Here is a 72,089-nt window from a genome sequence, read left to right as displayed (position 1 = left end):
TAAACCATACTATTTGTGCACATCTTTAGTCAACCCTGTTTCTATTTTGTTAGTCTTTATTTTCTTTTGACTTATATAGGACCTATAAAGGTGTCAAAGCTTTTATATTGCCTTGTTACATTTCCTTTTTTGTCTCAATTGAGACTTGTGGCAAGTGAGCCTTTAATGGCATAACCACCACTTTCTCCAAAGTCCTATTTTTCATTATGAATCTGTTTATAAGAATCTATTTATAGAATTTATTTATAAGAATCTGTCTACCAGATCCCACAGTTGGTTGCCATCCAGCTCCTGTTATTCCCACCACCTTTTATTTTCTTGCATACCATGAACTCTTTTAGTTTACTATCACATCTCGAACTTTTCTTTCCACTTTCTGAAATTTATCTATGCTACATGCCAAAGGGACCTGCTTCTGCCCTCCCTTTTTGCCATGGATGTAAGTAAACTCATCCATCTCCAGTCCCTTTTGCCTTCCTTATTACCATAGTCTTCTTTTTCTCCTTTATAATTCTCTTTTCCCTCCAGGATCATATTTATAGCAATAGATGGATTTTTATCATCACCTTATTTCAAGCCTTGTTTGAAGATTTCCTAACTAGAATAAAAAGCAATGCCTTTGGATGAATTTCCTGGAGTGCCATGGCCAACAGTTTGGGGAGCAGAGTTGTCTAAGATAAAAGCCCTGGCATCAGCATAGTTGTGGCTCAAGGTCTTCATCTCTTTCTCTGCTAATTCTGATGGTTGCTTGTGTAAATCACTGGAAGAACCAAGGGTTTTTTGTAGAGATGGATAAGCTCAGGCTGCTCAGGTCAAGCTGTGTACAGCTGCTCCTGACACAGAGTCATAGTGATGTGGTGAGCAAACACAGTGAAGATGGAAATGACAACTTCTTATCCAAGCTTGACTGAAAATGATCTATAAAAGAACCTTCAGCAGTGTTTGAGAGGCAGGTATTGCCACTCCTGAACCCTTCCTGTGATTATAATTGTACACATATATAGAAATAACACATCTAAAGTACAATGTATCTCCCTTTTCCACCTGCCAAGGGTTTCACCAAGGGGCAACCTCTTCCTTTAAAACGCACATAAAGCAGATTCTGGGCATATTTTTGGTTTTAGCTTTAGTGGTGAATACATTTCTATAATCAGGCATCACTTAATTTAGCTATAACTTGTTCTCACATTAAAAAGTTGCATGCACTGGTATTACCTGTGAATGAATCATCTGATATATGATGACAATAACAGTGGGAAGACTTTGTTGAGACCATGAGTTTGATTTGATTTAAATCTTATAAATATCACTTGATCTCTTTCAGTTTAAGACTGCATGCAGCTGAATTTTTTTCAATTGCTGAGAAACACACTCTGAATTTACAGATGACCATCAAGATGGAAGTGTATTTCGTTTCAGCATAATTTCTTTATGTAACCCAAACAGTGAGAAAGAGTTTTAAGTGGTCAGGAACAATTAAATATGCTTCATATTTTATAGATTATCAATCAATCTGATAGGAAGCCTCTTTCTTCTATCTCAACTCCTCTACAGTTTCCATTAGAACCCCTCTTATTGTAACAACAGTATTTTTATGTTTGGATCTTGAGATGATGTGGGGAGGATGAAGTAGAGACATACACAGTTTTAGTTTCTTTGTCACTTTTTTAAAATCTTCTTTGCATTCAGGTTGTCTTTCTTTTCAAGCATCCCTTGTACAACTGATGCTTTTTCTAAATTGGATTCTATTGTGCTGTCAAGCCTAGTTTAAAATACAGTAATCTCATAGATACTTACAATTATGAATATCTTCTGAATTCACAAACATATTAAAGATATGCAGGTAGCAAATTAGCTGAGAATACCCACAAACTGCACTTAGAGTAAATATCCTCCTTTTAGAGAAGTAGGATGCCTTTAAAAGTCAACAGTTGCTTTGGAAGTGCTTTGTCACATTTATGAAGCACTGCATCACATTTATGGCTCACAGTGTCATGATAAGTTGTCCAAAGTGCCTGTCAGCTTGCCTCACAAACTGAAAAAAAATAGACAGCTCAAAAAATTACCTTAGAGAGTAACAAGCAAGCTTCATATTTTTCCTCTTTCCATGAGACCCAAGCAGCGTCATTAAACTTTCTCTTGCTTAATTTTTTCAGTGTAATTTAATGGAAATATACTATTTTATTTTTTAACCTTGAAAAGTTATAAATAAAGGCATTTTTAAAAGTAAATAAATTTTAGGAGCATTTTTAAAGCATGCAGCTGTTTTAACACAAGAGATCCTAGTTAGATTTTATTTTTAATACAAACCACAAAGAGGTCAAAGAATCCAGATTTTTTTTTTTACTACCCATTCACGTTTAATGCAAATTCCAGCAATATATTCACACTATTTCTTTAGGCAACTTCAGAGTGCCAGCAGGTAATTGAGTAATCTGAGCCAATGCTGCTTATGTCAGGAGACTAAAGAAACACCCTGAGGCTGATATTTGGAGCTGAATTATCTTTTACTCCTGTTTCACAACTATGAGGAAGATGAAACTGTCAAAATGTAACAAACAGAAAAGAGAAGTTCTAAGAGAAACATTTTCTTGCTAAAGATTATGTTCATTGTAAATCCCAAAAATGAATTTATTTTGATTTGTCCCAAATATTGTTAATGTGTACCACAAACAGAGTATAACAAACAGCAAGATGGCATTTCCCAGCATCAAGAAAACATATTCTTGGAACTATTAGTTCCCAGAATCAGGTCTCTATTCTTTATTTTGTTATTGAAAAAGAAGCCTCTATCTTCAGGGTTGAAGAAGGGGTTTGATAATAGACTCCTGCATTATAAGTTAGCCAGGAGAAAGATAGTGATCTCTGTGGCAGTGCTAGCTCAGAGAATTCTGACATGTGAATTACTCCTCCTTTAGCTGGTAACATGTCAGAGCAAGGATAATACAACAATAAACCTTGTTTTACTATTGTTTGCAAAGTCAAATAAAAAGATAAAAAGAGACTTGTCTCCCAGTGTAGGAATGAGAGAGGTCACAGTTTCAGTAGCAAAACTAACAATTTCATTTATGAAAGAGGCTTCAACTTTCTAAGTTTGGGCAAGTGCTTTTCTGGAGCTTATTTATTATGGATGTTTGTGGTATGGCCATCCCTGACAACTGCTGCCTTTTTAGCTGTTTTCCACCCCAAAATTGTTGTTTCTTATCATTTCAGAGCGTGTGAACCAGTTCCTACTTTAAGACATGGATTTTATCTGAGGGCACTGCCTCTCCCTGGCACTCAACTGCATACTTGATGTTGCTGGGTTTTAGCATTTCTTACTTTACTCATCATTTAGGCCCTTGCTGTCAATGTCTGTTTTTTTCCTAGGCAGGTGGAGACATGACCCCCTTGTGCATGCCTGTGTGCCAAGTTAGGGACCAGTGACTAACCTGGGCAAAACTTTCCACAGCATTTCCTAGGAAAGGTCATTTAGCCAAATGCATAAACAGGCAAGAGTTGTCTCAAGCTTTCCTCTTCCACAGAAGGGGTGACAGCACAGAATGGTTTATTACAGATAGGAAGCCTTTTAGGTCTGACTTGCCAGTGTGGAAGACCCTGGGACAATTATCACTTAACTCTGTGCTGCTCTTGGAGCTCTCTGTGGTCACACTGCTCTGCCCCTCTCCTGGCCACCCCTGTGCCCTCCTGCTCTGCATTTACATGCACCTGTCTCCCCATTAACACCTCGTTAAGACACACACCTGCTGTGGTTTCACTTAAACCCCCTGCACTGCAGCCATTAACCCTGTGTGTTTCATTATGAGCACTCAGCACAATAGGAGCACTGAGTAAGGCTCACTAACGAGCCATGCAGCCAGCAAAAATTGGATTTGTACTGGTGACTCCTTTTGGTTCAATTTCTTCACACCCCCCTTATTTAGTAATTGATTATGTATTAAATATATTTGCAGGAAAAAAAATCCATAAGTGCACATGCATTGAATCCAGCTGAAATGGCACAGTTTTGAGACAAAAAACTAATGGATAGAAACCAACTACATATTTATAAATGGTAAGAAAGGCAATAGTGAAAAAAATACAGCTTTAGGGTGTAGAAGACCTTACTATTCCAAAGTTTGTCAAACATCTGCAGATTCACCAGCAAGTTGTAACATCTATCTGAGCTGTTTCCAATAAATGAAATCAGTGTATGTGATTAGGCCAGGGTATACATACACTCCTCACCAAAAAAAAAAAAAAAAGTGCAAGGCAAAGGACAAGGCTCTACAGTATCAACTGTGCTGAAACAAAATCCAAGAGAAGAAAGCTCTTTACTATTTGTGGCAAAATCAAACTGTCATGGGAGCAGCTAGTGTGATTGATATAAAGTTCAGAATCAAAATTGTCGTGGCAATTTCTCCAGCAGTTGCACTGACTTTGTTTCAAAATCTTCAATTACAGTGTGGCTTGATTAGGAAAATAAACTAGATAAGCAAACATGGCAGGTGATTGCTCCCTAACTGTGTAATCAAGAAATACCACAATCCATTATTTGATCATAATTCTATGGATCTACCACGAGGAAAATGTAAGCTCTGAGGCTGATTTAGCATCAAAAGTTCCCCTTCCTGTTAGACAGCTAAATAAAGCCATTAAATATGCTACTTTAGTAAGAGGGACCCTTGGATGTATCCATACATTTGATCAATGATTTGCTGCAAATTGCATTACAGATCAGTATTTCTTACTAAACACCCATATGGAAGGGTAATTTGCTGTGTAATTGCTTTTCATCACTTCTTTATCATGGACTGTTGCTTTCCTTGTCCAATCTCTGATACTTACACCACAGAAGACACAAGAGTTGCTCTTTCAAATTTCATAGTGCTTATGCTACTTAGTAATATGGTTCTGTGTAGATGCATAAACTTACCCTGTGGGGAAGCTCAGAAGATGTCTGTCACATGCATTGCAATTCTAATTGCAATTCTCATTTAAAGATGAACTTTAACATGAGGCCTGAATTTTACAGGGATCAGCTCAAAGAGATTAAAATTCCTGAAACTGTATCAAATTTAACATTTGCATTCAAATGCCTAAGACACCCATTTGTTCCACTGTATCTTGATAACAATTCTTCCTTTGGAATATTTTTCTGTCATGGAAATCTCTTTTTGTTCTTACTATTCACTTCACTGGTACCAATTTTGCTGATGATCACAGATGTTTTTGCAGAATCAAAATATACAGGAACACCACTTTACTATACAGAAATGGTGGTTGTTCCTGCCCTTCTCTTTCCAAATGCATACTTGGGATGGAGATGATAATCCTGGTAAATATTTAAAAAGTACTGACGTGCAGTGTAAGGTGATCCACATATAAACCAACCCATTAAATCTGGCCAGAGAGTTTACACATTGCTTCAGCAGGGAAGCCCACCAATGGGGTGGTTTTAATAGGCATTGAAAGCTACACTTTATTATTCACTGAGTAGAACTGACATTGGACTTGATTCAGTAAGGAGCACTAACTGCATAAACAGATGTCAGCTGCTATTTGGTCTGGTGGCCATGGACTGGAGAAATATATGGAAAATCTAACAAGGAGCACAGAAGTAAAGATGGGGATCTTCTTCACATGGCAGGAGGATGAGCTTGCTGGCAAAGTGTCCAGCTTGGTATCTTTCAATGTACATCTGGAAAAAAGAAAATTTGGGGTCTATTTCTCTCCATACAGGAGAAATAGAGCATTATTCATTAATTCAGTACTGTCTAACTGTTGCTGAGAAACACATCATCCTTTTTTCATATTTTGTCACTATTTACTGATATTCATCAAAGAATGCTTTGTAGCTCCCTGGAGCAGCAATAGAGCCCACTGAAGCCAATGGGAAAGGTTCTATTGAATTCTGACTAAACCTCTAGGCCTACCTACATTGGGCAGCAGGGCCAGAGCCTGTTAGGTTGACAGCAAAAATGTAAATGCAACTGTGTCTACATATGGTTTTCTCCATCATAATCTCATACTCATATTAATATGGAAACCTCTGCCTGACTACAGCAGCAAGGGCTGTGCCCTGTCCTACTAAACCTCTTATAAATGATTCCCTGTGGAGCATTTTGTCCTATGTGGTGGGAACTTGACATAGAACCAAGCAAATGCTGAGTGTCAGAAGCAAGGAAATTAGTTTGGACATTATAGGTTAGCTGCTGGGGGAGACAGGCACACAGAGTAGAGTTTGGGGTATATTTTCATATTCTACCATATTCATATTCTATTCTGAACCAGTGTAGCTCTTTCTGGGAGCAGCAGCCCTGCTCTCCCTTTTCTCCATCTGCCCCAGCCCTTTCTCTTTTTCTCTCTCAGTATTGCACTGAGCTGCACAGTCTCCTGACTGCCCAGCAATTCAGCCCAAATGAGGGATCTAATTGCAAGAGATGGGAGGAGGGCAGGGGAAATGAAATAACAATAAAAATCACCAAGCTGGCAGTTGTATGACCTATGCTGCAGCCAATGTTATTTGACCTCATACAGAAGAAATGGAAGCTTGTTGGCTGGGAGCAGCCAGGAGTGTGGGTTCCTTTCAGGAGCCACTCACAGCTACCCAGAAGAGAAGGAAACTGAACCAGCAGACTTTTACTTATGGGAGCAACAGTCCTAATGAAAAAACATTACAGACCAGGTAGTTTAAGGAGAGCTTTAAAATCACTCATGGCCCCAAGTCTCATACAAGGGAGCATAGTCACTGAGAATTGCAGTCTTTTATTTCACTCTTGCTCACTCCCTGAGTCTGGAAGATCACGAGTCACTTAAATGTCCATTGAATTCAGCAGAAGCTAATGACAGGCATATTATTGGGACTTAAAAGCTTTAAAGCTTACTCTTACTAAGAAATACTCTACTTGTGACCAAATATACTTATCATTTTGGGAAATTATGTAAATAAAATCCAAACCACCTGTTAGACCATTTCATATTGAGGTAATAGAGTCTCAATTTAAAATCGTATTTTAAAATTTATGCAATTTAATAAAACAATAAATTTCAATTTTTCCTCTTTTGCCATTACAAAGCTTAAAGCCAGTTCCATGTGTGGCACCTACTTGCATTTCACTCATGGATTTATTACAATGGGCATCACTTTAAATTAAAACCTTCACATTTTCAAAGGAAAATAAATAGTTAATGGTTTCAGAATTATTATTCTTTTCTACACAATCCCATAAAAATTTCCCAATGAAAAAGCTAATAAACCAATGGCGAGACACTTACATATGCAAATACATTTCCGTGAAAGAGTTAAAGTGCTTTATAATATAAATTTGCTTTCAGTGCCAATATAATTAGATTGTAACAAGCAAACCCCTGCAACATAACACAGTGAAAATTTGAAAATTTGATTCTCCCTGGCAAACAACCAAGTCCCTGCGTGTGCACAAACCTGACATTAATAAGCTACAAGAGATTACATGATTTAGAAAAGAAGCACTTGGTGTTACAAAATCAAATAATAGATCTCTAGGCTATAATTAGGAGAATTGGGATTCAACAATGAAGTCATAATAATGTAATTTAGCTGTAAGTAACAGAGCCATGGAGTCACATTAGGAGGTGTGATCACATCTTTCAGCAAAGCTCTGCTGTGTAGACTTATTGCTGTTCAGTTTAGTCTAGTACACAGCAACCTGTTGGCACAGAGCTCAGGCTGACAGCCTCTTGTTCTCTAGGTGCAGTATGGCAAAGTGCCACCCATGCATTTTTAATTCAGTCCTGTGACTTTTAAGTCAAAACAATAAAATTATATATACTGAGTGTAGAGTTGCCTGTGAATATTTGTATAAATTACTGCACAGCGTGGGTTTAGGGGCCAGTTAAGAACAGATATGTTAGGAAAAAAAAAAAAAAAAAAAAAAAAGGCAAAATAAACTGCTGGAGCACGGTGTTTGGTTTCTAGTGGGCCTGATGAACACTTTTGTTCAGCTACTTTATTCATCTATTACTGTGGTTAGGAAATTATCTTTGTGGAGGGATTGCCTGCCCAGCCCAGCCCTCGGTGCAGGTGTCACCCAGCCCATGGAAGGGGTGACAAGTGGCAGAGCAGGATGCACCTCTGAGCCCCTGGGCACCCCAAACACAGCCCTGCAGCCTGCCAGGCACCTGAGGGGGCTGTGGCAGAGGCTCCAGCTGCAGGGACCTGCCAGGGAAACTCTGGGCAGGCAGAGTGCAGCTGCTCACATGGGTGGTGACAGGACATCCATCCCAGCTCCACAGTTTTGGGAGGGCTGCATTTGATTCAGGCTCTTACAGAGGAATGCATCACACCTGCAGCCCCTCTGTCCTGCACAGCCCTTTCTTTGGCCCATTATCTATTTAACATTATTTCAAACACTTTGACCACAGCTGTTTCTTTGCCACAAAACTAATAAAACAGACATAGCACATTAATTTGTTGATTTTCTCCCTGAGGAGTTGGTGTCTAGTTAGAAGTGAAATCCTCCCTGTTCAGTCATTTATTAGCTGACAATTTTCCTCTCTCCATGCACACCTCCTAATGCTTATGTTCTCCTCTTGGGGCTGTCTCATCCTACATGTCTGTTGGCTTCTGAGGTGTTTGAATCAACACTTTTGGCCTGGGGAGGAAGGACCTGGCGGGGATTGATTTGCTTCTTTTTTATTGTGTGGCCCACCAAAAAAGGGGCATCAACTTTGCATCCATACTGCCAGAAAATTAGAACATGTTTGGAATAAAACTTTAAGGTTGTTTGACTGCTTCTTCTGATGGTCTCACAAGCTAGGCCTGGTGGTCCAACACCATTCCTTTTTTGAGAAATTTCTTTTTGAGAATTTTCATTTCTTTTTGAGAAATCCAAAAGCTTTTGTTTCCACTCAGTTTTTGGTGTAACATAAGCAGCCACTTGTTGCTCTTGTTAGTTCAATTTTATTTTTATTTGCAATTTCTTCCAATTACTGTTTATTTTATTAGTTCTTTATGGTCTTGCCATTTTTTGTTTTGATGACATTTTGATTTGTTTCAAACTGCCCTTTATTTTAATTTTCTTTCTCAAGCATGTTGATTTATGGCTGTTTCTTTTATTTCTTTTATGCTTTAAATGATCTGTTTGTTTTATTTCCTTTATTTGCATAGCACTTACTTTTCATGACCTTTTTGTTTCTGCAGCTGCTGCTGCTTCTAGACTGCTAGTGTTTTTTCCCTTACTTATCCACCAGGAAACCAAATCCCAGTGAAGACCAGTATTCAAACACAAAATCTTTTCTGATAGGTATTTATTTTATTATTCCACAATCTCCTCAATGGGTTGTGAATTCTCAAAGTGTAGAATGGTTTTCTTTTTTCAAAAAAAGAAGCATAGTATAGGAATTCTGGATGTTCCTATCTAAATATCACATCTGAGCACCTTCTTTTGGGCTGATCTAACATTTTGGCAGCTCTTCCAGGAGCAAAGACCTTTGTAATGGAGGCAGCATGGAGAACATTCTATCTTGTAATTGTCTGTCTACAACTTTTAGTAGAATCCTCATGACTAGTGTAAAATACTGTCTGGACAGTTGAAAATGGGAATAATTGCAGTTAGTGAAAGGCCTCATAGGAAATATAATTTATGTTTAATCATGGCTGATGAGTGTGTGCTACCTGACAGGTGCATATGCATATTGCATTCACATGGGATGTGTGTGTGAGTCTGTGATTGTCCCTGACTATGGATCTCTATTTCTTTTTACACACACCCATTCATGCATGTTCATATAAAAATTATACCTTGGTCATCTGCATTCTTTTAGTTACAGATCTAGCTTACTTTTATTCTGCAGAAGCTGATGCTGCTTTTGATTTTTCCTGACAAATTATTGATATCAGGATTATTCCTGAAATGGATTTTGTCATGTAGAGTGGGAAGCAAATAACTAACTTACTTCTTTTAAAGCTGGTGTTACCATTCTTTTAACAATGAAATTCTCAACATTGAATTTAATTTCATTCCTCATTTTTATGGTGCTGTGTCACAAATTGACATTTTGCCAGGCAAACAGGATTATGTACCAAATCACCATCTTTTATTTCCACGCTGGGTGGTTTGCAGTGACCTGTTGAATGATGCCTGCATTGGAATCTCTCCCTGCCCCCTTAAAAACTTTCTTATTGCAGCTTCCAATATTGGTGTTTGCACTATTGTACGTCTTCATGTGTCTAATATAAAATGTATATATTTATACATCCACACACACCTATAATGAGCCAAAAGCAGAACAGCCTCTGCCTCAGCTTGTTTGCACATTATGCACATTCTAGGGAATGAAATCTGAATGCTGTTCAAAGAGAAAGCCTGTGACTTAGCCCAAGGGCAGAAGAAAGTCATGTGCAACAGGTTGCATGATTTTACATAACTTTTGGAGAAAAAAGAAGCACCTCATGTCAATGCAGGAAATATTTTAGGATATTTATGGAATAAACTGAATGTTTTTCCTTGCTGCTTCATGCATGTAGTTCAGTGTACTGCAGTACAGTAGATTGTTGTTTTCACCATAATTAATGCAGTCTTTTTTCTCACCTTCCCTAATATAATCCATCACAAACACACATACACAAAAAACCCAAAAACAACAACAAAAACAACACAAGCAAAAAAAAAAAAAAAAAAAAAAAAGAAAAAAAAAAACCCAAAAAAACAAAAAAAAAAAAAAACAAAAAAACCAAAAAACAACCCCCAACAAACCAACCAAGAGACACCCTTTTATTCTTTTATTTTTGGTAGTTTTCTCATGTCTACTGGTCTCTTCATTTCCATTACATGGGGAAACTTTGAGCTAACAAGTCCTTGTCACTGGACTAGTGAGGATTCTGAGAGAGCAAAGGGCTTGGTTTGGACACTCTGGGAAGCAGGAACAGGGTGTGTCTTGCCTTAATGTCTCTGTAAAACTGCTAACCCAAAATCTGTTAAGGAAAACAAAAGGAAAATGAAAAACCAGAAAGGAAGGAACCAAACAAGTAATTCCCATGTTTAGAATTTACAAGCTCACTGGAGAGTAAATAGACTCAATCTCTCTTTGCACTGTCCCTTTGTCTCCAGGTTCCATGTTCCACTCTTACAAAGGTACTTTTTGTTATTTTTTTTCCATAAGTACTCATCTGCTACACCCAAAGTCTCAAATTCTACTTTCAATTTAATCTTTATCCCATTTCCTTAATATATTTGTGGGGATTTTATGATTTCTTGGAAAAGTAGCTGTTTCAACTTTTTAAGTTGAAGGTCAAAAAAAGTGAAGAATTCAAGTGGACGCTCCAATAAAAGTAACCATGTCCCAGGAAGAGCAGTCATATTCCTAAGTTACAAAAGCAGCAGTTTATTAGATAGATATAATTCATTACAGATAAAAAGCTTTTGTTTCCAATATAGTATTTTAAAAGAAATCCATCTCCTAGCATGTTGGGCCTCACAGATTTTTTTCAGTAAACTGTTTTAATACTAGTTACTGGTTAAATACCAATTAACAAAGACCTTCAGTTAATCTCAGAGGGAGGTTAAATTGAACAGCAGCAGGGTATCAATATTTTTTACAATAATATTTTGATCACTGACCCTGTGATGACCCCACTATTTAATTCATCACAGCCTGAACATTTTACAGTGTTCATCACTGACACCAAGGTTGAAGTCACAGCACACAGTGATGTCAAGTGCCTTTCACCAAAGACACAACATGAAGGTTGCTGTGTGCACATTGCTCAGATTCTGATCCTAATATCTTCATCCATGTCTCCAAAATAGAGCTGAAAGACTTGAGATAGCACCAGTGTGGACCAGCTTGTGCTCATGCATGCCTCTGTCAGGCTGGGTACTTAGAGAAGATAAAACACACCTTCTGCAACACAATTCTGCACTCCAGTCTGGGATTCCTACACCAAGAAAACATCCCAAACATGAAAAAGCCATCTCAGATTGTGTTCACTGCAGCTTTGCATTTGGGTTATTTTTTTCCAGCACAGTGAGGGCTTCAGAATAGCAGTAAAGCTGCTGTACAGCTAACTGAGCTCCTATACCATTAGGAAAATTAGTTTTACATATAAATTATTTAAATTTAATCTGTGATTAGTTCTCTGTATGAGCAGTGAATCGCTATAGAACAAGTATTTTCCTTTTTAGAGAATTGCAGCATGATAAATAAATGAGTAAAGACTTTTAGAAATGTATTCCAGCACATATGTTGAGAAGTATTCTTATCAGAAATCTTGGAAATCACAATATTCCCTATGGTTCCCCTAGTCTGCATTAAAAATAACTAAAGACTGTAGTAATTTTTTTTTTTTTTCCTAAATATGAAATGCATTTTGTGAAACAATGCCTCAGATAAGACCCAAACTGAACAGAGCTTACAAATATTAGACATTAGCTCTTTGCATAGCCTTGCTTCAGCTAACAGGCCCTATTGGTAACTATAGATGCACTGAAACCCAGTTTTAGATTAAAATTCATGAAAGATATCTCACATTTTCACTGAAATGTCTATTGTTGGCTCTCTAGTAGTGGTGAGGGAGGAGGAAAGAGAGAAAAAATTAAGAAATGTGGTAAGTAGTACTACTCCATTTGCCTCAGAATAGCAAAGAGATTTTGTGTTCTTCTGCAATCAGTTATAATACTGCAATCAGTAATGCCTGTCCTGCCTCTTGATTCTTGAACACAACTCACCCTGATAAAAATTAGATAATATTTGATGATTTTGGTGGTTGCTGCCCAGGTGGTTTTTTTACATTCATGAGTCAAAATAGCAATTAGTCAAAGATCCTTGTTTAAGGCATCCACAACAGAATAAAAGGATAAAAAAGCTAACACAACCAATCTGCTTTATGAATGGTCAGGAAGAAGTTCACTTTTAAAGGCCTAGCTTTGCTAGTCTCATTCATGGTCACAAATCCACTTTGCAGCTCATTTTCATTAATATCAGAAAAGTACTGACAGTAAAAATAACCACACAGGAAATAGGTAAAATTAAAGCCTCAAATCTCTAAATTTCTTCTGGGTTTTTATTAGTAGTCTTAGAAGTCTGATAAAGGTGATTTTTTATGTTTGCAAACAATAACAAAGAGGTAAAAAAATGGGGTTTGCATTTGCTCATTCATATGCATATTCTTGTTTTTCAAGCAGGGTGTGTTCCCATTAACTTGTTTAGTTGATAACCTCATATGACCCAACAAGTCCTCACAGAATGAGTCCCTGGTTATTTTTTAAATTCCTTTTCTATGCCAGTAACTTCCTGACTCCTTCTCCAGTCTGGTTGCCTTGTTAAAAAAAACCAAAAAAAACAAAAAAACAACAGACTGTGTCAATGGTAAGCCTATCATTTTCACATCTGCTAAACAAAGTATTGGAAGAGGATTGTTGGTTGTTTTTTCTTCTGAGGGGGAGAGCTTGGGGTCAGACTGAGGTGCTAAGGAATTTTGTTTCAGGGTTTTTGTTTCTGCTTTTCTAATAAGGGCTTAACAACAGCAATTTGGGAAAAAATTGAAATATAAAAAAGTATATATGTTGAAATATAAAAATAAATTACAAGCACAGGTTATTAAGAAGAGGAATACCATTTCTGTGCAATTCAAAGCCATCCTGTTAGGTGTGTTTGCTACAGGCAATACATTTCTATCAGCAGAACCATTCCATAGTGGAAGCACTCTTTGTGTAGCAGGCCTGTGAAATATATGTGAAAGGTTTGGAGAAATTCTCTTCTATGCAAACCGTATTGCCTCTGTAAACTTGCCTACAACTAGTAGGCTGGTATCCTTTAAGTAATTTTTTATTTTCTAGAAGAAAAATCCAAGGTTTGCTGGGGATTTTTTGTACTGAAAATTAACATTTCAAAGGGATGGAATGCTCACCCTTAGATGGAAAAGTTACAGAGAGAGTTAAAGATATAATTTCAAGTATATTAAGTTTTACTTATTATAGCTGTCAGGCACCTAAGAGCATTTCTTGATTCCCGTAGCCTAAGTGAATTTTTTGACCACTGGCCTGCTGCTACACAGAAAGGTGTGAACTTTTTCAGGCAAATTTCTCCATGACTGATCTTCAAATCTGAAGGGATCATAGGGAAGAGCCCTAGGAAGAACATTATGTGTCATCTAGAAGTTACTGTACCCTCTGTCAGGAGAGCAAAAGGGTCCATTCAAAGGCCATGAATGTGTTTGTGTCTGTTGAGATATCTAGCAGTTTGTCACCATCCCATTTTGTTCACAGGCATCAGAACAGATGCACAAGTCTTTATTTTGTTGTTGCATTGGAGAGAGGAACCAAATTCTTCCCTGAGTTAATTACAGGTGCATCACTGTGCCACATCAGCAGTGACACAAGGTAATTTCACCTGAGATTATTAGTTTGCAGGTGAAGAGCTGTCCAGTTCTGTGCTAAGTGATAAGATAGCAAAAGATCTGGAACAAGAAACATTTTGCCATGGTTTCATATTGAGGCCAAATTTATTTGAAGAAAGACTTCAGAAACATTGAACAACTGGTAACTGCATCAGTTGCTATCATCTCAGTAATACTTATTAAGGCAGAACTCAAAATCAGTATAAATATACACATGTAAAATTAATAATCAGATGAAATATTCATAATAAAGTCTGACCCTCAGATCTAGAGGCCATCTTGCTAATTTTTTTTAAACTATAAAATCATAGATTTTTTAATCATAGAGCCATAGAATATGTTCATTTGGATGGGACCCATCAGGACCATGGGGTCCAGCTCCTGACCCTGCACAGGACACCCCAAGAGTCACACCACGTGCCCAAGAGCTTTGTTTAAACTCTTCCAGAACTCAGACAGGCTGGTGCTGTAACCCCTGGGGTGTCTGTGTGGCCAAGCACCCTCTGAGTGAGAAACCTTTTCCTGATATCCAGCCTAAACCTCCCCTGCCTCAGCCTCATGCTATAATGATGGTGGGTTTCTATGCCTGGTCCCATGGGCTGTCTGCCTATGAGCTGGATTACAGAAAATCATAGATGAGAGTATACAAAACACTGAGAATAGAAAGCAAACCTCTTTAATAGCAAAGACATACAAGAATCTGATTTTATTTTAATATGTGTTTCCCAGAATAGGATTTCATGGGAGGTGCAGGGATGGGGAGGAAAGAATCAAACAAGTTATCAGTATTCACCAAACTAAAATTTCCAAGTCTGAAAAGTGAGCATGAATGAACAGCTGTGATGTGTGCAAGGCAGCCTGGTAGTAATGAACAGCACTGCCAACCACACTGACAGCATTACACTGATTTCCTGTGCTCAGTGTAGCTATTGAGAAGCTAATACATTAATGGTGGACTACTGATATGAATTAAAAACTAAAGACACACAGCTTTCAGTCTGCCTTTCCTTCTGTCACTTATTTTGTACTGCCTGAGTGAGCTATTACCTTCTTGTTTCCCCGAGATGCTGGTTCACAAGGGTACAGTGAGCAGACTCAATTTCACTGAAAGTAATGGAGTGAGATTATCCAGAATTATTTCCAGTGGGCTGAGTTTGTTGCATTCCTTCTGTTGTGAGAATATAAGTAAACAACTAAACACCTTTACTGAAAGCTGAGAATCTTCACAGTCATCACCTCTTCCTATTTCCTTGGATTAGTCCAGCATTTTGGGTTTAGCCATGCTCAATTAACTCATCCAGGAATTGGTCCAGTCAGAAACAGTTGATTTAAGTGAGATAAACTGGGCATCTGTTTGGAAAAAAATGATTATCCAAAATATGCTTTCATCATGAGAAAATGAACTGTGCTATCTCCATATTTAAAAACATATGCTTCTAAATAGATTCTCTTCCTTTGAAAGCTTAAGAAACAGAAAATGGTAACATTGAATCTGAAAATGAAACAAGCAGGTATGAAGTAAAAATCTAGTAACCAGTGCGTTAACATTTTAATGTACTGGAACTGGACCTTCATCAAACCACTATATAAACTGCATTGAGTTAAAGCCATTAAACCCAGCAATAAAATCAACCACTGCAGAAATGATTGAAATATGTAGGGTGCTTGCATGTGTTTGTACTGGTGGCAATAAAGTGCTGCCATATTTAGTCTCTGATTTGCTTTAGGATAGAAATAAAATCAGCTGACAACACTTGCCTGTTTTGTTTCAATTACTAAAGATTTTTCTCTTAAAAAATAGATCTAAAATTAGAGACATGGTTAATAATTAAGAGGGAACATCCATGGAATTGGAGAATACACAGCAATAAATATCTTTGGCAGGTGATTAAACACTGAATTGGAACTGAAGCTGTTGATAACCTCAAAATCCCTTTATTGCAAGTGAACACCAGTGTTTCAGTACTATTGCTGTGATACTGGAATATATATAAAGTTGATAATAGCAAAAAATAAATAATAGTTTATTGCAGATGTTTTTTTTTTCTAATCTCCACTGCATTTGAAAATATTTTTATATTACTTTGTGTGTTGACGAGCCATTAGCTAATTAATCTGAAGTTAACAACAGAACTAAAATTTTGAATTTTCAAGTGGGCCTCAGTCCAGCCTCCAAGCACAGGCAGATATAGGTACTGAATAGATTTTAAGTTTCTACATGGAGCACCTCAGTTACTGATCTCCCTAAAGTTCATTTTTGAACACCAAAAAACTCCAGATCTGGCTACATTCTCCAAACAAGGCCAGTGATTGAAAGCCATGTTACAGATTTAACTATTTGTAGCATTTGAAAAAAACCCTGTTGACAGATGTAAGGAAGGGTTTTATTTTTCGGGATGGTCGAATAATCATATCATAAAATACATCTTCCTGTAATCACATTTTAATATACCAGTTGGAAATGGTTAGGCCTCAGCTGAATCTCTCATGTTATCCAAAGTTCCCATTTGCAGGTAATAAAGGAAAATTTGCCAATAATCTGTGGTAAAATATGAACGGTACTGCTAATTCAAGTAGCACAGATGCAGCATGTGCCAATTTAGAAAATATGTAAAGCCAAAAGGCTACCAAAATCAATCCAATTTGTGCTGGAGTCATGGAAATGTTGGCTTCAGATGGAGCAGAGTTATGTACAGTTTACAAAAGAAAATAGGAGCTAACCAATCTATCAGGAGCAGACATGCAAAATGGTCCTTAAAGCTCCTCATGGAATCCAGATTCAGGAGAGCTAAGAAGAAAAAAAAAATAAAAGGAAGAAAAAGGATGTAATAATAGATGTAGAGTAAACCAAATAAAGTAATTTCAAAATGACTAGAGAGCAACAGTAAACGAAAAATGCCTTTGGGTACACCATCTGTTTATCCATTCCATATTATACCTTTTCATCACAATTACCTAAAGTGGTATATTTGTGTTTCTGTAATGTATGGAATTCATTACATAGTTTTGCAATGAAATTATCACACTGTGGCTGGGACATCTGCACCCTGTCATATATCATTCTATTCATTTCTAGTTAATTTAATCCTAATATCTGCCTACATGACAAGACAGATGTTCAGCTTGACTGTATCTTCCATAGTTTTCTGCCTTGAAGAAACTTTAAGTCACTGAAAGAACTGACATCTTTCAAACAGACATCTCACGGGTTTGGGAAGTATGTGTGTGCAGATGTGTGTGTTTGTATGTTTGTGTTTATATGCCATGTTCTTTTTTTTGAGAAATGTGTTTTACAAAACAAAAATCTACTACAGCAACTTTTAAATACGAACATTTTTCATTTCATGCACACAAGGTTTTTTTTAAAAATGAGCTTTACTAATGTTTCGGTATATTTGTTTTATAATATTCATAAATACAGAGTATTTCTTTCAAATTGATTTTTCACTTGAATGAGACAGATTTTAATTTTTTTTAATTTTTTGTCATTGCTGATTATAAATTTCGGGCCAGTCTTCCTCTTTGTCTTTTGAGCCTTGGCCCTCAAAACATCAAAAGTCAACCAGGTTTTCTGGCCAGCAGTGCTGCACATCCTGTCAGACACGGATGGAAGAGGAAATTGGCTTCCATGTGTTTCAAAGCTGTTAAAAGCACCATGCAGATGGATCCATGCCATTGGTCACTGGTGGGATGTACAAGAACCTGGAGCACAATTGTGGATAAGGTGTGTGACCACAAATGTAAGACACTTGCTTTTCACCACTCCTGCCCCACTCCTGCTCAAGTGCTGCTGTCAAAGAGCTTTGCTGTGCCTTCCACTTGGAGCACAGCATCTTCAGACCAGATTGCAGAAGGTCTTAGGCAGCTTTGGCACCCATTCCCCAGCCAGCTCCACATTTGCCACTCCTCAGCCCAAGCTTAAATTCTTTTAAGCAGCACAGCCCCTGACAGCTTTTCCTCATTTTGACCTGGCTGAAGTCACACTTGTGCTGTAGTTCACAGGTCTGCAGCTCTGCCAGTTACACCCCTTTCTTAAGCACACTTATGCATGTTCCCAAAATCTCAGCTCTGTCCTGTGATGCTGTTAGCTGGGTAAATACTTGGAATATCATCTGATGGCATTTTGCTGCCCTCCAAATTATGTAGGTGTTTAGAGGCCCACAGGTTGGGTAAAAAAAAAAAAAAAAAAAAAAAAAAAAAATCCAACAAAATATCCAACACAAATCAGACAAAACAGAACTCTCTGCTGAAAGGGGATACTTTCATGGTAACTCTTTCCCAACACTTTTGAAGAATATGTAAGTTTAATTCTATGCCTGTAAGCTGCCAGATAAGCCAGAAATAAATTATACCCAGCTGTTGTGTTGGATAACAGCAACAGATTGTGTAATGGACACCCAGATAAACATGAATTGATTTAGAGTATTAATTATCTAAAAATGGCAACCTCTCTTCAAGTTGTTTGGCTGATGTTGTAGAGGGTGAAATAATTCAGTTAGCTTATATTCACCTCTGGCATGAAGAGAATTTAAGGCAAAAATAAAGCCCTGAAATTGCATCTAGCCCTTGGAATAAATTCTTTTAGTATCCTCACAATTTAGGACCATAATATCATAATACAGTTTAAAGCAGGACTATGTTAAACAGGCTAGGGACTGGCTAACATTTGTTAACACCCATTTATATTTTAAAATAGAATGTTTGCTTCATCTGAATAAATCAGTAGACACTACTTTTCCCCTGGAGTCTTTGAAATCCAGAAAAAAAATCACAGCTGGCTTTGTACGTTGGTGGCATTGTACCATCATTTTCAAAGCTTCATAAGGACAGATTACTAAAAAAAAGCAAACAGGTGCTGAGGTGCTTCAAACTAACAATAATCCAGTGAGCACCAGTATCTCTGGACTGCTCATTAATTATGTAAGCCCCTCTGCAAATAGTACAGCACACGACATTTGCTAACAATTATCATTTGTGTCTATTTCCACAGGCTTAGGAAAGGAAATAACTGTGGTATAAGCTGGCAAATATAGCATGTTCTGACTCTGTGGCAGGAGACCTGCAGTTTTTCTGGAGTGACCTCTGCAGTTTGGATGGCAGGGAACAAAACTCCAGTAGCAGCTTCAATGAAACTCCACTGCCACCAAAAATCTCAGCAGCTCCCCATGACAAGTCCTTAGGAAGACCAGCCTTCTCCCCACTGAAGAAGTGCAAAGGGATAACTATCAGGAATTTAGCCAAATTCCAGCACAGTGTTGGTAGGCTGCCTAATACATCTGAGAGGTTTTAGGTTTCTGATATGGAATGGATTAACATTGGCAGTGGGCCTAACACCCTTGTGTGATATAAAACAGTAGCATAAACCCTGGGATTTTGGGGGGGATTGCAAGATTATTTGTTCGCTGAAGTGCATTTACATAGGGTTTTCTTTAAAAAAAAAAAAAAATTAAAAAATTTAAAAATGAAAATTAAAAAAATTAATTAAAAAATTAAAAAGAAAAAAAAAAGAAAAAAAAATCCTTAAAGAAAGGGAAATTCCTGCCTCCTGCAATTCTCAGAAGGGAGATACCCATCCCCATTGGGGACAGTTTGGTTCAGTCAAAAAATACATGCACTTAAATGACAAATGAGATATAACTGGAGTGAACAAGGAGTTTATGAAATAAAAGTGTTGAGTAGGAAAATAAAATTTTAGGAAAATGAATATACAAAATAATTGGACAAACATAGGCCACAATGTAGATCATGCAGGGAAATTCCAGAAAAGCATTTGAGTTTGTTAGACTGGATGGCTTAACTTGCAAATAAGGCATTAAATAGCAAATAGCATTAATTATTTTTCTTACTTGAAGGATCTTTAAGTGTCATATTAGATGGTTCTTTGTGAGAATGGTTCATTTATCTTACTGCACTATTTTTGTGGGTAATGGCTCAAATTACTCTGGTGACAGTGCAGGCTTTTGACATCAGGGATGTTTGTGATGACAGTATTTTGAGAAAGTTTCAAAAGTTTCTAAAAATCTTGACTGAAAAAATTTCTATGTCATCTTTTTATCAGGAACAAAAATCTTGGATTTTTTTGTTTGTTTTTTTTTTTTTTTTTGTTGGTTTTTTTATTTTTTTGGTAAAGGACTTTAAGTTGCTCTTTTGGTTTGCCTTTATTGTTTCCTCATATATATATATATATATATATATATATATATATATATATATATATATATGAAACAGTAGGCACACTAATTGAATTAGAAACCTAGAAGCCAAACTTTGAAAATTCAAACCTCAGACATGAAATCAACCCATTGTGCAATCTTGCTTTGAAACCTTTTTAACAATACATGTTTAGGAACTTTATTGGGCAGCAATGTAGTAGCTGTGAACCTCAGCTGGCTCCAGGGTGAGCAGACGACTGAACAGGGATTTAGAGGAGTTTTGAAGCGGAAACAGTAAATTAAATATAATTTTTCCTGTGGATAAAGCATTAAATGTCTTTCAAGTCTGTTCCAAAGAACATTAAAATATACCTGAACAAAAGTCTACTGTTTAGACAGCCCCTAAAGACTGGTAAGACAAAAGCAGAAGAATCAAATGCATGCAGAGGAAGGTTATGGTGTTTGAGTCTGTACTTATAGCAATAAGAGATTGATAAATTTGAACTGCAAAAGTCAGAAATTGCAGCAGAACAAGGCTCTCATTCAGCCTCCTTCATCTCTTTGCTGAAGCACTGGAAAATTAAAATTTAAAAATACATTCCTTGAAGCAAATCACTGCATTAAATAATCTTGGATGGATATAACCACAGTGATTATAATTCTTTTACATTTTCCTGTGTAGATAAAGGACATCAATCTTTAAAATGTCATTGTTTTCAATAGAAAATGATGAGAAAATTAAAAGCACAAAACAAATTTTTCTTCTAGTATGTGCAAGTGTGAAGGCCTGTGTGTAATTTGACAGTGATTTTAAGTGTCTCCTGCTATACTAAAACCCTTGTGTGCAAGGGTCATTGAACCCTATGCAAATTCAGAGATCATAACTTTATTTAAAGTCAGTTGGAAATTAATTCCTGTTCCCATAAGAAACTAAACGTTCATCAGGATAAAAATATAAATAAATCCACAAGGATTGCATCTAACATTGTGAGAAAAATTAGTCATAAAACTCATCTGGTTTCAAGCCCTTTTCTGCCAAACACAAGGCTTCAAACTCAGGCGAGATTCAAGTGAGCTGGTGTTGATGGATGGCTTTGATATATTACATGTAAAGCACATGGTTGTGTTCCTTCCCTCTCACAGCCAAAGTTTTTAATAGCAAGGGACAACCTGGAGTGGCTTTGTCTCTTTTGAAAATTTATAAAGCAAATAGAGCAATGTAACCTCAGTGCCCCCTGGGACTCCACAAAGCTGTCATACTATCAGTGTATAACAATATAGAACAATGCTAGAAAACTTCTTCGGAGTGTTGAGTTTATTCACACCTGAAGAACTCAACACAAATCAATGGATGGGATAAACAGAAGGAAAATACTCATAGAGACCAGAATTGCAAGTTAGACTTGATTTAACAGAGGTTGGCTGTTCAGGGGATTTGTTCAAAGCTGAAGATGACATATAGCACCCTGCATGGATAATCTGCACCAATTCTTTGCAGAAATCTTTGGGATTTAGTCTTTATTTTTTAAATGCACAAATTAGCAAGATAATTCATGTTTCTAAAATGCTGTTCCAGACATCAAATACATTCAGGACTTGCCCCCTCCCACGATTCCTTGGAGGCCTCATTCACTACACCTGCAAGTCAATTTAGCTGCCTCAGTGACACAAATGATCCCTCTGACTGATCAGACAACCCTTGGTTACACCCCATTTGCAGCTTTCTGTGCCAGTGGGTAGCTCTGAAAAGTGCCCAAAAAAAAAAAAAAAGTTGAAGTTTCATCCTGACAACATGCAGCACTATTTTTTCCTGTTAGTTTTTATACATTTAAGTCATTAGGGAACTCTGAGTGTATCAATTTGTTGCCTCAATAGCAAGAGGTAGCTGCTAAATTTATTTGGTTTGTACTTGGTGATTAAGGGAGACCGATTCTCTTTTCCTGCCCTTTGAGGGAGCTTATGGTGTTATGGGGGGCATGTCAGCAATAATTAAGAAATATCCTGGTACAAATCCCAAAAGATACATATTTTTATAAGTAATTCCCCATGGAAAAACTTTTAAAATGATGCACTTGTTCTGAAAATGCTTCAGGCCTTCTCTAAATAGATTATATTGCTGGTTTTTTAAGAGTGCGTGACTTGAGGTGCACATTTTGCTTGCAACTCATAAAAATCATAGCACAGTTATGTGAGGGAAAACACAGGAATAATCTGCAGTGAACTTCAATTCCTCACAAAGTGTTTGTCATTCAGACAATAGTTCAGCTTCCTATTTTATTCAATTGTAAGCATGATAGTTTCTTAGGTCACAACCAAAAGTATATTTTATTGGCTTCAGACTAACTACATTTTTGGCAGTTTTCTTATGTAGACTTTCATCTCATTTGGACTCCAAGGATTGAATTTCTTTTTCTCTTTAGATATTAGATTTTTTGTGTGGCACATATTTCAAAATGCTTTCATGCTGCACGATGCCTTAAGCCTTATGGTGGCTGTGCTTTGCACTCCAATTTTCCTAGCAGCTTCATGTGGAATAATTGCATCACTTAGCAGGATCTCAACCACAGATGCAGTCCTTATAACAATAACCTGTGTGTCAGCTGATTTAAAGATGCTTCCACTTCTTGGTTGCAATAAGTTTTGTCTAATTAAAAAGAACTGAACATCAGATATTTAAAATATTGGTCCAAACCCAAACAACCCAACCTGTTCCATCTCTTACTTAAAAAGGAAAAGGAGAAAGGGAGGGAAAATGCAGCACATATAAATTGAAGTGAAAACAAAAGAGAAGAAAATGAGAAAAGGCTAAAAGCTAGAAGAGAAATCTTTGAATACAGACAGTAATTCAGTAAATCTGTAAGCATGAATTGACAGTTTCTGCATGCTAGCCTGGGGTTCTGCAGTGGCAATAACCCCAGTGCATATATGAAATTTCTTTGGATACAAAATTGTTTAAAACCCTCAAGACTTTAGACACCCAGCTTAGAAACTTGGACTCCAAGAACTCCTATTATCCATCCCAGTAGCTGTGACCTACCTTTCTTATGGTCCACTGCCTTGCTGAACTAATGCTGCACATTCCCAAAAGTAAGTTCCAACATGGAAAAGCTCACTGTACTGGCACTATGGCACAGTAAGCAAAGTGCCCCTGAAGATGTTGGGGTGGAGGTTTTTCAGTCAGGACTACTCTGAATAGTGGCAACCTGCTGTGTGCATTCCCAAGCAGTTTAGAAACATCAGCTTAACCTCATCCCACCATTTCATCAGGTGAACTCATGATTGTTAAGTGATTCATCCTATTATTGCATACAAAATCTATGGCTAACTTGGAATTGAATTCCCTATTTTCTAATTATGAAGATATTATTCATCAAAACATATCTCTTACTTTGAAGGGCTATAGATAAATTCATTTACTTCTAATCATGTATTAAAGATCAATCTTGTCCCTGCACATCACAGCAAGTGCAGTGAAACAATACATGCTGGTTATTTCAACAGCAGTTTATGGCACTTGTGTTTATAACACATGTCAAAATGGGAAGGCAGAGGTTGAAAGAAACAGATCCAAGAACAAAACTCCTCATCCTTCAGGCAGTGAAGGTCAGGGCACATAATGGAGTGGTCACACTGACCCTCCCAAGGGAGTTGCATTTGACACACCACATTTTGGTGTTTTTTTCTGGTCTGTCATGGGGTTGTACAAAGCACTGAGCACAGTTAAGAGGCTGCCTTTTGCCTAGGTTTTCAAGAGGGAGATAAAAGATGTAATCACAAAGATGATTATATTTTACATGCAGTGTCCTTCTGATTAATATTGATCTGCCCATAAACAGCAAGAGCTCAAACAGCTGAGCAAGCCTGGATCCAGGACCCTTTGCCCCATCACCCTTTCAAAGGTAATTATATTAAAAAATAATATTCTGCCCTCATGAGATACTCTGGGCCATAGGAAGATATCTAAATGTGAAATCTGGAACAGGGATCTATGGAAGCTGCCACAGGGAAGGGGCTGACTGTAACATATTAGAGATAAGCACATGCCAGTAGGATCATTCAGATGTACCAACCAGGGGTAGTAGTCCAATCCTCTTCTGTTCCTTCCAGGTGGATAAAGAAAGAAAGATTGATCATAAAAGAAATTGCCTGTTAGAAAGCAGCTGATGCTTATTTAGAGACATGGACTACTGCAGGAGGAAAGCCCTTATGAGTTTACAAGAGAATATTCTCCTGCCAAAATCACAGCAGTAGTGTAGAGCCTTGTTGATTCAAAAGCATCTCTCAGTGCTACATCCTTTCTTCTATCAACATCCGTGTCATGTGCACAGCTATTGATGCTTTGATCCATCTTCTCTCTGATCACAAGTATTTTCTTAAATATTCAAGAGAGGGTGAACTGCACCAAGCAGCACATTGATGTCCAGGAGGAGGAGATTGCACCTCAGATTTCCAATGTCTTGTATGTACATGCCCTGCCTTCCTCACAATGCTTTTTATCCATATTCAGGGCCTTCCTCTAATAAAAACAAGTATCTCTACAGTTGTGTACCTGTCTTCCTCTCATCTGTGCCTCCTTGCACAGGTACAGATCCTCATGCTCTGCAAATCCCTTAAGAAAGTCAAAGCAAAGCAACTTTAGTGCTCTTCATTAGAGCAGGGATTCAAGAATCTGGCTCGAGTTTTTTCTCCCTTTGATCTTCCCACAATCTTCCATTCTGACTTCCATGCATTATTTCAGTTAGGATTCAGTAAAACTCAAATTAGGCTGATGCTGTAGAGAGCTGGGCTGGAATGCTACTATGTTCTTAGAAAGCTAAGTATGAGGATCTGAATGAGCAGTCATGTATTATAATTCCTTTTTAACATTACCAAAAGTATCTTACCTTTACATTTAAAAATGTTGTAATGTTAAATCACTTACAAAGAAAAACACACATTTTTAAATGTTAAAAAAATTTGAAACATTAAGGTTCAAAACAGTATTTTTATGATATCAAAACAGTATTTTTATGATACCAGAACTGTGCTCTAAAGCTTGACCTGCAGTCTTAGATCTTATTTTCTAATTTTCTGTTGGTTATTTTTTCAGTTGATGAAGAAACAGACATGAAAATGGGATTTTTTTTAACCAGTAACTCATGCATTTAGATTTCTGGGTTTAGGTTTTGGAAAAAATGCACCTAGTTGTTTTCTTATTACAATACTGCTGGTTTTGTTCACCGGTCCATGTTTTTCTTGGAATGTGGTAATGTGTAATGTTTTAAATTAGAGGTTTTACTTTTTACTATCCAATGTCTACTAAATAAGTCCATCATCTAATTCTAAAATTGTGAAGCACCAAACATACACTTGTAGCCAGCAATACATATATTTTTACTCCAGAGAACTGCTCTTCTGTTCTAAATTTACTGCAGAAAGTTTCAGAGACAAAAGAAAGGCTCCTTGCCAAACCTAGCTTTGCTTCTTTATAATCCTTTAGGTCTCTTCAAATATCCTAACTAAATATTGTAAACTGCTGAGAAGTTTCCAGCAAGACTATAAGAGATAAATAACAGTTGCTAATCTGCAGCTGACATAACATTTTGTACATAGAATTGTTTAAAATGAAACTACAGAACGAATGAAGGCATTAGATTGGATGCAAATATTAATGAAAGTCATATTTCATACCCTAATTTTAGTTATAATCAGTTTTTGAAACATGAGCCATACATCATATTAAAAATACATGGGATATGATCCCTGCTACTGGAACCCACTGCATATTTTGCCTGCCACCACAACAATCCCTATTGTCTGCTGGATACAGATGCTGCTTGGAATGTGCACTGACGGGTGCATTAGCAGTGCTGAGAGACCCTCAAGGGGCTTGGATTTGGGTTTTGGTTTGAGTAAGAAATTTAAGCCTGGAATTACAATCTGATCCTTATTTGAAGCTCTAGAAGGCTACCCATGCAATTCCTTCTCTTAAAATCAGAACAATTGACCCTGAGATGGATGCAGTCTGCTGGCTCTGGCACACACGTCATCTGTCAGGAGATTTTTTTGTCTAAAATTTGGGCTAATAACTCAAAATTATCCTACTTTGTATTACTCTCCACTTATTCTACTCTCTGCAAGGAACAGTCTCTTACTATATGTACAGTGTATAAAATTATGCTCTCTCTCTCACAGTTATGTCTCTGGGTACTGCTGCAAGAGTTATTAATCATGCTTATTTTTTTTCTCAGAATGAAAAGTTTTGACACCCCAGCAATCCAACAGTTTTGGAGTCCACAGATTAATGTTACCCTTCCAAAACAGGAGAATAGGATTTCTAAAGTTTCAGTATGTCTTGCTAAGGCAAGACATTTTGCCCAATGTAAAAATTGGTTCTGCCTCATACAGACTGAGACAGACAGCACAATGAAATGCTCCCTGGATTGCCTTTTCAAACACCACTCACCATGGCACACCCTGCCTGAAAAAAACCCACCAAACAATCCAGTACTGGGAATTGCAATGGACATCTCAGAACCACAAGCTACGATCAGTTTCAGTGTGATTTGAGTGCTCTTTGATTGCCATTGATAGGGGTTTTGAAGCAGATTTACTAACAACCAAAATTGTGTCCTTTTAGAAACAGCTCACTTGGAGAGCCCCACTCCAAAGCTCCTGTGGTAACTGTGAAGGTGCAGGCATTTTGCTCAATATTTCATGAGCCATGAGTCCAAGAGGATCCAAATTTAATGAAGGAAAAAGAAATCATTCCCCATCTAGCCATTTAGAATACTGAATCAGGTATTGTCCTGTAGACCACAGGCTCACACATTTCACACTGTGCTGAAAAATTCAAGATGCCTCCTCAATCTCATCCCTACCACCACTGCTCCCATGAAAAACTTTCCAATAGTTTGCTTGAAAGGATCCAATAATTTCTCTGTGTAGTGTGGGTGTTGAGCAGGTACATGTGAAGAACAGGATGGTTCCCACCCAGGTGGGATGGAGTGACTGGCTGAGGAATAGATGCCAATGCACTGTGCAGGACAGGAGGAATGCTGACACCTTTTTTTCACATTACTCAATTTTTTTTTTTTATCTAAAAAGGATCAACATTTTTACAGCTCAGCTAACAGAATTGTGGACAAACTCCCTACCTCCCATCTAGAGTTATGGTGTTTTATAGCACAACATAAGGCAGAGGAGAAGTTCTGCTCTTTAAAATGCCATGCAAAAAACTTGACAAGAGAAGTTGCCATCTAATAACTTCTCATTAGAAACTTTTCATTTGCTAAGCAAATTTGGACCAAGCCAATCACCGCTTCTTCCCTTTCTCTACTTCCAGCAATATTGTATTTGTAGATTTTAAAATATTTAGATTAAGTTTTTGGGTTCTTTTTAACAAAAAATAAGACCAGACAGGAATACCAGACACTTGGTGTTTTTTCAGTTCTGTGGGGAACATCAGTCTGCTGTTAATGTCACCTGGAAGTGCCCTTGGATGGGGTTTGTACTAGACAGACATACATTCACTGCAAAGGGTTGATATATGGAACTTGGAAAATCAAAAGAGCAGGTTAAGATAGCAGTATTATTCTTTTCTTCCTCATGTTTATTCTTCAGTTTCTAGTCAGCTTGTATAACAAGGAACAGCTGCAGAACAGGCAGGATCTATAAATGAAAACAGAAACAGCAAAATGTCACATTTTGATAGTATTAACTAGTATTTTCATGTGTGTTCACACTGGAGACTGTGCCAAACTATTCTGAATGTTCTATGAACATTCACACTTCCAAAAACTTTGACAAAACTGGATTTCGGTTATGGTTCACACACGTACTCTTGCAGGAGGCAAGATTTTCATCACGTTCACCAGAATGCCACTAACTGAAGGAAATGCAATAAACTGAAATAAAAACTGAAAAGAAACAATTCAAGCTTTATTTGTAATAACATTGACAGTAGACAATGTTTTTCCTTCCACAAAATGAGTTATTCTTTTTGTTTAATAAATCTGTTCCCAGAAGGGCTCTGGAACAGATATTTGTGTTCATACTATGTGAAGCTAACACATGCATGCAGACTCACAGCTCCCATTCATAGAATTTATTGTTACATCCAAAAAAGCATCTCTCACAAAGACACTTTATAGAGCAGGGATGCATAAGAGTTTTTCTTTTTTTTTTTTTTTTAATTTTTTTTTTAGCAGAGCACATCTTTGTATTCACTTTATGGTAGCACTAGAATAGTGTTGAATAACATCCATATGGGTAACTCTGTCATGAGATCACTTCTTTGGCTGCAGCAGATTGCACAAAAGGTGTGTTTCCTTCCTTGGAGCCAGACTTTGAGATGAGAGTCTTGATGCACACAGATAAGGAAAGTAAACTTTCTAGTTTACTGAAAGTCACACAGGGGTATTTCTCCTCCTTAGCTGTAAAGTACTGCTCGATAAAAGTTTCTGTTTCCAGACAAAGATTAGATTTCAATGCCAGTAAAGCTGAAAATTAATTTCTGCTAGGATTAGTGACTTCTTCATTCCAATTGATGACCAACCAGATATATATACAACAGAAGAATTTGCTACAATACTGTGGAGGGAAGAAATTGTGATAAAGGTCTTTTCCTTGATAAATACACAGTCTGAACATCCCAAAATTACTCTCAGCTGGGCTTAGGTTTTTCTCCCAGAAAGTAGCATGGCAGCTGAAAGGTGTTTAATCATCAACCTACTCAGTGTAGGTGAGATTCCATATTTTGCCATCCAGGTTTTGTTCTGCACAGAACAAACTCAAAGAACACGTGGTTTTACTATGTACTGTACAAGAAAAAAGCCAAAGCAAATACCAAACAGGGACTCTGCTGTCCATTGCTTTAGGGCATTTAGTCAAGGATGTAGAAAAAATAACCAGGCTCCTCTTCACTTTAATAAATAATTACTTTTGCAAAATTGACTAGGCATGTGAATGAACACTGTTCCCTTATTGCCTTTCTGAGAAATTTCTATTTCAGGCAAAGCACCTAACCATGGAATCAGGAACTTCTGTGGGAAGGGCAGGACTAAAGCCATGATCCTTGCTTGCTCTTTTACATTAACTGCTCTGGCCAATTTGGTTCCACCTTCCCCTCCTTATTCCCACAAGTTAATGACCCTCTTTATGAATTTTTCTCTTTGGTACTTAACTCAGCCCTTGCATTGCATAGAGAACTTGGAGCCTAAATGTGATCTGAATTCTCCAAGCTGGCAAAGTACCTGCAAGAACTGTATGAGCATACAATGGGATGTCACAATCCTTAGTTAACTTTGTGATTTTCTCTGTGACTAGCTTACTAAATGTAACTTACTTTTAGGATTGTCAATTACTATTTACAATTTTACATGCTCCAAAGCAAAGCAAAGATCCTCCCAGATATTTTGTGTGTGTTTTTTTGTGTTAAACACTTCACAAAGACACAAGGAAGGAGCTCTCATTTTAACAAAAAATGTATGCATACAAGGAAAACTGTGAAGAGAAACTTGTTCTGAATTTTTCTCTGTTAAAACCCCTTACAAAGCTCACTATTTTTCCACCATAGTGCTAAGACACTGTATCATCACAGGAATTAAAAAAAGTATTTCTTAGATATGAGTGCAGCTGATATTTTATGGTTTCCTTTCCCAATTTCAGTGGCAATGATTCACACACATTAAACATGTATTTAATTTTTTATACTATGATTTCAAGATGAGGTTTGAGCCCCAAGGTGTCTTCATTAAATAAATGTATCATATTAATGCACATACACAACCTTACTTGGAACACTGCTGTCCCTGTGTGTGAAAAAGGAGAAGTGGGGGGAGAGAAAGAAGTTAGGTTTTATAGTAGTCTTATTTTTAAAATGTAAGTGAAGAAATCAAAGACAGGTTGTGTCAAAATGTACTCACCAGTTCTATTGTGGTCTAAGGAATTTCAGTTTTCAAAGGTCACCTTGGGCTGTGGTTTTGGCTAATTCCTGCAAGGACTGGGGTGCAGCTTTCCAAGTCTCATGGTTTTGCACTATAGAGGCTCAAAAGGAAAGAAAAAGAGGGGACTGTTGTCAAAGAATAAACCTATATGAGGTAATTAATTAATCACATTTTCCTTGATGATATCCTGAGTGAAGAGTTTGGTTTCCTAATTTTCTCTAGCACAATAGCATTTTTTTCATGTTTCTGTCAAATTGGGCTCTTCCTCAGGTTCCCATGGTAGACTTCTGTCAAGGCAGAAATTTTTGTCAAATTTCTGGGTCAGAATATGAAGCTTCTGGTCAAATGGGAAGATGCAAGCCCCCACCCCCCAACATCACTGGCTAAATAGTCCTTGAGGGGGTCTCTAATGCTGGGAAAAGAAAATGCTCTTCAGGAGCTGCTGTTCACATCCAATGGTGGCTCTGTGTGATGTCAGATCCTTGGAATGATGTGAAAGAATATGAACTTCTGCAGTTAATAGCATGAAGACCACTACTGCAGTAAAGGTTGCATTAAACCCTCTGGAATCTTACTCAGCTTGCAGCCAGCCTCTGTTCTTGGGGTTATTTCTGCATCTGAGCCATTGACAGGGCAAAGTTCAATGCATGAACAATTCCAACAGATTCAAAATCTCAGTCCTGTCTCACTTGTTTGTTACACCCCTATTTCTCTGAAGCCTTTTGGGAAGAAAAGTGAAGAAAATCTCCAAACTATCTCATCAATAACTCTGAAATTCTTGCCTCCTCTTGTACCCTCCTTCTCCCTTCAAGGATAGATCCTGCTATAAATCATTGAGAATGCAAAAAGAAAGGAAAAAAATAAAAGCAGCAAGGTTAAGGATTTTCCTTCAAAGAATTTTCAATGCCATATGAAACTAAAAATGACTCTGTATTAATTGAGTAACTCAAGGAGGGCTAAAATTCACCATGAGTTTTAGAGGCATAGCCATCCATGGGGATGTTTGTCAGCCTCTATCCTTAGCTGTTCCACAGGCAGAAGGCAATGCAAAGCTGAGAAAGGACCAAAGTCTTAATCTCATTCCAGATCCGTTCATTTATAGTGGTGTTATTATTCAAAGAAGCATAGAACAGCTGATGTTGAAAAGCACCTCTGTAGATTCTTTACCCCAAACTCCCCTGCCCAAAGGGTCAGCTACAACAGGCTGACCAGGACCATGCCCAGTCAGGCTTTAAATTTTCCCAAGGGTAGACACTCCACAACCTCTCTAAATTACCTGTATCAATGTCTGACCATCTTCATAGTCAGAGCATTTTTTTTTGTATTTAATTAGATTTTTTTTTTTGTATTTCAGGTTGTGCTCACTGCCTTTTGTCTTATTACTGGATGCCAAATTTCTTAGTGATGGTCCATTACTAAAAATTCTCCTCCCCAAGCCCAGCCAGTACTTTTTTCTCTCTCAGTTTAAATTGAGCTCTGACCCTTACATCAGGAGCCATACAGAACTCCAGTAGGAATTGATCTATTCTAATACTGAACCAGGTATTCATTAGGGATATGAAGTCTCTTCTTTGTCATGCTCTTCACCCCAACTTTCTCTGCTTATCTTCCAGCAGCATTTTTTGTTACAGGAAATAAACAACATAAAGCCTAAAATTCAGTGAGAAGGCTGATCACTAGCTCTCTCTGTGAAGATCTATCCCAGGCTTTCATTCCCCCTGCTAACTATCAAGTAGCTGAACTATTTAAAAATTAAAATAATTTTTTTTTAAGTCTGTGCTAAGCTGAGATCTTTTCTTGGCAAGTTCACGGCTGGAATCAATTTTTATAGCTACATTACCAAACAAACTAAAAATACAGGGTTTAATAATGAAAAACCCAGTACCACCTGAAATATAATGGAACAGGCACACTGCTGTAATAATTCCTTTAGGCTTAGAGAAACTAAGCAGTGTTAATTATTAATCAAAAGCAAAGCACCCATTTTTAAACATTTTTTGAGGAGATGTGCTCATTTGATTTCTTGCTGCTATATATTATTTTATATCAGTACCTGCCATTCAAAGCCAGCAACACTCACACCACTGTGAGGACAATATGAGAAATAATATACACAACTAACAGCCCTGACAGAATCCCAGAATCATTAAGGTTGGAAAAGGCCTCCCAGATGATGGAGTCCAACTTTTGACCAAACATCCCCATGGCACTAACTAACTGTGTCATACGGTTTAATCACTGCAGCAAAGAATATCTAAATATATATATGGGGCCAAAAGTAGTTTATGTTTGTTTTAAAACCATAGATGTCAAAGAAGTTCCTCTAAAGGCCATTTGGTTTCATAGTGTTCTTATTTCTTGTTTCTTGTGGAATACAAAAAGTTTCATCTTTTGTTTCTTGACAGCCTCTTATGTGGGAGAGGTGAAGAAAATCAGTTTGCTGGATAATTGCTTAGTTCTGAAGGAACACCTGGGAAGGAGAGGTGAAAATAAACTGAATGGAGTGCAAACTGTAGTCAATAAAAGCTAACATGGATTTTGAAATGACACACCATCTAACAAAGGCTTTATAGTTCAGACTTAAAATGCTCTTCCTTCAGTCTTCTCATATTCATTCTTCATTTTCTCCTATCTTGAGATAGGAGAATCTCCCATTCTCTGATCTTGGCCATCAGTCTAGAATGATGTACTATTTTCTCACTACAACCTTAAGGTTGCTGTGAATTAATTGTATGCTTCTTTCAGTCCTCATTACAGTCTTTGACACAAGGATGAGTTTTCACAGAAGTGAATGCCAGGATGTTCTGACTTTCATTGAATATTCTCATTAATCCATTCTTAGGACAAAGACTAATGATAAAGAATAAGCACAGATATTAATTATTTTATTTCTCATGGCAATTTTGGGGATGTAATGAGAATGGAATGATCACCCCTTTTTGGTTCTTAAAGTAAGAGGGTTTTTTAAGTATATAAAAATATTCAAAATTAATTTATTCTTGTAATTAAACCATGATAAGACCAGAAGCTTAAAACACATCACATTAATTCATTTTTGTGCCAGTTTTAAGGGCCCAGACCTGTAAGTGCCAATTAGAGTGAACAGAAGTAGAGGATACAGGTCAGTGGAGAGCAGAGTACCACAATTTTTTTTTTTTTTTCAGAAAATTGATGTGCTGAAAATATACAACAGTATAGTCCTGATATATCAAGAGGATTTAATATTATATCTGTTTGTATTTCTATTAATTTCAAACAGATTTTCTATATTAGTGGCTGTGCATTAGCACAATTTCTTGGTTGTCAATATCTTTCATCTTAGTATGGATGACATATTAACTCATGGTATATCTTGCCAGAAATCACTGAATAGTTGAAATGTACCACATCAGAAAAACAGTATTTTTTAAAAACAGCAAAACATATCATGATAATTTTTTAGAGAGTTATTACAGAGTAAAATCCATACAACTTTTATGATGCACCCATCTTTGAAAGAACAAATACTGGGAGAGGGAAAATACTATCCCATATGGGAAAATAATTGGGGAAATCTAGTCTGTTTGAATTGTTCAGAACAGCACAAGGCCCTTTACTCTCAAAAACTTTCTCTGGTGGCCCTTTTTTCTAGAAGTTAAGAAAGGAGAAGGTAAGAAGACAAATTTCTCTTGCATTTCATTTAAACCCCAAGCATCACACTTGTTTCAGTAGGAGGCAGATGGGATGTTCTAACCACTGAGGTGATTATGGAATTATTGACAATGCTGTCATTTATACCAGGACAGGATAAGAGTGTGAAAATTTCTAGCAAGGCACATCATTGCTTCCAAGCAATTTTTAAAATAAAGTTTTGTGTCAATCCCTTTTTTAGGAGCATCTTCAGCTTATCCCACAGCTTTTGTGGATTTGGAGTTATATCATAGACATGTTTTAATTTAGAGTACAAACAATGCATAGCTAGTTTCAAAATAATTCCATTTATTAGGAAGTATTTCATTCCAGAGAGGTAGGGATGGAAATATTACCTAGGGATGGATATTTGGTATCATAATGCATCAGTGAACAGAATGAATGCAATACCTTGTGTGCTCAACCCATTCTCAGACAATTCCACTGATCCTACTCACCTTCCAAATGCCCAACTCAAGGACATAGCTATTATTGACCCACTCAGGATCCTTGAATAAATACAAGGGATTATATTCTTGCATTAAAACTTCTGAGTATTCAGTGACATGTTTGTGCTGAGCCACTAAACAGATCTCAAAACATAAAAAAGAAATGACAAACAGGTTTCTCTGGGAATAACTGTATTAAGTTGGAAATTTTCCCTCTTGACATTTATATAACTGTATGCTTCAGTATTTCTTACAGCTTTATTCCTGAATAGCACAGTGCCTGTGGAATATAATCTATTTTCTAAGAATTACACAAATGTGCTCTATATAGACTGCATTAAACTTGAAGAACAAGACCAATGCACTAATAATTCTTATCCCAGCTGTATTCAGCAAAGTCACAGAATAGAATAACAGATCCTGGAATGGGGTGTCCACAACTTCCCCAGGAGAGGAAATATAATTTCTTCTGCATATAAGAACAAAAATAACATAAATATATCAAAACTCTAGAGGAGATTGAACAAAGAAAAAGACAAAGAGAAAAAAAGAAATTATCAAGGCGTTTTAGAGAAATTAAGAAATTACAGTGTTTATTTCCTAAGTAAGGTAGTTTTGAAAATCCTAAACCTAGATAATCTCCTGGGCAAGATCAGAGGGAAACAATACAGGTTCATGTTTCATTTGGAAGATTTTTTAAGTATTTGATCTATTTCTCTCAGTAACAGCACCCCACTGGGCACTAGGCATAAGCAAGAGGTGTGCAAGCAGAGAGCAAGGGGCATGTCTGGTTACAGACATCTGTTTACAGGGTTTCTATTGCAAAATGAAAAACAGGACAGCAACCACAAGATATAGTATGAAATATAGTATGGGATCCTCTGGACAGTGCTCCATATGTAACCCATCTTAATTCTGAGGGTTTTTTTTTTTTTTTTGTCTAGTTAAGAAAGAGAATTATAACATCTAATCCATCTCTTTACTCAAAACAGCTTAAATATTGATTTGTGCAGAGCAGGAAATTGCAATGAATAAATCACAGAATACAAATTTACAAATAATTTCTAATTACAAAGAAAATCCTACTTCACAGCACAAGAGAGGAAAAAAGTACTGGTTGTAGTCCCTTCTCTCAGCATTATAGCCATGTCAGAAATTTCCTAAACCAGTATGTTGCATTAAATTAATTTATCTGTGCTGTTGCCTCATTGACTGCCATTTGAATTGCCTTCCATGTCATTACACCAAAGGTGAATGTGGTCTTCTGTCTTTTCATATATTCTATTCCCTGTCAAAATATCATGGGAAGGCATTAAGCAGAGTGCTTTCCCACAGCACTGCAGCCCTGACTAGGGGAGGCAGGGGAAGGGAAAACATGCCTTTGGGACTTGGCAAAGAATACACTGGGACAGGTAAAAGCTTAGAAGATTTTTGCAAGAGTAGGGGCCCTAGACTATGAGAAACTTTTTTTTTTGTTTGTAAGTACTGTTTTAAATAAAAATTTCAGACTAGAAATTAAAATTTAAACAATGTAAGTGCCTCAGAGAACCAGGCTCTAAAGCAGTCCCTTAATGGGATTCCAGCACAGCCTTTATTTTTTAATGTGAAGAAGCGAAAGGATTTGTCATTAAACTTTAAAAATAATCAAAATAAAAATCCTTTTTGTTTTTGTGGGCTGACAGTGCTACTAAGCACAATTGTGTTCACTTAATGGGTGTCCATTGGTAAGGAGAACTTCCTTCTGTCTTACAGGGGTTAGATTCAAATTTGTCTTGTCTGTTCAGCAATCTACATTTTTCCAATCAAGTGTGCAGAATGTCATGTCTGAAGTACCTGCATTTTAACAATTATATTTCAACTATTAGCATGTGTGCAAGCTCTTAAGGACTCATTGGTTTCAGAATATGAAATAAGGGATGCCATGCAAGAAAACTGTATTAAATGGATGTGACCTGAAAGATCAATAATTGCTGTCTTTTTTATTATTTGATGTGAGAAATATAAGAAACATTTTTAGCAAACTGAAAAATTTTATGTGAGACAATCACCCAAAATTCAACAAAACCCTCCAGAAAACAGAATAACCATCTTCCTGGTCTGCAATCCAGACACCAAAATTTTCTAGAATGCAGAGAAAGACAGACATTACACTTTCTCTGGTCTCCTTTTTATTCTGTTCTTCCTCAGTAGCTGGTCACTGTAATAAGGCAGAATCATGCAGAATACAAACAGGAGATGCTGCTGTGGAGGAAACAAGTACATTAGTACAGGACAAAGAGACTCTAGGAAATCTTGGAGGAAATCTTAGCACTAAACTGCAAGATGAAATCTGTTCAGAGTGTTAGTACAGTTAAATTTAAACTGAGCCTTCAGGCCTTGCCATTACTTCTCTGTCAGTAATGAATAGTAAATGAAAATAAATACAGAAACAACGCTCCTTGATCCACACAAGGTTTAATATATGCTGATTAGTATATATTTCCAACAACAAAATTATGGCTTTATACTCATCACTGGTGGACCTTGTTCTGCAATATTGCTACTTATTGTGGTAATGAAAGTTGTTTGAAAGTTGAATCTGCAAGTGAATGTGCTGTGGTGTGCACACTGCATAGTTCCCATAAATTTTGCACACAGGAATTTATTTCAACAGCTACAGCTTTCAGTAGTTCATCAGTTTTGTTTTGCATGAATGTAATTTACCTTTCAGCCACCAAAAGCTTACAGTGCAGGTCTTGTATTGGAACAAAACTTGTACTGTGGCAGCTCTCACATCATGATATTGGAGGGGTGGGAGAACCCTCATATTTATTCCAAAGTTTTCCAAGCAGTTAAACTCAGACATGAACATAGATATCTGCACTTTTTTAGAGTAGTGTTAACATTCTGGTTGCACAGGGCTAGCAAAATTACATTTTCACTGATGCAGCTGCACTTATTTTTGTAATAAAGGATATGCATTCTCTTCCTTTTTTTACATCTTTTAAAAGAAAAGCCCATAGGAAGAAGAAAGGCCATTTAAATGCTGTCACATTGTCTAGTCACAGTTCTAAGGGAAGGAGAAATGCTGTGTCTAAAATGAAGCAAATCACTGCATGTTTCAGATCCTCAGATCCATTGGAAATAGCTACAAATGAAGGTGAAGACACATTTCAGACTTTGAAAGTGCTGAGATTTGCTGTTGTTTGGATTTATTGGTCCTCAGGAAGAATGACCATTTCATTAGTGGAAATTTTACCTTACCAAGGAATAGTGAATTTAGCCAACTTTCTGCTATGCATTTCACCAATTTTTCTAAAATATGGGCCAGCCTGGTTCTTGTTGAAGTCATTGGGATTTTTGGCATGGATTCCAAGATGAATAGCCAGTGGGTCCCAAGCAGAGATGACAGAAAAGGCACAATCCTTCTTATTCAAAGTAGAGTTCAGACAAATGCTGAGAGTTTCAGGGGTGTATTTCCTGATGCTCTCGTCATGCTTTAGGCATTTCTGTTCACAATAACCAGCTTCTTCTTCAGTCAATTTTACAACTTCAGTTGTGTTTTAAAGAGGAAATCTAATACTAACCATGGAATCCTGTCAGGAATTCAGTAAATCAAGTGGCTTTTTATGGCATTTTACAAGAAAGAAAACTATTCAGGTAAACTGACAAGTCCAAATAGGAATAGGAGACTCCACCTTGGTGCATGTTATGAATCACAGACTACTACCTCTGCTGGGATTGAGAGAGAATCTCCAGGTCCAAGATGAATTCAAACCAGTTCACAGGGATTCTTAAAGTTTTGCTAAAAAGGGAAGCCAAAATGCTGACAGCTTTATTGGAGTGTGTAAATCAGAATAAGAGCCAAACCATTTTAAGTCTTCAAGGGTACCTTTCAATATGAATCCAATTCCCTTTAAGATACTGTTGCAGTTCTTGAAAAGTACTACATCTTGCTAAAATGTCAAAGGGCTTTATATTTTCATCAGAAAGGTATTTTGCCAGCTGGGCTAAAAGATGACTCTCCAATTAGTTTCCCAGCAATTTCAGCTGAGTTCCAACAACTTTTTGTCCATTCAGAAGTGTTGTAAGCCTTGACATTAAAGTGCTCAGGATCATCTAAGAGTCTAAGGAGTTACCATGATGTTGTGAGATCTTGCTGTGGTTTAACCCCAGCCATCATCCAAGGCCACCTGTCCCAGCTTTGTCTCCTCCCACCCTCCCATGCTCCCCAAATTTCCCCACCAGAGCAGCAGCAGGAAAAGCAGGAGAGGCTTTGCTCTGTGTAAGCCCTGTTCAGCAAATACTAAAACATCTCTGCATTATCAACCCTGTGTTCAGCACAAATCCCAAACACAGCCCCATACCAGCCACCATGAAGAAAATTAACTACCCTACTACTAGTGTGCTGCTGAAACTAGCACAGACCTTTATGTACAATTATTAGAGTTAAAACATCATATTTTTTCTATGCACCAAGTTCTTTCTCTGGACATTTTGGAATTTAGTCTAAGCAATCTTCTACAAACTGTAAGGAATGCCTACATCAGAGATAATTATAGAAATATTTATGGTATAAATACATACTCTCTTTCCATGATGCATGAACACACATATATGTATAAAGAACCCCTATTGATCTTTTACTGAAATTCTCAAATATCTTGTAGAGTATTATTTTGTTTTATATGGAAAGAGTGGAAAGTTGATGCTGTATGGACCCTTCTGGATTAAATGCTTACTGTACCTCCATATATAGCTAAGGGGCAAAGGGGGGACACTTAAATATTAATATTCTACATAAACTCACTTAGGTCTGTATGTTTCTTGCATCTTAATTTAAAGAAAGCACCTGAAATGGTTTTCAAGCAAAATTCATACCTGTATCTTCTTGTCTCTGTCACTTAAATGTCATTATAGGGTCACATAACAAATTATCTTTTTAAAATGAAACAGGATAAATATTTTAAAGTATAAAATAATATGAACTATGTTCTGCTGTTATAATGTAATAAGTCACTATGCTTTTTATGTCATCAGAGAAAGAATTATCTACTCTCCCAAATATACAGAATATGAATAATTAAAATAATTTAAAAAACATTATTTACTATCAGATTTAGTGTTCTAACAAGGAAGAGGGACTCTTTCATCAAGACTGCTTCTTTTAGGTTGTTAAAGTATAGTCAGTCCTCAAAATATTACTGAAATTAAAATAAAGTCATCTCTCATTAAGCATGAGGTATACTTAGTTAAGTATCTTAACTAAGTTATTCTAATAAATGTCCTACAGACACAGAGCGCTACTTCAAGCCCTCCAAAGGGAAAAAGCTGTGATTTATACAATAAAAAACAGATGTTCAGGCTGAATCAATGCAGGTTCATAGGGACAGATGTTCTTCACTGCACCCAGTCACACAAGTCCTTTAGTACTTGAGATGTTCCTCTCTCTGTCCTTTACCATTCCTTGTGTATCCCCATCTGCCTCCTGCCTCACCTGCCTCCTGTTTCATGTGTATTTCATTTTTCAGAAATGTGAAATGCACTGAAAATTACATACATCATGACCCAATATTATCTCAAGCCAGCACCTTACACAATAATTTAATTGATTTATTATTTACTGTTCTGTTTTTTGCTTGTTTTTCTTAATATAAGAAAATAGGAGCTACATTGCAACATTATATACAACAATACAAAGAAGTTGTAGGTAAGTTGTAGGTTTTTGTTTGTTTTTTTTTTTTTTTGTGGCAGGAGGAGCAGCTGACAGAGTGGGTTGATTCACATACCCCCTGTCCTGTTCTTCCACAACCAAATTAGCCTCCTAAATAGCTTTTAACCCAGGCTTTTAATCAAGTAATAATAGTCCAAAAATGGCCTCTTTATTCACAAATAAATTCTGGTTATTCTAGGGTTACAGCTCATTTATCTAAACTCATTGTTAAGTACTAGACAGGACACCTAGAACAATATTTTGCCGATTGTATGGAAAATGAAAAAAATCATAAGCTTAGGGAGAGGAGAGGAGAGGAGAGGAGAGGAGAGGAGAGGAGAGGAGAGGAGAGGAGAGGAGAGGAGAGGAGAGGAGAGGAGAGGAGAGGAGAGGAGAGGAGAGGAGAGGAGAGGAGAGGAGAGGAGAGGAGATGGAGAGAGGAGGGGAGGGGAGGGGGGGGGAGGGGAGGGAGGGGAGGGGGAGGGGAGGGGATGGGGAGGGGAGGGGAGGGGAGGGGAGGGGAGGGGAGGGGAGGGGAGGGGAGGGGAGGGGAGGGGGAGGGGAGGGGAGGGGAGGGAGGGAGGGGAGGGGAGGGAGGGGAGGGAGGGGAGGGGAGGGGAGGGGAGGGGAGGGGAGGGGAGGGGAGGGGAGGGGAGGGGATGGAGGGAGGAGGGAGGAGAGGGAGGAGAGGAGAGGAGAGGAGAGGAGAGGAGAGGAGGAGGAGAGGAGAGGAGAGGCGAAGAGGAGAGGAGAGGAGAGGAGAGGAGAGGCGAGGAGAGGACGAGGGAGAGGAGAGGAGAGGAGAGGAGAGGAGAGGAGAGGAGAGGAGAGGGAGAGGAGAGAGAGGAGAGGAGGAGGAGAGGAGAGGAGGGAGAGGAGAGGAGAGGAGAGGAGAGGAGAGGAGAGGCGAGGAGAGGAGGGAAGAGGAGAGGAGAGGAGAGGAGAGGAGGGAGGAGATAGGAGAGGAGAGGAGAGGAGAGGAGAGGAGAGGAGAGGAGAGGAGAGGAGAGGAGAGGAGAGGAATCTCCCTTCTCCTGGGATAGCTGTTGTACCTGTTTAACTGCCCTCAACAGTAAATTTTCCTTATGGATAACAAATCAGAAAAATAAATAAATATTACAAGTGAATTGTTAATCTGCCAGGATGACAGCCCTGGGACAGACATTTCCTGTTGTGCTCCTGCTCTTTTCAGAGTAGCTTGAATAAGTTGCATAAGTTCTTTTGAGCAGTGTATTATGCTTTATTTTCAATGAAATATTCCTTTAAAATATTCACTATAGGTATTCCAACTGTACCCTGCAACAGAGAAACCCCCAAAACCCCATTAATAAATACAGGAATGTTAGTTTGTATTCTCAGAAACAAAACCTATGGCGGGAACACTATGTCCATTTTCCTGCCACTTCCTCCTACAACCTCAAATATTGTTAGGAGATAACATTAAAACAGGTCTTAAAACTAATTTTCTATCCTTCTTTGTCTGCCACAGAAGTCTCAAATTTTGCCATATATCAGAGGTACAGGCAAAGTCCTGTTGAACCTTCTCCCATAATATCCCTTTAATCCAGATGAATTTGCCTCTACAAACTATTTTGAAGTGAGTCTAGTGACAAACTAGCAGCAGCCTAAAAACTCATTTTTCACATTTTCATTTTTGGTAGAATATAGCTGAGCTTAAAATCAAGTGCTTTATTGAATCTAATGAGAAGCTTTTGATTAAACAAATATTCTGTTAAAATGAATGCTTTTTCAATAAATAACCATCCTATAGTATACTTCTAATTAGAAACTTTCAAATGAGGAAAAATGTTTTCATTTGTAAATTTCTTTTTTTTTTCTCTATAACATTCAACTGTCAGCAAGCTCATTCATCCCAGAATTCAAGTTATCATCTAAAAATATTACAACATTACTATTTTGCTTCATTTCCACCAATGTTTAGCACAAGGGATAAAGAAACTTTTTGCAACTTGTGTAAAAGCTTTTTATGTTTTCTTTTCTTCTTATAGTCTAGATAGCTAGTAATTTTTGACAATTGAAATTTGATTTTATATATTCAAGGAGACATGCAGTCAAACATTCTATCTCTTGGGTTTGTTACACAGTTTATTCCTTACAAATGGCTTGTCTTCATCTCCATTATGACCAGTGTATTTCCTCTTAATTTTAAATTTATAGACAGAAAAAATTTATATTTGTCTACCTGTGACCATGTCAGCTTTGGTTTTTTTCTTTTTCACTGTGGCCTGTAAACTTGCACATCACTTCTGCTAACTTACTGCCCAAAGAATAACCAGCCCAGCTGAGGCTGGATCTGCCATCTAGCCCATAGCAAAGGACGTAGTTATGGGCCCTTTCTGATCTTACTTTTAATGAGCATTAATGGCTGCACACACACTGCTCACTCCCAGGTATTCAAGGGGCTATAATTTCATCTCCACTGGCTGGGGTGTAATTAACAACAGAAAGCAAGGCCCAGTGTGATATCAGAAATAGCCTGAAGTGAGCAGCATGCTCTTCCAGGCCCTGCCTTCAGTGCCACACTCAGCTCCATCTACCAACTAAATTATCCCAGAAGTCCCCAAAGCACATTCAGAATGACATGAGCATCTAATTCTGATTGACAACCACTTCTCTTGCACTGAAGCTTTGATATATTTTTGCCCCAATGGTAATTTTTGAGGTTTCCTCATAGTTTTTTCAGAAGAATCCCTCTGCTGTCTATACATGAGTTTTGCATGTGTGCTTGCAAAAAACCATAAATTCTAATTCAAACAGCAGGCTCATAATTTGCTTACTACATTTTCAATAAAGCCTCATGACTTTCTGCTAGAACCAGGGCTTGGTTTATTCTTCCTGCCTTGAAGAGACTCAAAGCTTTGTTTCAGACATCAGAGCAGTAGGAGAATGTGAGCCATCATGAGTGAAAAAATTGGATTTTCATAGTTGGTAAATGCTTCCAAAATAAATTTCAGTGTTGTTTCCATGTCTCCTATGAAATGTATCAGGAAAAACCCATGACCTTCTTCTGCCTGAAACTCATTTGAAAAATCTAAAAGAGTCCATCCTGCTTATCCACATTTGGCATAAAAACCACAAGATCAAACAATTAGAATGGAATGCCAAATGCATGTGTTTGCTAAATGAATATAAATGTAACCTGATTGTCTCCTCCTTTGTGTTTGGATCCTGACTCTGTAAATAGTTCTTCAATCAGGGCATGAAATGTGCCAATTTCATCCTGCCTTTAGTGAAACTATCACAATCCTTTCAATTTAAAGAGTAAAATAAGGTGCATTGTTTATTGTTCCCATATTCTGTTTTCTACTCTTTCAGTGTGACACTACTAACAGCACAATTGTGTGTTATCTCACACAAACCCAACTACTAAAGACTAAAGGACTTGTGCACCTATAATATTTGCCTTAAAGGCATTTTTACTTCATGCTTATAAAAGATTACCCTGGCTTTGAAAACTTGGTGCTGCTATACAAGGTTATTTATTTACATTCTAACTTTAAATTAAATTGTATTTGCATATGAAAATGCAGTGTGGGTGAGGGTTAAAAAAACCTGGCAAGTAAATCCTAGTGTATTCAGAGGTGGAAATTATTATCCATTTATCCATAATGATTAACAGTTAAAATGCACTCTGCTGTTCCCTGTGTCTCAGGAAGAACAGAAGCTTTTGTTTTCCTGAAATAAAAAGCCACATCTCTTTTTACAGTAATGCCTTAAAAAGGGGGGGGGGGGGGGGGGGGCACACATCATTCTCATGGCAAAAAGCCAAAGAAATTTAAAATGCACCCATCACATATTAAACAGTTAGTTCAATCCATGAGCCTTATTTATGAGACATTTACAGCAATAAATGTTAAAAAAAAAAGAAATTATACTTTTCTGATATGTGCTAACTTGCAGAGAGTATTTCAGAAAGAGTCTTTTCATAATCACTTTAAAAATTCTCAATCCTGAAAAAAGAACATGGTAAGTCCTTTCAAGGGTGGGGACAGCCTTGACAAGATGGCTCAGCATCACCTTTTTCAGCAACAATATTTTTTTGGTTGGCCAAATGCAAAAAGAAACAAATAAAAAAAGTAACCTGAAAAATGTAACCAGATGATTTTGGAAGTATTTAACTACCCATAAGAAAAGCAAAAAGTCCCATTGCAAGTAAAAAATGGAACATCAGACATGTACACTGGCCCAAGTGATGATATACGGATCTCTTGGCACCAGCAAGGAGGAGAGGATGGGTTTGATTTTTTTTTTAATTTTTTTTTTTTTTTTTTTTTTTTTTTTTTTTGCTTTTCCACAGAAAGATTTTTTTTGCCTCCTTTTATTTAAGCTTCACACTTTTCCTGGGGCCTCTGGGCTCCTGTCCAGGCCGAGATACTTCACAATTGACTTTCATTTTCTGAGGTAAGTGATCTGCCACTTTCAGAGCAGTTATAGGAGGGGTCAAGAGCGAGGTGGCACGGTATGGCCTCGCTCTGGCTCCTGCCTCTCTGACATTGTACATGCTAATGCAACGTGAAGTAGCACGTCTAAATAGCCTGTCAAAGGTTTTTGATGTTAGCAAATCCACAGATGGGATTCATTTCCACACTGTTCAAAAAACGTAAACGATACAAGGACATTAAAGAGCATTAAACTACTTGATGACATTTTGGTCACATTAATGAAAAGTGGCATTTATAAACTACTAGAAAAAGTTGGGGGGGTTGCGGGGAGAGGAGAGAGAGAGAGAGGAAAGGAGAAGTGAAGAGAGGAAAAGGAATTAAAATCAATCAAAAACAAAAAAACAAACCCCAAAGGAACCTGGACAGTCTCTGGACATCATCAAAGAAATTAAGACCTTTAAATGAAATAAAACCCAGAGTGAAATTTTCCCTACATGTGCCCACATGTGCACGTGCTTGTGCTGTTTAGGTGTAAAGGTTGTGCCCAGGTAGGAAGTATAACAGCCTATTTAGGCCTACATTTATATCTATTCACTCATAGTGGTTAATAGCTTTCCTCTTATGGCATCCCACCAATGCTGTGACCAGTCTATCCAAACCCAGACTAACTACTTAGCTCAGGCCTAACTTGACATTCAGTGGCCTTTATGAAAACACCTCCCATGTCATCCAAGAGCATTAGGTCAACCTGTAACATCTTTAGTTTGCAGATCAAGAGGGTGAGAGCTAATGGCCAAAAAACTCCCATTTGACTGTGGAAAATGCCAAGCTCCATTTCTGCTACTTCCACTACCTGTTGGGCACACTTGGGAAGGGTTGGAACCCATCTGTAAGAGTTAAATAGCTGCTGGTTGGTATGCTGGGAAGCAGGGCAGACAGGAGACGTGCTGCACTGGCTGTGCCACTGCCGCTCCCAGCTGCAGTATTTTCTTTCTTTTTTTTTTTTTTTTTTTGCCAGCATTCGTGGTTACATTAATTGTTAATGACAAAGGCAACCTTCACTCTGTGTGGTTTCCTGCCCATATTTGGATCCTTTACAAGGCCCCCCTTTTTTTCTTGCTCTCCTCCCCCTCCCATCATCCCTTCCCTTTCTCTGATAGGAAATGCAACCCGAGATGTGCAAAAAAACAGTGTGCATATTGTCATTTAATTGGCCCCGTGCTCCGGCGCATCGGGCCTCAGCGCGTGTGCTGTAGGGTGTCTGCTCCACAACAGGAAAGAATAAACCCAGACTCAAATCATAGGAAATTCATCAAATATGCTTCTTAGAGTTCTGTCTTTCAAGGTCTGTTTCCCTGCCATATGATCTCTATAAACCAAATTACTGCTGGCCTGAGTACAAGACTGGAGGCGCCTGGGGCTAACATATAATGAATGCCAAATGCATGTGACAATAGACTGATCATGGAGAAGAATTGAAAATTTTTTTAAGTAGTTCTTTTATTTCATTTATAAAAAGCAAACTGACTACACTTAATACATTTAAAAGGAGCCAATCACTTCCCTGCAGTTCCAGACCTGCATAACAAATGTTTTTTATCAAGCCAATTAAGCAACAAGGATACAAGATACTTTCGAATAAAGTCTAAAATATAAAATAAATTAAAAATACCTCATTCTAGTTTGGGAGGAATGTATACATTATTGAATCAGCTCAATTTTTCCCTTTTACAAGCCTTTGCACATAAATATCCTACCCTTCTGTTGCAAGAAGGTAAACTCCTTTTGCTGGGAATGCATAATCTCAGAATTGCTGAAAAAAGTAAGAAAGTTGCTTAAAGGCTAGAGTGATGTAAGATGAATTATTTTTATTAATTTGTGCAATTAGCAGTCAACCAGAAATTTTTATCCCTGTGTTGCCAATTATTCTAAATAACCTAACAAGTTCAAGTATTGCTATTGCGGGATCACAGGAAATGTGAAATCTCCAGAAGAAAATATATTATACTCTCTAATACAGACAGAGGGTAATTAATAATGCTTTTTAAGTTTTAGAAAATATTGCACTTAGAATTGCAAGTCGACTAACGGACCGTCTATAACCTCTAAATGCTTCCATATTCAGAGACATCAGCAGCCAGAGCTACAAAAAAGTAATAATGCATACATATTAATAGATCACATTTTGTCCTTTGGGGAGTATATATTTTAAAAGGGCTAAGGCAGCAATAGTAGCTTTTCAGAAAACTCTAAATGCTATAATTGTTTTATATGAATTACAGTGCTTCTATTAATTAATTAATGCTTTGTATATGTAAGTATTTGATAAATACAGAAAAAAAAAATTCTTAAGCTGACATATGAAAAAAAAAGAAGCCAAACACATTGCTGTTTGAAGGTTTGGAACCAGTTAAGTACAAGATTATTTTAACCACATTTCAATGAGGAACGTGAAATATGGTCCATGAAGTCATGCAATTCAGCAGAACATTTTTTCCCTTCCTTTTTTTTTTTCTTTTTTAATCTGGTTAAATAGAAACAAAAGCAAAATTGCCAGTATACCTCTTTAGTCATATTTTAATCAAAGTTTTAAAGAAAGCTGCCTGTAACTAATAAAAGTAGCATCCTTAGGGCACTCTGTTGAAAGAGTCAAAATAGGCATTGACCCACTCTTGGTAGCAGTAGCTGTGTTGGACATTTCAAGAGCACATATGGACACTTAGGATTCAGTCCTTATTCTGGGGAGCTGCTGAAGAGGTGAGAAAAAGGGGAAAGTACTGCTTGCAGGAACAGAACTGTAATTTTGAAACCTAAATCTAATATCACTCTTTTAAGATAGAGTAGATCAGAATTCATTTTCATAGGTATTGGTTATAACCCCATTGCTTCTGTTTTTCTGTCAACATAAATCTTTTGGAAATAGCTCCAGTGGCATTATTTACAACTAACTGATATGAAGTCACCAGCATGAAATGTGGATGAGTGCTAGAAAATCTATTTGTAGTGTTCTTTCAAAACCCTATGGAAAATGTTTGCTTTGGTGTGTGACAGCAAAGGAAAAACTTTCTCAAGCAACAACACAACAAAAGTGTGCTACCCATTTTCAAGTTGAACAAGTGGAAAATGATTTTAAAAGCAGTTTTAGATGTTTATTCCTACCCCTAAAATGTCTTTAGGCTGGTAAAAAAAAACAGTGAGATATTAGGTTGTATAGAAAATCTGTCAAATTCTTGTTTCTGATTTCTTTCTGCAGGATGTCAAGAAATACCTGTACACAAATGACAAGTCACTTTAGACTATAGTGACAGCCATTCACATTCTTTTTATTTCCCACACAGACATTTGTAAACCAAAAAAAAAAAAAAAAAAGAGTATCAATGAGCTAGTTATATAAAATAATGCAAACCCAGCCAAGAATGACTATAAATTATGGGTTTTAAATGCAACAAGAGAACAAAATACTTTTGATAAAAGTTGCTCTCTCTCACAAAACCTCTCCCATAATTTTCAAACAGCTCTGCTGCCTGCCTGCTGAAAGGTCTTTCAGAGCTTTGAGTAAATGCATTCAAAACTAATTTATATCAATTTCATGTTACACAGAACTTTCATATTCATCATCTGATTTACCTAAATGCCAATAAACATCCTGTTTGAACGCATCTGGGAATGGCAAGCCATCAGAACAGAACTTTTTTCTGCTGACCACTGCTGGCATGAACCCAGGAGCAGTCTGCCCTGGAAACAGGGACCCACAGACACAAAGCTCCTGTAGCATTTACTGCCCCTGAGGTGTGGGATGGTCAGCTCTGGGCTCTTCCCACTGCCAACACGACAGTGTGTGGCACTGGATCATGAACTGGCAGCCTCAGAGGTGTGCAGAGCAGGTACCCAAATGCTTTGCCTGCACGTGTGGCAGATTGGTGCATTTGAGCTACAAGATTGCCTAAGGCATCACAGAATCCATAGAGACTTGGACAGGCCTGCTGATGTATCAACAACAGCACAGTAGAAAAAGCTATTATTACTTGGAATTGGCACTTCAGGCTCTGACATTCTGTTCTACTTGTGTACACACTCCTGAAAAACTGAGCACGAAAATAGCAGCAGAAACAGAAATATTTAAAAACACATAATCTAAAATATTGCAAATATACTTGGCCTCTTTCTTTAGGAACACAAATGTTTAACTGCTTTCTGAACACAGTAATCATAAACAGAGAATTTCATATTGTTTGAGATTTGTATGCTACATAACTCTGTTAAAAGAATGTTACTAGGGGTCAAAATTCAAGGCCTGAAAATTATAAATCACAGAATGAGAGTTGCCTGCATAAACTTTATTCTGCATTTTACTTACAATTCCACTTGGCAATTTTCTGCAAGATCTTAAATCAAAAGATACAGAGGTTTATTGGTACAGCCAAATTTCTTCTCTTCTTGTTGTTAATATACTGCCTCTGACTATACAGTGTATTGTCCAACCTGCATTTTGAAAAAAAGTTATTAATTCCTTTATGGAATTTTGGAGAAATTTATCCCAACAGTATGCCAGGACAGAAATACACCTCCATGATTTGAAGGAATATTATCAACTCTTAAAGGTGGGAAACAAAGATTAAAGGTACCTACTCCAGTTCCAAAAGTGAGGTTCAAAGTACCTGATTTAGACTATTTAGGGCTATATATCAGTCAATAATTTGAAATCATGCATTCTTCAGCAGATGAAAGAAAGCACCATATCTCAAGTTAGATATCAAAAAAAGAAGACAAATAATGACTTCTTAAAAGCACAGCTTAATTGAGTTTTGATGAAAATACTATGGTAAAAACAAAACAAAAAAGGAGAGGCATCAGTCTTGCCTCTACCATTCTATACATGCACAAAAGCATTGGAGGAACAAAGATGAAGGGGTAGAGCTTAGGGGCCCAAATGGAGATGGGGGCCCAGCCACAATAAATACTGTCTGAACACATCCTGTAAACAAACTCCACTCTGAAAAAATGCCACTGACAAGGCAAAGAAAGCAAAATATATCAAGGCAACCAAAAGTGAGAGAAGGAGCTGGACGAAGCTGTGCGTTAGACCAACACTTCTGAGAACAGGCTGTAGGTTTCCTGAAACCTTGTCTGCTGCTGTTGTTGACATCTGGCAAACACTGTCTGGGGTTTTGGGAGGGGATGCATTCGGGAAATTTAATTCCTGCTGTAAATGTATAAAGTGCTGCAATGTTAACTCTAGTCACAGTCTCAGCCCTGATGATACAACAAATACTTTTATCGTTGCTAATGCTTATAATACTTAGCCATATATCAACATAAGGTAATTACTGTTAAATTTTAGCTTTTTAAAAAATTATAAAAATATTGTAAGAACGGCTATCACGCATTAACATTTTACTGGTTACCACTGACTTTTGCATAGGCTCATTCTGGAAATGTTGAACCACAGATGATTGAGAAAGAAAAATCAACACTTGCCTACAGTGCAGAGAGCATGGAAGTTAAAGAGTTACACACATGCAAGAATCCAAATGAGTCAACAAATACTGTGAGAGAGCCAAAAAATAGTTTAGCTGAACATGTGGGCTTCTTGTTTATGCAAGCTTTTCAGAGAATGTTTTTCATAAAAGAGATGTAGCACTGTTTAACGCTCAGTCACTGTTTCAGGGGATATGTCTTGGCTGCGCTGTGTTCAAGAGTTTATACTGCTACTGAAGGAGGAAACAATTCTCTCCTGAGGCAGTTATGATTTAAACCTCTTACTAGGGTGGAGAAGTTTGTTTTATCCTACTTTTTTCCCTCCTTTTTCGCTGTTATTGGGCACACGTGGCAACCATCAATTTCTTGCTGCACATTTTGCACGCAAATACCAATAGATAGAAGCATTGTGCTGCAGCTGCAGGACAAATGCATGAAAACATCCTTTCTTAGGGGCCAAACAATGCAAAAAATAAAATCATTAGAAGCTCTAACAAAATCTTAATGGAAATTTCAGCAAAATCCATGTTCACCAGATGATCATTTGATCAGAAGTGATAGCATATAGGTCTGACAGTTTATATTGTGATGGTCTGAGGAACAAGAAACAGGATTTCATTGTGCAGTCGTGAATGCTCAGTGGGTTTCGGGTTGCTTTACCACACTGGAATCATTCCTTGCTATTGCAATACCAATAGAAAGTTAGAAATTCTCAGGAAAAAGAAAAATATTTTATTTTATCTTCTGCTTTAAGACTCAATTTTTTTCCCTGCTTGAATGATTTCCCTTTAAAAGAATCCAGTATGAATTGATACTCTTATTGATCATATATTCTTCAAAGGATGTAGTAACTACTCCTTGTGAAATCTTGTGTCTGCTCACCTCCCTCAATGCCCTGTTGAAGCAGATGAGAATTTTATTTCTGAATTCAGTGAATTATTTAATTCTTTCCCATCAGATGTATTCAGAAACCAAAAGCTTTTGTCTGGCAAGATATAGCTTCCATTTTATCCACACCATTGTAGTTCAGGGAACAGGAAAAGTCAACCCCCTAATGGATTATAAAAGCAATTTGTACTTCAGCTACAGAATCATGCTCGTCTGGCTCTCAGATATTCTTTAAGGCATTATTTAGATTGCAAGCATTAAATTAAGACAATAGGACAAATTTAGTCCCCAGAAATATTTCTGCAGATGAAAAATTAGGTGTGTGGCTTTATTCCTGTCTTTGCAACAGGGAAACTTATGCAGCTTGAACAGCTGCAAACCAAACTTTTCACAGTTTATCTATTTGACTGCCCTAATTCTTCAAATACCTTGTAACTGGAAAAAGTAAAAATGGCTCTCCTGGAAAGCACAGTTCAAGTACAGTAGTTTGTCATTCAGAAGGATACACATCAACCTCTCTGGGCACAGCAGTGCTTGGTAAGCAAAGTCCTCCAATGCTTAGCTCTGCACATGAAGTCAATTAATTGTGCAATTGTCAAATTTTCCTTGTCTTGAATTTGAGAACCTTGGCCATGATGCTGGCTCATCACAGCCTGTTAAGGCACCAGGACAAATGAGCTGTTTTATATATAGGGCAAGGCAGTGATTTCATAGCCATTTCACTTCCAGAAGTGTCATATATGTAAGTGGGTGAGGCCACCCACATGGTCCAGTGTTGTGGTCTGGTTGCTCTGTTGGAAAAAGCAATATAAAGCCAGTTTTTTGGCTTCTGTCAGTGCATCCAGATGATTTCAATTTGTTAGGATTCCACTTGAGTGGTCAGCATTAGTTTGACAAAACTCTGCCAACAGACAACTCTTTCTGCAGCAGCAACACTGGGACTAGGCAGAAGTACAGAGATTTTTAACTTTACAACTACTCCTACAGCTTCTTAAAATTGGGTCCATTAGGTAGCCCCCATATATACAAGAGTTTAGTGTGTGGCTTACACACAATAAACACTTTACTGAGCTCAGGTTTCTACTGATGGAATAAAGAGAGATTATGACAATAGCTGTTCCTCAGGGAATCATAAATTGAGTTAATTTTTAAGAACAGTTCAGGGTCTGGAAAATTATATGAGACATTAAACTGACCTTGCCCACTAGTAGTCAAATCAGCAAATGCCAAAAAGAAAAATTAATATGCTAATTTTTATGCTTGTTTATCAGTAATTAAAATTTCATATGTGGACAGCAATGTCCAGAAACCATTTTTTTTCATTTTATGTCTGGCAGCTATAAGGATGAAAAGTTCTTTGGATCATGTTGATCACAAACTAAATTTAAGCATTCTAAAGGTAGCCCTTGAATCTTGTGATGGATTTTTACTATGCAGTAAAAGAGAGGAAATAGTCTTGGCTCTTCTTATGTTCCTGGTGTTCAGCAAGTCAACCATCAGCATGAGTCCAACCTCATATTGGCAAGAATCTCATGTCCTCAGAATTTCCATCTACTAGTTTCTATTTCGTTAGAGAGATGGTGTGTAGAGAACAAATGGGTTCTCTTTTTAGACATTCAGAAAGTTGTATAGGTTTTTAAATCATCAAGGATTTAAGAGTTTTAAAAGTACTTAGAATTAAGACTGTGGAACCTAACATACAAGAAACATTTCTTACCTAAGTGCTGTATTTACTTGGAAATGACATTGCTGGTGTCATTGATTGACTCCTTATCTGCAATATAGGCTTTGGAACCAATTTTATTATTTGTAATTGACAGAAAATGCCTTTCCACTTCCTCACCTTGTCCTTCCATCTTCATCAAACTTGTAAAGTTGACTTATGGAAAGTGAGATGTTTCTACAACAAAGTGTAATTTCAATTTGGGTGTCTGCACAGAGAAAAAGATAATTTCATAACACTCTAGTTCCAGCTCTCAGGAAGCAAACTCATCAAATAATAGTAAACCAAATGATAAGACACACACAGACTTTCCTGCTTTTTACTGAATTTATGGGCTTCCTGAGCCAACTAAGAATTTTATGTTTACAGAACTGCTAAAGGCTTGGAATATTTTGCAAACCTAACACTGAATTGATATCTTACCCAAGTTAATAAAATTCTGATCCATAAAATAAGTGGATTTTACTGCACAGCAAGAACTTGACCCATTTATCAATAAGAAGCCAGGATGATCTCAATGCCTTGACACATTACTGCTGGAAGTTATGAACAATAAGCAAATGGGATCACTATGAATTGACTGCTGTATGAAGCAGCAGAAAGGCCAATCAGATAGAAATTCTCCTTCTGACTCAGCAAATACTAAGCTGAAGCCCAAACACAGCCCTAACAGCAAAGCTATTGTAGTTGTTCAGTCATGGGAACAGCTAGAAAGTGAATTTTATGGACTCAGTAGTTTCTGTGGCATCTTCCCAAAATTAACTGGAGAAATTGCTGACTTCAGGATCTAAAAATCTACCATTTGTAGGAGATATGAAAAAAACAAACCCACATTTTAAATCAATATGGGAAAAGTCTTAGATTACTAAATCAAAATAATCTCACAGCAGAAACCTGTTTAGAAGAAACTATGCTCCTACACAATGAATCACAGACATAAAACCAGTATCAATCTTAACACATATGTGCAAACTAACATGTATGCAGATCAAGTCACCCAAATTCCCAGTAAAAAACATTCTCAGAGCTGAGGCTAGCAGCACCTAACAGCACCCAACAACTGCAACACACTGTCAAATTCCCTGTTACAGCCCTGAGATTTATGTGTGATTCTGAGAAAGTTCTTCACCCTTTCTAAAATCATTCACCCTTATTTACACTTGCTGCATTAAAACAGTTCAGTAAAAAAAAAAAAAGTAAATTGATAATCTGTGTATTTTCAGAATTTTCAGTCTATGTTTCATTAGCAAGGAAGGAATTTCTGGCAAATTTTCTCATCTCTGTGGAAATAAAGAGCTACCATCTGCATAGAAAATGTTGCTTAATGAAACTTTGGGAAAACTTAAAATACCCTATATCCTTTCCACCTCCTTATGTGTATTTAAATGAACAGCAACATACCAAATCTGAACTCTTTAAATAAAAGTCTGAACAATGTAATTTCTATATTTAGCATGCTAGTAGTCCCATGCCAAGATTCAGTCTCTGGAATATTTGCTGCATACGTACCACATGCATGTTGCTACAAGAAGTAACAAATATGTAACATCTGGCATTTTTGTCTTCCAGTCAGTCTCGAAACATGAAAAGTAAATTAGGTATTTTTGCACAAACTAAAAATGTACAATGCCTAAATGTACTTCCAGGCTTAGCTTAGGAAAAGGTCTAATTGCCAACACAGGCCATTCTTCCATCTCACAAGGTTTTTTTGAAATCCACTGAACCCCAGCTAACGTTTCAGCCATGTCTGCCTGATCTACTCTGTGGCCTTTATAAAAGTGGACCTCACTTCCTTTTGCTCACAGGGAACTGAAATATCTCTCTTCTGAAAGGTCTATTCAACAATTCCAGTATTCATATTACCAGAATTCAGTTAGATTTAGTTGCCAGCAAATATTGTTCTATTCAAAGAGGAAAGGAACAAACATATATTAAAGTAGTGACCTAAGAATTTATGTGTGTCTTTTATATGACAACCTGCAAAATACCTTGCTCTGAGCTTTTTAATTTTTCTCTTCCACAGGATGGAGAAGGTACAGATGTTGTCAGCAGGGAGTGAAGAACATATCAGGCAGAAGAATCTGATTCTGGAAAAACTGCATTCAAATGATAAACACAGGAGAATTCTAAAGCAGCACAGACAGCACATCGATCACCAGGCCTCAGCCAGAGAACTGATGAAGACTATTAATCTGTAATTTGCATTAAGAGATATGTAGGTAACAAGAGGATAAGAAATTACTGAAAACACAAAGGCAATTAACTGAGTCCAAACAGACCTTATAACAAGATAATCAGATGCTTAAACTTACACCTCCTAAGTTACAGCACTGATCACTGCATAATGGAATGTGCACATTAAGCTTATTTTCTGAGATTTATTTTTTTTTTAAGTCTAATCACACAGACTTTATTATCAATACTGTATATTTGGAGCTAATTGAAAAAACTCTGTGTGATTTCTTGCCGGATACAAATCATATGCCTTGAATAAGGATTAGCTGGATAACTCACAAGTCCCCTAGGGAAAATATGTTGTACAGACTACTCCTCATAAGTGGGGATTAATATCAAATCCCACAGGAAGTCATGCACTGCAGTGTTTGTTTTCATTTCGCTTTATATTTACTGGCAGTTTAGACTGTTCTTTCAGCTTGTGTTTAACAGACATTGCAGCAAAACAGATTTTTCAGCACATATGACATCATGCCTCACACTTTGGCCACCTGATGGTATTTCCTAGATATAGTCGTTGTCCAGTGGGTCTTTACAAAATTGAATATGCTGTGAACTCAGATTGACTGCATGGAATGTGCTCCTTGTTAGATTTTATTATTATAACTTTCCCAAGCTTAATATGGTATTGACATGGCAGTTGCTACCACTGCTCACCACTCATTAATCTTAGTGCTGATGTTCTCACCCTCAAGCAGTTTCACTCAACTTTTACTCTTGTTAAACCTGGATTTATTATTTTCCCTCTATCTGTAGATTCCCTACCTCCTTAGCTTACATCTTAGTTTATGTCATTTCTGGGCCAGCTCCCATATTCTTTTTGTACTTTTCCCAGCCCTTTCAGAACTCAGTTATTCTCCCCTGTCTTATTCTGTCTGCTTTGAGATCATAAAGCAGTTTCTCACTGATACAACTGTGAAGAGGGAAGAATGACATGCAAAACAGTCTTCCATACATCCCAGCATTGACAATACAAACTAATTTTCCTCTTCATACCATTCAAACCAGAGGAATTGTGTGAGCTCTCAGATCCAGTACTCCACATCAGCTAATTTTAGATATTTTTGTCATTGGCACAAAACCAAGCAAATCTAACACAGGCAGTATCTACTAACAGTTTCCTTAAAACTTTTCCTTCAGAACTTGATTGGTGTGACCTGCACCACCAAGATCCAATTTCAGCCACCCCAGCTTTGAGTGCAAAGGGAGAGAGGGTGCAGACTTGTTGACCAGTGGGTCTTACAAAATTAAATATGTTGTGAGCACTTATCTTTGTGAAATAGTAATATTCATCAATGCTGTAACATTGTACACACCACCCATGTTTATGCACTTATTTATCATCTGAAGCCCTTTAGGTTTACTCTTGCCATCTTTTCAAATTATCTATATATTAAGCAAATTTTTCTTCTCAATGAATTTTCTTGAACTGCATTACTGAACAACTACTTCTATCACCACATTGCACAGAGATCTCTGGCTGCACTTTTCCTATATGTTACAATTCAGCCTTTCCAGAAAAAAAATATCATCAAGGCATAGCATAAATTGAAAGACTTTTGATTGATAAATGGTGGTGTGCCAACACACAGAAAAATGTCCTTGTATGGTAAACAGAAGTCTAGCTGTTTATACAGTATTTCAAAAGCAGGTAAAAACCCCACACTGAGAAAGATGAATTTTTGGACTTGGTAGTGCATCTCTGCTAACTTAATCTGAGTAGGATAGTCAAAGGAGAGTGAAGGCAGTGAGAGACTCCAGCATACACAAATATGTCTTTAAGAATTTGCACTGCAGTTGCCAGCACAAGCTAAACCTCACATTGCATTACAAATATGAAACATGGAATCATAGAAGGGTTTGGTTGGGAAGGACCTTTGAGATCATCTGGGTCCAGCCCCCTGCCTTGGGTAGGGACACTTTCCACCAGAGCAGGCTGCTCAGAGCTCCATCCAACCTTGCCTTGAACACTGCCAGGGATGGTGGAGACCATGGTAGAAACCTTAGCAAAATTCCTGTTCAGCAGCATCATGTGCAAGACTTCCCTGCCCTGTTCTTCCTTCCATGATTGTTTGAAAACCTTTGTTAGCATTTTATTTAGTAGTTTATCTTTTATTATGATTGGTTTTATCACATACAATAAGAAGCAATCCTTATGGTCACCATAGTCAGTCATCTGTAATTTTTTCTCTCACCACCACAACAAATATCCATCAATTTACTTTGATTAGCCAAATTTAAGGGGATAAAGGAGGGAGGCAAAGAGGATGCAAAAGAAAGAGTGCATGTGTCTAGGCAGTGGTTTGCATCTACAATACTAAATGTTGCCTCTGAGAATCAACATTAGTGTCACAGGAAAGCCACAGGTAGAGAAAGCTCCTTGCAGGTTTGAAGTGGGAGCTGGCTGTTTAGTTGGGATTTTTTTTTCCAGTTGGATTTTCCAGTAAAAAAAATTAACCCTTAGGCATTAGAAAAAAATTGGATACTGGGTTGCAAAAATATATTCATTCATCATAGTCAGAATATCTTGTTTTGATCCTACAAAGACAGGTAACAATATTCAAGGCTTGAAATTGTTTATGAAGTAATCAGCATTTAATTTGTTCTGTTCAGAATTTAATTATATACCATGTGCCTTCCTGAGAGGACACTACCAGAAGTATAGCTGTCAAATGGAAATTAATTTGCTAGTAGATGACCACATACTTCATGAATTATACATGAAACTTTGTCTCACAGTGACTGTTGCTAAAAGACTCTTTCATCACTCTTATGTTTAAACAAACCACAATGGTTTTTAAATAAGTCTGATCAGCAGTAAGGAGATTATGATAAAGTGCTAAGAATGGCTTCCAAAATAGTGTTTCAGGCACATTTCATATTGATGTGTTTCCCTGCAATTTGGGTCATGTTCCTCTGCTCTTAGTTGTTAGCAGAATGATGGGCAGACCACTGCATTCGCTTTCAAATATTACATTGATAGCTGGATTTACATTTCTTTTTAAGACTCAGCTTTAGCAAACACGCCTTAGATTTCAGACATAATTCTGTTATTCAAATGGGAGAAGAGTTTGATAGCTATGCTAATCACTTTTATCTGAGAAAACATAACTAATAGCTTGGTTTACATTTGCCTGCATTTATAGCATAATTTTAGCACATAATTTTATTGCACCATAAAACAGAATACTGCATTAGCCTGCTCTTAAAAAAAGTTACCTTAGACTGATTTGTACTTAAACCTTCACCCTACATTTAAACAACAGTATCATTTTTAAATTTTGACCTTTTAAAATCAATTTTAAAAACTCAAACCTTTATAACAATTTAACCTACAAGGCTATTATCTGTATCCATAATGCTCAGGGAATGTATTTAAGGTAGTCATAGCCACACTGATCATAGGACTGCTTTGATTCAGTTATTCTCATGTATAAATTGGACTGAATTAAGATAATTTGCTCTTAACATTGCATCAAAAAAGAATCTCTTAAAATTCTTCATTGCTGTATACATTAGCAAAGCACGCAGAAGAAAAGATGAACGATACGCATAATTTTATTTTTTTAATTTAGTGCTTTCCACATTGGAAACTGGATGGGAAATAATGCTTTATATTTTAAAAGGGCCAGTTATTGCTTTCAGTAGGACATAAACATAAAGAAAATATGCTCAAAGAGCCCCATTTTGTAGTATTGTGTTTAACACTTCCTCTTGGAATAGTCATGGCTAATAATGATATGGGAACTATTTTCCAGAGCACAACTGTGCCAGTTGTCACACTGTAATGATCTTATTAGCAGTAGTATGTTGTATATATGTAGCCATTTCCTCTCAGAATTTGGAAATATATTTTGAAATTTAACCTGACCATTCCCTTGAAGGCAAAAAAAGCCATGTACAGAAGTGCTGGACTCCCTGTGACACCAAGAAATTATCTATAGCAGAACCTGGATTCTCATTCAAATCTCATTTGCAGTCAAAGATCTGTTCTAAGAAAGGTCTTATTAAAGAGTCAACAATTAGTCCTGTAATTTCATGCAGCACAAAATGGATTTTATCCCTCACTAAATCCCTTGTCCCCCACAATGGCTTTTCTTCTGCAGTACAGATTCTTAGCAAATTAATATATCTGTTTTACAGATATCTGGAAGGTTAATCTTAACTTTATGAGCAAGTCCATGTACTTTGTATCTTGGAGAAAAACCCAAGCATATCAAGGAGATATTTTATCTCCTCCAGTATTGCAGAAAAAATTGTTTTTAAAACGTTTGCTTGCTGACTGCAAATTAAATTATAGTACTAAGTATTTTTAATACTTGCTTTAATAAGGGTTTTTTATTTGTTCTTCAATTTTACAGGATCTTGGTGCTCATGGTATACTTCATATGACATATTGCATTAACTAAAATGCTAATATTGCACTAATATGCTAATATAATACTAATATAATACTAATATGGCTCAGTCATTGAGTTGGTCCATGACATTTTCAGATCCTTGCCTGATTGATGTATTGGGAAATATGAATGCCAAGATGACCACTGACCAGAAACTTTTTGCATTGTACTATAGTACTGTGAATTCACAGTTAGGACAAGAGGGAAGATTTGGACACATTATTTTAGTTTAAGAATAAGGTCTTCTCCCAAACTGAATCAGACAAGTTAAAACACTAAAAATTTCCAACCCAGAAGAAATAAACTAAAGATTGAACACAGCACATGCACATTAATTTGCAGTTAATTTCACTACACAACGTGGCCAAATCTCAATTTTAGGTAGACCTTTACTGCTGAAAAGAGATTCTGTGGCCTAGCTGTAGCTGTATGAAAGGAAAATGCCTAAACTCTGCTAATGGTCAATTCATCCCACACTGCTATGGAATGCTTCACACATTAGTCAAATATGCTCCTGCCTCTGTCAGCTGCAGAGTTCAGTTAAACTAATTATCTAACTTTATTCATATTAAGCAAAATAACCATTTTTTTCCTTTTAAAAGTAAATTTCTTGGTCACATCATTACAGAAGAATCTTTTTTCCTATTTTTTTTAGAACATATAGTTCCTAGTTTCATATTTCTGAAAAAATAAAACCTCCAAAACTCCAACTAACCAGCACAGAAAGAAGAAAGCATGTAAGAAGAAATACAAACAATTCATCAAAATAAAAATGCTTCTAAGTTCATTCTTTGACTTCTGTTATTTGAATGAAAATACTAAATCTGATTTCAAATCTGCTGCTAATCATGTCAAAGCTGTGCAAAGGAAGTGAAGAATAGCCTTGAATATGACTGCAAAGGATAAAAGGTGTTGAAAAGTATGGCAGGAAATTTATATTTTCAGAAGTCCAGAGGTGAAAGAATTAAGAGTTTCATGATAGGGAACAGTAATTTAAAATTAATATGGATGTATGTGGTATAAAGAGTTCCTTCTGGTTCTTTATTTTCCCTCTTACACTTACAGGAAGGAAAGAAAAATAATAGAGTTATCTATTAAACATAGACATGATCATTCTCTTTAGTACAACATTTACAGTGAAGAAATCTCAGAGCTACTAGATTTCAGAACCATTGGCTTTTTCAAAATATTCATAATTATATGTCCAAATTGGACATGGTTAATGAAGACATTTTCAATTTTTATTGCTAATGCTGGAATGCATATTAAAAAGTAAGCCAGAACCAACTTCAGAACTATTTCCACAAATATGAAAACTAAGTTCTTTTATTTCTTTATCACATAAATGGCTTTAAATTGTGAATATTGGTGACACCACTTAGCATTGAAACTATGGGGGCTTGGGGTGGAGCAGAAATCTCTACATTTTCATGAAGGAAATTATTAGCTGGGAAACACAGCCAATAGTTACCACATTTATAGTCTCACTATGCAGTTCCTGGAAAACTTTTTTGCAAACCAAAGACTTCAAATCTCTAGATATGAGTCTTAACAGTATCCTCAGTGAAAATTATCTATCCAACATGCTCAAATATGTTTAATATATGAACTTTTAATGGGCCAACACTTTACCAAAATGAGAATCACAAGCATAAAAAATTAACACAGTACTGACTGATATTTGGAGATGTCAAATGTCAATGCCCAAAATAATTACAGCTTCACATTCATATTCACCTGAGAAAATAAAACTATTCTAATCTATGAACATGAAAGATGTGGCATGAAGGTATAAAAGATGAGCAGTAAGATTACACAGGGGATCTGTATCAGATTTTTAAATAAAGTTTCAACTAAAGCAAAGATACCAGGAACACATTCACCCTGGGGAGGTACATTTGTCCATTTAATTTTTTTTCCCTGAGTTATGTCTCAGATTCATTTTTTGTGTAGCATTTTGCCACTTAAAATAATCAGACTCCATAAGATAATAACAACAGCATGGTTTTGGTCCCTTTGACTATCTTCTAGTTTTATTTCTGTAACTGACGAAAATTTTCAGAAACTTTCAAGTTCAAAATGTGAGCCTTGCACAGCCTTCAGCACAACAGGATGATATAATATTGGCAGGATAATCTCTGGGTAAGTAGCTGCTCACTTAGCAGTTAATAGTTCATGCACTGCTGTAAGAACTAAGCTCATGTCCAGAGGATGAAACATCCTTTTGAGAAAACTGAATAGCAGTTGGAGCACAATAAGAAAGTAAGGAAATTAGAGAAAAGGGAAATTTGGAAAGCCATTTTTTCCATGATGGGCCATCTAATTATTTCCTAAATGGGGAAATGCTTTTGCCTTACCTGGTTGGCCACTGTGCACGTTCAGCATGCAAAATGCTTCCTGACATCTGTTCTGAATTTTCATCTTCTTTCCATGTATGCTCCTTTGTCCTGTCATCAATGTCAACTTGCAAACAACAACATGAAATGACAGGTTCTAATCACTTCAATATTGAAAATTGTTCTTTTTCTTTCTCTCTTTTTTTTTTTTTTTTAAGAAAAGGTTTCTATAGCATACTGTTTCCTCTCTCTCAGTTAAGTGTCGTCTAATTGCTATCATGCCACAAAGTTCAATAACACAGAACCAAACAGAAAATAGGGGCTGCAAGACACAAAGACTAAAATTCAGGTTTTCAAAGTGGAAATTGGGCTCACTGGAAACACTGTTTAACCTCCCTTTTCCACCAGAAAAAAACACTTTCTAGCATGAATGCTTATTTGGGAATCTGTCTTGCATTTCTAAAATGCTCATTACTACTATTACTACTACTATCTCTCCTCTTGCAAGGACACAAATAAACTACACAGCCTGAAAAGAGGCTGAAGTTGCAGAAGGTCCTCAAGATAGTCTCATGAGCTGAAATCTTTCTGCTCTAACATCACATTAACATGAGCCAATGCCAGCAGCTTCAAAATCCTCAGAGCTTCACTGTAGGGTGCTCATGCCTGGTGTGGTTCATGTCCCTGCAGGGAGCTTGAGACTGGGAGAAGGTAACAAGCACAAGGATTTTTCCTGGGGTTTTAAAATGAGTAGGATTCCAAATTTTTGTGACAAGGAAATAAGGTCTGCAGAGTGGCCAATCAGTCAGCTTTAAATGCAGGTATCTCAACGTTTCACCAAGGAGCTGAGGATAAAACTGCTAAAGTTTGAATAAGTCATGATTTGGCTCCAACTTTTTATTTTTTTCTTCACAATAAAAGCTTAATAATCTTAAAATGAGACCAGGTGACTACTACCAGTTGCAAATAATCTACTTGGTTGCAAAGGAATAATAATTAAAAATTGTATTGCTCTTTGATATAAACCTATGCTACTCTCACAAGCTCTATCCACATAAGCATCTCTAGGCCTGATTTAATGAAAAGTAAGTTTCACACACAGTATATAAATTATCTTCTGCCCAGTGGCTGACAGCATCGTTATTCTGCTTCCCACAAATGAAATACAGGTATCTGAAATGTCTCTTTTTTTGTTTTGTTTTGGTTTTGGGTTTTTTTGGTTTTTTGTTTTTTTTTGAATCTGCAGGAAAACCAACATAATGTTTGCAGCTGGAATTTGCATCTAGCATAACAATAGCTATCATTGTGGTGCTCTCTCTGCCACACTGAGAAGTGCATCTAAGCAAGGCTTAGTCTTCTCCTTTCTTCCTCTTGCATCTCTCCAGCTGTAAGCCTTAGGCCTCCATCCTGAGAAAAGATTTGTGCTGAGTGACCTATTCAAATAAAGTCCCACAGAGGTCCACAGAGCTTTATGTGCAGATGTTGTTGGATTCTACTGGGAACCAGGGAAAAAGCAGCCTTGAAGCCTTGGGTTTCTCAGCCTGCACAAGGACAAGGAGCTATAACAATGATTAAACACCTGCTGGAGATGTGATGTTTTGCAGAAAGCATGTTTTCAAAGAGGTGTTGCCTTCTTGGACCAATGAGCCTTTTCTATTCTGTTTTGCACAAACTACCCTATATAAGTGTGGTGTTTCTTCAAATAAAGCTCTCTTTTGCTTCTCCATTAGGAAGAACTATGCTGCATGATCCTTTTCACTTCTTCTATGGCCAAAATGCAACATGCAGAGATCTCCCAGTTTAGCACTGAACAAGCCCACTGGGAAGGTTTTTCTCCTCTAATTTTCCACAACTTCAAGTCTGACAAGAACTATTCTTAGAAGTAGGTATAAAGCAACCAACCCCCCAAGAAATGCCCTCTGTCTGTTACTGCAGGATGCATCACAGAGCTGCTGCTGCAGCAATAGCCCATGGCAAGTTTGACATTACAAATTGAGACCCCATCAGAGCATCTATCTGCTGCAGTTAGATGTATATTTCTCTAAATAGGTAAAGACATTGAAACTCACAGACTTTAAGCCTTTTGGTTTGCTTCTTTTTAATACCTAGTGCAGGGATCCTTTTGGCAAGAGTGCGCAGCTGAAACTGGTGATGCAGGAAGATGACTGATGAGAAAGGAAGCAGAAAAATCAACTCATAAGCTGATTTCCAAGAGGAGATAAAATGTGTTAAAATGTATAAATTTCTCAACAAGGTAGGCCTTATCTAAACTCCCTGAACTGCTTAGACTGTACTAAAGTCCTCTGCAGTTTCTGATTATCAAAATACAGAATGTTTATTTAACTTAATATTATTTCAACACATCACTAAGCGGCATGGACAAAGCACATTTGACCCAGCTCTAAATGGAAAATAACAACATCTCCATTTTCTAGGTTGAACTAAAGCCTACTGAATTCAGTAGGTGATTTTTCACAAACCTGAGTTTTGGAGCAGGCCTTTTATCACAGTTTCTGAATTATCTTTTTTTGTGGCTCATTCAAGAAGGAGACATTTTTCAGCAGAGGGCAGAACAAGGGAAACAGTTTCATTTACTGCAAAGTCAAGCTACACATTTGATGGAGGATTCACTTTTGTTATGAATTTACACATTTACAAGTTATGTCCCCCAGAGAACAAAAACAAAAGGTGCCTAAGTTGCTGCTGAGTTAGGGACTCACTCATAAAAATAATACTGTAAAAAATTTCGTCTGTGGCTAACAATGAGAAGTTAATACAGATGGTCACTGACTTCATTATAGAACTCTTTGGCAACAACTTTTCCAGACTCATGCTAAGCCTGGAGAGAGAAACGTTTCAGCACAGAACCACTTAATCATTTATATGAATGAAAATGAGTGCAAACAGAATGCTGAGATGGCTTTAAGATCACCTCTTTTTTCTTGTACGGAATACCCACTATAATTACATTTTACTTGTCAGTTCATAAATTTTGCTTATTACAAAATGGGCATTATTGATTGCTTTTTAAAAGTACTAAAACTAAGCTAAGAGCAGTAGATCTCTCAGCAAATTCAAAACATACTATCTTCCAAACTAATCACTGGCAAAGGGACTGTGGAAAAACTATCTAAGTTTATTGTAAGCCTAATGCAAAAAATTACCATGAGTTTTAGGTTAGCAACTTGGCTTTGAGTTTAGCATGTTTTAAGCCACAATAAAAAAAAAAAAAAAAAAAAAAAAAAAGATAAACTTATTTGGCAAAGCCAGACGCTTTTAAAGCCAACATCCTGTAATTGTTTCCTCATTCAGCCAGGCAGCTTAAATGAGAAGAAAAGAGAAAGAAGAAAGACAAGGAAGAAAAGAAAGGAGAGAGAAAAGGAGAAGAAAAAGGAGAGGGGGAAATGGAAAATATCTTGAGAAAGAAAAAAAATGGAACAGAGAAATCAAGGTGATTTCTCATTTATAGTAAATCAATATATAAACTGCATATTTGCTCCTTTTATCCCCTTTGAGGTAGCAAGTAAAAATGAAAAGAAATTATGTAAGCTCACTATTTTTGAGGTTTAAAGCCCAAATTCAAAGTGTTCTTTGTTTGAATAATGCAAAGAGTGGATATTTTAACACAGTTGACCCTAGCAATGCAGAAGAGCCAGAGTGGTATCAGGCAGCCTAAGAGGACTCAGCCTCCTTGGGATCAGTTGATTAAACATCTCCAAGTGAGATTAATACACACTGGGAATTTCTTTATTTAGAACCAGTAAGAAATAAAAGTGATCAGAAGGAATTTAGAGCTGCCATTCTCATTAAAATAAGGCCAGGGGCTGACAGCTACAAATAGTTATAAGGAAAGGGAGGGGAAATCTAACAAAAAAGAAATTAACATTTTTTATTGAATTAAAGTTAAACATTCTCTGAGAATGCTCACACTTTTACCTCTTTTACTGCTGTGTTGTTGCCAGTGTTGAACTAATGCTGAAAAGTGAGCCTGAGAGGTAGCTACTATCTGGCTGGGAAACAATGTCCTATTCAAAGTTAGTATCTGTTCTAAGCATCAAGCAACAAAATTAACTGTCCTCTGTAGAGAGGGGTAAAAGAGAACATTTACATCAATTTCAAGCGAGGAAAGCAATTTTGTATTAACCTGCAGAGTTAAGAAAATAGAATACACAAAAGTATTTTTAAAGTGTATGCAATTTAAAAAACTTCTAAATGTCTGGACAGTGCACTTGGCTACAATTGTATGTTGCAGGCTGCAGTAGGGTTTTTTTTCAGTTTCAACTCCAGGGATGGGGCTGTACTCCATCAAGAAATTATCAAATCAAACTGAATGCCACTGTGAAAGTAGCAAATGAAATATGTCAGTATTCAGAAAATGGCTAGATAATCAGGTTGTGACCCAACAGGTCCAGAGAGGGAGGCTGTGCCCAGAGCAGTTCCAATTGTGAAGCCATTGACACATGGTCCCAGTGTCAGTCGAGTGACAGCTGGAAAACCTTTGGTAACCAAGTTTTTAGAGACACCAGAGCAAATTCTATGAAATGATCCATGAAACTATCCATCTTTGCTACAAGAGCAAAACATATGCAAAGTGCCTTTGTGGAACCAGTCAGAGGAAGAAAAGAAAACAAATTAAAACAAGAAGCCTTGGGCTCCCACTGTTGGCCTTTTCACAATTCTGGTAATGTAAAAGACCACTGAGGTACTCCAGGAGGCAAAAGATAGCTTTGTAACAAAGCTAAATGATCTGCTGATAACCAGAATCAGAGAGAAACTTTCCATATTTTCCATGCTGGCAATCCAAGAACAGAAAATTACTAGCATGTAGCCTAGTAAGAAGGGTAATTTTCTCATGATGCACCAGGAATAATGCACCTGGACAAGAATAAAGACTGCTCCTTTATAATAAATAAATGAATAAATGAACAGCAGGCATATGTTGGGACACAGGTCCCAGAGCTAGGCATCTTTGTAGATTGTGTGCCAGGATTTCCTTTCCCTGGCAACAAAGGCACAGTGGACAGGAATTCACATGTGCCCAGAAAGCTGTGGAGATCTGTCCTTCCCTTTGCCTCTCCCTCAGCACTCAGGGGAACAGGGGTGGTAGAGCAGAGGAAATCAGCCTTGGCACCTGTGGACACTGCTGGAGGCTGGTGGAAAAATCCAACCTGGATTTTTCCCAGGCTGTTGGCTTTCTCAGCTCCAGCTCAGACCTTTGCTGGGGATTTTTCTCAGAGACAAACAAGGAGAGAAAGAACAGCACAGATAAACACCTGGTGTTGACCACCGAGCCGTGTGAGCGTCTCGTGATGTTTTGCAGAAAGCATGTTTTCAAAGAGGTGTTGCCTTCTCGGACCAATGAGTCTTTTCTACTTTGTTTTGCACAATCTATCTTATATAAATGCTGTGGCTTTTCAATAAATCACTTCTTCTTGCTGTTTGGAAGAAGTCACATGTGTGTTGCTGCATTATTCACTGTTCTTAGACAGCAACAGGCACCCACTCAGGTTTGCCCCCTGTGAAGACCCTTCAGCTGTAGAGTGGCAGGCAAACCAAAATGGAACTTGTCTTTTATGCACTTTGGGATACCAAACCAGAGCAAAGATACACTGTTGGTACATCTGCCTCATTAGGGAAAGATGGGAAATTCTACTGATTCTGTAAAATTTTTTATTAATATTATCATCTTCCCCTAAATATTTGTGGATACCAGCACAGAAGTCTTTGAGATCTGTAGATGCTCCAAAGATTTTCACTACCATCTTAAATACTCAGTTTTTCATTTTCCAGCCACCTGGTGCTATTCACAGGTATATTAAAAGCCCTTGAAATGAGACCTGCAGCTTAATTCTGTCAGTGTTCTATTCTGAAGAATATCTGCTTTTCCCAGTCTAGACATATTCAGCCCTTCCAATTTTAGTTCAACCTCTGCTAAATTCATTTCCATTTCCATATTATTATTCCCTAGCTATTTTGCTTTTTCTCTGTATTAAGCAGGTTCCTTCTTGTTTTTATTACTTCCAATTTGATAAATCTTGTTACAACTTCATTGTTTCTGGCTTAGTTAAGAGTATATTCACACAGTGAAATAGCTATGTGAAGTCAGCACATTAATCCTATGATTTACATAGTATCTTATGCCATTGCCAAATTATATAATAAACAAAGATCCTTTGTTCTTTACCTGTGTTGAAGACTGAAAACCTTTTGTATGTCATCCACAATCTCCTTTCACAAAAGTTTTCCAGCACACGTTTACAAGGTGTGATGCTAGCCTGTGTTCCAATAGAGATTAGTAGAACTAGCTATGTTATATTTAATTACAGTGCTGATAACCTCAGAGGACTCCTCTGTAAAAAAAGGTTTATCTTGTAAGAAAATCCCACAAAGAATATTGAGGAAAGAAATACCAGGTTGCACTAAATTGTTTGGTAACTGGCTAAAAAAAGAATATAAATACAAGTACAAATACCCTGAAATCTAGGAAAATAAACCCTTTCACAAAGAAGATCTGCTTCTTTTATTTTGAAGATCTTCTTTAAAAAGAAGCCTATTCTTAACTGAGAGTAGAGTTGTGTACCTGAAAATCCAAGCATTGGCCTCTGGACAAGCAAAACAGAAAATTCAGAAATTGTGAAATCTGTGGATTTATATCATTAAGATCTCAAGTCAAAAGTCAAAGATGGACATACTGTTCTTCAAAAACGCAGAGAATGGACCAGAAAAAAACAATAGCAAACACCATGCCAAAAAGAGTGTCATGATATCAAGCTGTCTAAGAAGGTTTGTAGAATTTTGCATGGAACAGGATTGAATGCCAAGACTTAAAGTATTTTGTAAAACAGTCTATGTTAACCCTCAAGCTGAGCTAAAAATCCAGTAAATAAACTGATGAGAAAGGGATTTGGCTGGGTAGTAACTCTACTGCCCTACTACTAAAACAATATCTCACAGAGAAAAAGAAAAACCTTACTCAAGTGGATATTTTGATAGTTTGCTGCTACACTTTAAAGTTGTCAGGCTAAATTGCTGGTAGGTGATGTGCTGTTCAAAAGGAATCAGTATTTTACCATGACCAAGTGTCTAAACTCTCTGATAAGAGACTGGATTTGCTGTTTCAAGGGGTGTTGAACTGAATTCCCACAAACTGGACTGGAATAAATAACATGATCTGGTCTGGTTCATGACTCCAGAATAGGCTCTGCTTGGAAGAGAACACAGGAATAACAGGGCTCAGTTCTCAGGCTGGTGAAAGGCTGTTCTGGTTGACAGCTTATGTTAACAGCTTCTGTGCTGGGAGTCTGGCAAAAGGCTTCAGGGAAACTGTCTGTTTGCTTTCATTCATATTTTATATATGTTACATATACACACAGAGAGCACTGCACATATCAGCCTGTAATTTCCTGTCACAACCGTGGCCATCACACTGTGTATGTGGTAGCCATGGCTAAGGAGGGGTATTTCAGATCTTGTTTAATAGTCTCCATTCCCATGTTCTGGCAAGGACATCTGAGGAGCATTACCTTACAATGTTAAGCAGTGTTCCCTCTCATGCAGCAGATACCACTTCCAGTGCAAATACATGTGCTTACAAGTTTAATGTTAGCTGTCAGTAGGTACTCAAGCATGAAAAGTTAACATTTGCTTTCTATCAGGATTCACGTGACCAGGGCTCAGTGGCTTGAGTGTTGGAGAAAAGCAAGCACAGAAGGGCCTTGACACCAGAGTAATAAAGCTTTTAAAATTAAAATAAAGCTTTGCAGATGTTTTGGCATCTCCCCAATACAATTTAAAGAAAAATAACAACAAAACCAAGCAAGAAGGCAGGTAGTTAACCAATTAGGAATGTTTTTCGGTTGCATGTTCAAGGCATACTCATCTGGTAGCTGACTGAAAGCCAGGGATGGCTGATGTTGCACACTTGGACAATGTGGGCATTGTAGCAGACCCACTAGAAAATGCAGAAAGATCCAAGGTTTCTTTGCAACAGCAGAATTTTAGGAATATGTGAAAAACTGGGTGATCCCACGAGGATTCAAAAGTTCACAAATATACCAAATCTAGCATCTAAGCCACAGAAACCCAAAATCCCCATATTAAACCAGCTTTCTTTTTCAATAGCTCAGAAATTTCTCATATTGAAAACTACCAAAAAAAAAAGTGTTCCCTTCACAGACTGAAAGTAGTTTCCAACATGTTGAAATTTCTACAATTAAAGATTCAATGCCAGTCAAAGTTAGACTGGCAGATGAATGTAAAATGCAGGACTGTGAGCTGAGCCCCATGCAAAAGCACAGCCTAGGATAGGTCTGACTCAGAAATCAGCTCTGCAGGAATGGGCTTAGGGGTCAATTCTACAGACTGGTGTATCCAGCAGGGAAAGGGAAGGCAATCAGCACTGCAGAGGCTACACCTGGAGCACTGTCTCCTGCTGCTAAGAACTGGAATAGTCACCCAAAGTGCCTGTGGAATCCTTATCCCAGGAAATTTTGGCCAATCAGATGGAGAATGTCCTGAATAGTCTGATCTAACTTTGAACTCAGTCCAGCCTTGAGCAGGAGATTGGTTTGGATGGCTCCAGGTGTCCCTTCCAAATGAACTTTCTCTGCAATTACATGGAAAGACAAGTGATAATGTAACAAATATTATTACTCCACCATTATTAATTAATTTACTTATTCATGATTACAACGAGCCATTTGCCTTCCAGTCTCAAAAGGGGCTATTTATTTTAGAACTAAAAATATTACCTTTCATATATAAAGTGACTATATTAGATATTAAAACTCTTGAGCCTGAAAGACATAGTGCTCACAAGATAGTATGAGGTTCATCATCATGAGTGGCATGAAAAAGGCAGATAATTTGTTCACTGGTTCCTAATACAAGTATGATGAACTACCAAAAAAAGCTAGAAAAACTAGGTTAGCACAGTTGAATGAAGGGTAGATAGATAGACCCTTGGCATAAACCTGTCCTGTCCTTCTTATGATAATGCCCTACAAGGTCCCTACCCTGTCCTGGCCATACAAACACAGCCCTGTAACTTTTGACTTTTAGCTTTACATGAAAGAATTAACTTTGTGGGATATTTCAGTAGTTCACACATATTCATGGCAGCTGGATAGCTCACAAAGAACCTGAGACACAAGCAGCATTTTCATTCCATGTTCTATGATATCAGGCTATATACTTTATTTACATGAATGTTTTTATATAGCAGAAATATGTAGGAAATGTCAAACACCAGAAGGTGCAGCCACATGAATAATCCTGATAGAATATGCTGATTTGTATGTAACAGAGTTATCTATCTGAGCCACAATTTAGATCAATAAACCCACCACTGCCTTACAGACTGCCACAGCAGGAAAAATCACATTAGAGGGTGTACCCTGCAAACCTTTTAGATAAACAGATGATTAAATACATGAAGCAAGTAAAAAAAAATCACATTGAGTACTGGGTGTATGCAAGAACAAAGCTCATGTCAGTTGTGTTGATCTACAACTATTGCTCCTTTTATTTTCCACCATAACGTGATCAGGTGAGGTTGTTTGTTATAGATAAATAAAGCTATCATCAACTAAAGATGCACTAATTAACTCAGTTTTATCTGTTCCAAAACTCTATTAATAATCAATTCCAAAGATTTGGGCCAGACTGGGTGGAGCTCTGAGCAGCCTGGTCTGGTGGAAATTGTCCCTGCCCATGGCAAGGGGTTGGAGGGAGATGACATTTAAGGTCTCTTTCAACTCAAACAAATCTATTTCAACGCAAACAATTAGTGAATATGAAAGGACAAGGAGGGAAAAATAAAACCTAAAAAGAACAAAAGAGTGCACCTAAAATGGGCCATTTTCAATTTAAGCATCTTACTAATCACATTTAACCATCCCAGCAATTCTGACAATGGGGATTTAGAGCCCTGCCCATTAAAAAAATGTTTAAATGAGAGGTGCAAAATCATGCCACAATTCTTCTATATATGAGTCAAGGAGGCAATGCTTGCACTTTGCAGGAAAAAAAAAAAAAAAAAAAAAAAGTATTAAAAATTTGTCCAGATGTTCACTGCTCTGCTTTAAGTGATCAGAAGCTGCTAGTGAGAATCAATATTAAGTCTGGAAACACCTTTACTTTATCTGTTAAAGGACTGACAACATAGGCACAGTTGGGAGATAAACAGGGAATTATTTCTTTGCTGTTTTTATATGGTAGCTATGGTTATGCCAGCACTTACTTTTCAACCATTCATGAGCCAGAGAAGTACAATAGTGGCATAAATATTTTCTCCAACATGAGACTGAGCTCTGTCTTTGGGTCCTGTCTCTTTCAGCATTTCTGGATAAACATGCATTAAACTGGACAGTCATTCTTGA

General features: G+C 37.2%; 1 long non-coding RNA gene across 1 annotated transcript; it reads right to left on the bottom strand.

The window, feature by feature from the left end:
- Positions 1-43,163: 43,163 nt before the first annotated feature.
- Positions 43,164-67,980, bottom strand: LOC306803121. The gene is made up of 4 exons (XR_013774556.1): positions 67,895-67,980; positions 61,732-61,837; positions 44,144-44,218; positions 43,164-43,239 (listed from the first exon to the last, which is right to left on the bottom strand). It is a non-coding gene; the product is annotated as an uncharacterized lncRNA (long non-coding RNA).
- Between the last annotated feature and the right edge of the window lie 4,109 nt (positions 67,981-72,089).

Source organism: Erithacus rubecula (genome assembly GCF_903797595.1).
Source record: "Erithacus rubecula genome assembly, chromosome: 6".
NCBI classification, from domain to species: Eukaryota; Metazoa; Chordata; class Aves; order Passeriformes; family Muscicapidae; genus Erithacus; species Erithacus rubecula.
Note: the sequence above shows the minus strand (reverse complement) of the source record. Positions and strands in the feature narration are given on the sequence as shown.